General features: G+C 42.6%; 6 protein-coding genes and 1 long non-coding RNA gene across 7 annotated transcripts; 5 read left to right on the forward strand and 2 right to left on the reverse strand.

Annotated features, from left to right (window-relative positions):
* The first annotated feature begins 23,007 nt into the window (after window positions 1-23,007).
* LOC134214340 (uncharacterized) lies at window positions 23,008-24,085 on the forward strand. Its single transcript, XR_009979743.1, has 3 exons — window positions 23,008-23,222; window positions 23,299-23,367; window positions 23,832-24,085. It is a non-coding gene; the product is annotated as an uncharacterized LOC134214340 (long non-coding RNA).
* A 1,745-nt stretch (window positions 24,086-25,830) lies between these two features.
* On the forward strand, window positions 25,831-27,726 carry LOC134218507 (thioredoxin, mitochondrial). Its single transcript, XM_062697603.1, has 2 exons — window positions 25,831-26,271; window positions 27,263-27,726. The coding sequence occupies exons 1-2, from the start codon at window positions 26,084-26,086 to the stop codon at window positions 27,507-27,509; spliced, it is 435 nt and encodes a 144-aa protein (XP_062553587.1). The 5' UTR covers window positions 25,831-26,083; the 3' UTR covers window positions 27,510-27,726.
* On the reverse strand, window positions 27,727-28,692 carry LOC134218506 (uncharacterized protein C7orf50 homolog). Its single transcript, XM_062697602.1, has 2 exons — window positions 28,468-28,692; window positions 27,727-28,411 (listed from the first exon to the last, which is right to left on the reverse strand). The coding sequence occupies exons 1-2, from the start codon at window positions 28,547-28,549 to the stop codon at window positions 27,873-27,875; spliced, it is 621 nt and encodes a 206-aa protein (XP_062553586.1). The 5' UTR covers window positions 28,550-28,692; the 3' UTR covers window positions 27,727-27,872.
* A 125-nt stretch (window positions 28,693-28,817) lies between these two features.
* LOC134218503 (E3 ubiquitin-protein ligase MARCHF6) lies at window positions 28,818-57,515 on the forward strand. The gene is made up of 6 exons (XM_062697599.1): window positions 28,818-29,355; window positions 41,934-42,690; window positions 43,041-43,898; window positions 43,957-44,151; window positions 44,215-45,642; window positions 56,849-57,515. Exons 2-5 carry the CDS (start codon window positions 41,968-41,970, stop codon window positions 45,505-45,507), a joined length of 3,069 nt encoding a protein of 1,022 aa, XP_062553583.1. The 5' UTR covers window positions 28,818-29,355; window positions 41,934-41,967; the 3' UTR covers window positions 45,508-45,642; window positions 56,849-57,515.
* LOC134208950 (uncharacterized) lies at window positions 51,518-54,649 on the forward strand. Its single transcript, XM_062684919.1, has one exon. The coding sequence runs from the start codon at window positions 51,518-51,520 to the stop codon at window positions 54,647-54,649; it is 3,132 nt and encodes a 1,043-aa protein (XP_062540903.1).
* A 42-nt stretch (window positions 57,516-57,557) lies between the features above and the next one.
* On the reverse strand, window positions 57,558-58,914 carry LOC134218505 (decapping nuclease DXO homolog). The gene is made up of 2 exons (XM_062697601.1): window positions 58,228-58,914; window positions 57,558-58,161 (listed from the first exon to the last, which is right to left on the reverse strand). The coding sequence occupies exons 1-2, from the start codon at window positions 58,790-58,792 to the stop codon at window positions 57,560-57,562; spliced, it is 1,167 nt and encodes a 388-aa protein (XP_062553585.1). The 5' UTR covers window positions 58,793-58,914; the 3' UTR covers window positions 57,558-57,559.
* Window positions 58,915-59,001: 87 nt separating this feature from the next.
* Window positions 59,002-60,715, forward strand: LOC134218504 (pentatricopeptide repeat-containing protein 2, mitochondrial-like). Its single transcript, XM_062697600.1, has 4 exons — window positions 59,002-59,184; window positions 59,251-59,509; window positions 59,575-60,055; window positions 60,226-60,715. Exons 1-4 carry the CDS (start codon window positions 59,139-59,141, stop codon window positions 60,616-60,618), a joined length of 1,179 nt encoding a protein of 392 aa, XP_062553584.1. The 5' UTR covers window positions 59,002-59,138; the 3' UTR covers window positions 60,619-60,715.
* The last annotated feature ends 233 nt before the right edge of the window (window positions 60,716-60,948 follow it).

A 60,948-nucleotide genomic window follows, 5' to 3' on the forward strand; every position in this document is an offset into this window, starting at 1 on the left:
ACAGTAATGGTAAGAGTTTGGTAACATGTAACCGTAAGGCTCTCGAAAAAAATCGGGTTAATCTAAGCCTACTTGGTTCTCTGCCGCGGGGCAAGTTATGAGCTTCCTAAGATCTTCGAAATTGAACATTCGATGATTCGTGACGATGACGCCCAAGTAACAATCTCAATGCTTCGAAGATTTATGCTAGTTTTATAGAGGTTTTATTACGGCATGTAGAAATGCTTTAAGTTTTATTTTGGTTTTATTCAGTTGTCATTTAATTAGATCCGCAAGAGTACTTGAGAACTACGTTTTGAATTCCAATATAAAACCACAGCTCTTTAGGTTTTATAATGCTCCTGTGTTTCTCCTCAGAGCTTAAAAATCGAACTGACATAAAGCCAGCAGTTAAGTTATATGTTGGTTTTGATCAAGACTTATAAAAGCTGCCAAGCTTCGTAGAGTCCTGTATAAAACCCACATTTAACCTTTACTCCTAAAGAAGAACTGCATAGGAATACGAAGCTTGAAACTACTACTATGAATAGAAACCAAATTTTCAGCACAAATTGTTTGACCCACGGAAGTTTTTTCATTTCGCTTTCAGTCGAAAATGAAAAAAAAAACATTGGCAGTTTTTTCTATGTCGTGAATTATGTAGGGGAACTGAAAATACATTCATCTTATCGGGAAGCAAAGAAATACGGCACCAATTTCTTCGCTTCTTTTTGTCAACATGCGAGCTCCTGGTGAAAAAAATCATGCTTTCAATGGGATGAACATCGGAGCCATGAGATGAAATCCAGGAGCAGTTCCCTTATATATTTAAGTCGTCGAAAAAACTGTTCAAACAGGATTTGCCCATGAGGGGTATGAAAATATGTATTTAATCCATACATGGTTTTCCAATTTAACACGAGTAAAACACTTTTATGGTACAAAATATACCATTTAACAATTGCCACTATATGCTTTTTAATTGAAATACTTACTTTTAAAAGTACTTGCATTCGACGCCGAGGGCAGAAAAAGTTTGTTTATGATTTTTTTATATTTGTCTACATTGTCATGTTGTCATTATATATAAAACTACCAAGCTTTAGGTTTGACCAAGATAAAACTTGCTAGTAGTAACATGGTCTTGAGAAAGGCCAAGATAAAACCTCTAGTTGTTTGAAATGCCAAGATAGGGCCAGTTCAGGAGTAATGGTTATATAGAAGCATATTTAATGCAATCAAAGTTTTATTCGAAAAAATGTCGCCGATATGAAAAAAATAATGAATTTCATAATCGAAATATCATGCAAATTTCTGTTTCACCTTTTAAACGGTAAAATTGGTCATCCTAATAAGTTTTAGGAACAATGCTTTGATTATTTGATCAAACAAAATGGTTATTCATTGAAATTATTTCTAAAGTAATTAACTAAGGCAATTAATTAAACTTGAAAAATTCTAAATAATAACAAATTAACGAAGCGCATTGTTAAAATGCTGATTATTTATCATGGTTTCACCATGAAAAATCCCTGGCATACCTTCAAGCATGCATAGAACACTTAAAGCCAGATATGAACTATTATTGAACTTGCTGATAATAATTCTTTTATTTTTGTTGTTGACATGTAATCCATGTATTGCAGGAAGAAAACATATTTTTTTCGAATACAAACAATAAACAAATAATCAACCTGTTTCATTGTTTCATTATCGGCTTATTTGTTGTTGTATCATAGTCATGAAGTGGTTGTATCATGGTTATATAATGGTTCTCAAAACCACCTAGTCTAGAGAAAGTTTTATATTGGATGTTTTATGTGAGGCTTGAAGTATATTATAAAACCGTTGGTTCTGAACTGGAACGCATATTAGGTTTTAATGATTGCAATAAAACTGGGCCAACTGGCTGTAACATGGTTATATAGAAATCTACAGGAGGTTGTGGAAACTGCGAGGACTGCATGGAAGGTTTTGAGATTAGGTTTTGAAGAACGCTATAAAACTCTGATACAACCTCAATTGTTACTTGGGCGTTTAATGGTCTTCAACGCTCACCATTCACCAATGGAAGTCGATTGAGTGAAGCGAATCACTTGGTAATACAACAATGAGCGTCGTCCCGGTGCGCTGATAGAAAAAGCCATTCGAGCATTTTAAAAATGACGACCTCTATGAGTCTGGAACTCTAGTACACTGAATGGGAGGCGTTGATATTTTCTCTCGACTCTCGATCACATTGAAAGAAGGGCGAATGAAGGAGAACACATGATTTGGTTTGATTGTTTGGTTCATTATACTAGAGCAAGCGGGGTACGAATGCAAAAATCATTGCTTACATGAATACCTCACCACGGCTTGGCTTGTTAGACGGTTTTGCTCATGGTTTCACAGCAACAATCGCTCTTACTCGTTGTTTGGCATCCATCTGAGTGAGACAATTCACTCATTGGCTATGGATGTAGCATAGATTGCAATAGATCAATGCTCACAATGCTCACTCACTCACACTTCCAATGTCTGCTCTCGAGTGTTCTGTTTGTGAGTTCCCATGAGATCGCTGGTGTAATTCTAGCTGCTTCGATAGGCGAGTGATGCATCACATGTGGTTTTATTATTCAGCCTATGACCGGAGTGGCCTCTGCGTTACATAACAGTCGTCTCCGTCCACTGCTGTACATTACCAGTCACGCAGTCTACAGAGGGTCCGTAAATCGTCTTCCACCTGATCGATCCACCTTGATCGCTGCACACCTCGCCTTCTTGTGCCTATCGGATCGTTGTAGAGAACCATTTTTACTCCAAGTGCGCGTTGGTCCTCCACAAGCATTGCCCATATCTCGTACGTACGCTTTCCTGCCACGTTGCGTCTCCGAATTTGTCTGCTGATATCGTTATCGGAGGTCAAGTGAGCTCAAGTACACGAATTCTTCAACCACCTTGATTTTGTCGAATAGCCGTTATCTTCTCTTGAGCGTACTTCGTCTTCAACGTGTTAATCACTAGTCCGATCTGCTTTGCTTCCCTCTTTAGTCTGATGTAGGATTCTTCCATCGTTTCAAAGCTATAATAATGAACGTAGTGCATGGAGAACTGGAGTGAGATGACCTGCAGCGAGCACCAGTAGGTTGACTGCTATCGAGTGTCAGAGGTGGCATGCCGCAAATGGTCTTCCAGCTTCACTTGGCCACACTATCACTCGTAGTGCGAGGTGCACATAGTGCTCATGGCTCGATCATTGCCGCCTGAAATATTCCTGGCTTGAGTGCTAGGAGACCGACTAGTGCAACGGGTTTTGGTTTCAGTAAGTCGAGTGTAGTTAACCCATACTCACACTACATTGGTTACGCTTGACCAATGTGCAGAATGCAGATTTCCGTTACCATTTTTTAAAGCAATGGAATGTCTTATGCCTTGCGTTCATTTTTCCATAATGTCAACGAAAATTATGCACAGAACTTTACTCTTAATTACACCGACCACAATAAAGTTTGCCTCCATCAAAATCCATTTTATAAGAATCCGAAATTTGTAGCACATTTAGTTATCTTGTATCCATCGGATCGCTATTTGATTTATATAGTGAATTATGATAAAAACAAGCATTTTAGGTGGACTAAAATTTATATGAGATGTCAGATTGAAGTCAGCACTTCAATAGACTACTATAGAAACTTTTTTTTATCACTACAATTTTTTGTAAGGACATGGCCGACGCTATTCTCAATTTCAAATATTATTTATTATTAAATTTGTATTATGAAATTGTCTAATTAGTTACATTGTCGTTTGATTACCATTCTTGAGTTTGTTTCAATTTTGTTTTAAGGGATCGTACACTTATTACGTGAGCAATTTTTCTGGATTTTTCGACCCCCTCCCCCATGTACGATTTTTTTCATACAAATGATTTTTTATTTATATGGAGCGTAAGATATTGACCGGCCACCCCTCCCCCCATAAGTGCTTACGTAATATGTGTACGGCCCCTTAGCTACAATCCCCGAGTTATGAATAATATCGCAAAAATGACAATTATGATGCACGTGCATCACTCAAACACACTTCACATACTTTGTAGTACATATTCTAAGTATTTAGCTTCAATCATGCAAACAAAAAAAAATTGAAATTTTGTATGAAATTTTTTTCCCGTTTTTGGCAACATCCCTATTTTGGCAACATTAAAATCCGGTCGTGTTGCCAAAATCGGGAAGCGACTGTATTTCGTTCTGGCCATTTAGGGTCACACATTTTGGCGATTCAGTCAGTATATTTTATGGTTCCTGTCGCTGGTTTCATAAGGTTCGTTGAATTCAAGTGCTTATTTGTGAAGAACAAAATATTTTATGGTTTAAAAAATTACAAGACGCGTCTGGAGGACCGTCGGAAAATGGTTTGTAATTTGTATGTGCACGCCACGGAAATCTGACAATGAGAGGCCGAGTCATGGCTTGCTGCTCGCCGGTTGACACGTTGTAATGTTAATTTTTGATGACTATGGTGTCTGAAATAAACGCAGCTCTTTCATCGCGTCTGACCATCACTAAAATTAGCGACAAATTGCTCGGATTCAGCGGAAGGAGAAGAGGCTCCAATGACGATTTAACACACACGTACTAGAAGATCCCGCCATGAAGAGGAAGAGATCGTTCGTTGGAGAAATTAGTACTCTGGCTGCGTATGTTACGGAAGCTGGCAGCGTAGAAGATCAGTGAATAATAATCAAGAATGCCTTTAAAGTGAATAATCTTTGTGAATTGCGCATTGACGCATAGAAAACAAACGCGGCTGCAAATGTAACAAGCGAGCGTGGGTGGACTTCCTGGATGACGAAAGGGAGAATGCTAGATAAAATACCAGTTAATGCATTGGTTAGATCACTTCATGGGCACAGCTAAACGGATTGGACTAGTCATCAACATTTCGGAGACGAAGTACATGATAGGAAGAGGCTCAAGAGAGGTCTATGTAAGCCACCCACTATGAGTTTCTATCGGTGGTGACGAAATCGAGGTGATTGAAGAATTCGTGTACTTGGGCTCACTAATGACCGCCGATAACGATACCAGCAGAGAAATTCGGAGACGCATCATGGCAGGAAATCGTACGTACTTTGGACTCCGCAAGACGCTCCGATCGAATAGAGTTCGCCGCCATACCAAACTGACAATCTACAAAACGCTTATTAGACCGATAATTCTCTACGTTCACGAGACCTGGACTGGACAATGCTCGTGGAGGACCAACATGCACTGGGAATTTTCGAAAGGAAAGTGCTGCGTACCATCTATGGTGGGGTGCAGATGGCGGACGATACCGGACCGAGCTGAATGAAGAAGACTTTCATGTATTGCTCGGGCCACTCCGGCCTTAGTCTGGTAATAAATGAATAAATAGATAACTTCGAGCATCTTCTTCAAAGTTTCGACGCTCGACCAACCATCAAAATCTCGGCATGATCGCCAAGGATGCGATGCATTGCCCGTGTCAACCACAAAACTCTATCACCGCAGGAGAATGAAGCAGGGGTCGCTCGCACATCTGCAGCGATAAACAGAGTAAGCTGAACGATCTGGCCGAATGCTCCTCTGCGGTGGGTCTCACCATCAACATCATTAGCACCAAATCGTTAGATGTCAACCACACCATCATTATGATAGCTGGGCAAGCAGTGGAGAAGGTCGAAAACTTTCAATATCTTGACAGTCAGTTAGCCAAGGCTAATGGAACCAAAATCGACATAGGAGCACGGAACAAGAAGATTAGGGCGGCTTTTGCGAGGTCACGAAATATCTAAAAATCCAATAAGATTACTCAACGCACCAACATTCCAACCTAATATATTTTGTTGTGCGCCAGTGACATTTGGTGTCAAATCACGCCAAAGTTGCAAGTATTCATCAACCTAGCTAGTTTGCTAGCTGGCTGGCTTTCATTTTCAGACTCAATCAAAAATAGGGCACTGCACGAACGAATCGCTTTCTCTTTTGTTCTTCATGAAAGTTCGAAAACAACAAGGCCAGTAAATGTCAATTTTGACAGTAAGTAGCCTTGTTGTGTACTAGTTTCTTTGCAGTGAGGAAAACAAGAAGCAGTCTGTATAGTGCCCTATATCTCTGTCCGCACCCAGTGACTGCTTAGATTGTCGTGCCTATTGGTCTACATATTTTGGTCACAGCTGTACCACTGTTGGTATTGTACGTGGATTACCCTATTGGACCCGACCGTTCGAAATAATCGCTTCTTGAACAGTCGTTAAAATCGCCGTTTTCACCTTCATACCCGTTTTCATAGTAAAATCTGTCAAAACTGACGTGCTTTGTGCTGTTTCCCTCGGACTTCTCTTTCTTTTTCCGATGTTCTGACATCTGTTTTGACAGATAACTTATTTACTTATGGATCCTGTACACCTCCGGTGGTGCAAAGGGCCGACTTGAAAGATCTCCATCCTGAGCGTTGCCCGGCTATCGCTTTAACCTGTTGCCAGGTTAGATTTCGGTCGACTTCTTTTATTTCTTTATTGAGGCTTCGCCGCCATGAGCCTCTGGGTCTGCCTCTGCTGCGATGTCCCGCTGGGTTCCAGTCTAATGCTTGTTTACAGATTTCGTTTCCGCCCCTACGTAGAGTGTGGCCGACCCATTGTTCATTCAGCACTTTCACAATTATTAACTGCGAGGTTTCTAAGCCATGTTACCATTTTTGCATTCGTATATCATGAGGCTAACACGATGATGCTTTTATGCCCAGGGAAATAGAGCCAATTACCAATCCGAAAATTGTCTAGACCGGCACCGGGAATCGAACCTAGCCACCCTCAGCATGGTCTTGCTTTGTAGCCGCGCGTCTTACCGCTAGGCCGAATTTTTAATTGACATTCAATGAATGTTAACCAACAACAGCGAAACATCAGAAATTTCTGGAATTGAAATAAAAATTTATTATCATACTTTTACTTACATATCAGGTTGCGATTCCTTGACATAAATCCTACGCTCTGCTTCCGAAAAACACATACACATACACAGGAAATGAATGAACACAACTGCTAAAGCTTTACTACTCACACTTTACAGCACTAATGATTGATGCACATATTTGCTGGCTTCTTCTCGATTTCACTTGCGAGTCGCCTTTCTCTCGAGAATGAATAACAACAGACAATAATTACAACCAGCAGCACTAGAACGACTCGCATTCCCCCACGTGCACATAAATCACTCAAAGCGCGATCGTTAACCCGAATATCTCCCTTTTACTTTTCTTCGTTCTTCACCTTAATGCACTTGCATTACTTTCGTTTGACGTTCACAATTCATCCGGCATAACTGATGCACCTTCCACTTGCAACTAAAAGCGCAGTATAATGCACCGAGCAAATCGAGTGATACCTACAAGATTTTTGCATGATTCGTTTGCTTCAGTGTAAATATAATAAGCTTGAGGAAACGCTAAATTGAATTCAGATTAAAAGCAACAAACATGGACCACCTCGATGGAGATTCAAGGACTATCGAAATTAAATTATTATCAGTTCCGATTATTGTAGCGATAAATTTTCAATTAGACACCACTGAAACAAATCGATAGTGCGAAACCATATGGTTATTCCGATGCCAGCCATTAGGAAACCACTCGATGACGTTCGAGTTTTCACGATCAATCACTAAACCGGCAGACGACCAAAGCAAGAAAGCTGCCCGTCATATGTTTTACTCCGCATGTTTTCCTTCTATCTCCGGGTAAAATTAGATTTTTGAAGCACTTCACAATCACAACAGAGACCGACGTCTCCGGTTTTTAAAGCTGAAACAAGAACCATTCAAGCATTTCAGCCTTGGAGAAAATATGAAGTCCTGTGTAGAAACGATCATTGAAACGGAAATTTTTCACGGTTTACACCATTTTCGATTTGTATCATGTCGAGAAAAAAAAATCTCGATTAGCGAATAACGAACCTCAATTCATCACTACCCATAAGAATATTAACTTTTTACATAGAGACATATAGGAAGGCACTTAAAGAAGCAAATAAATAATTTATCATACTGAAAGAGAATTTCACGTCGCGCTACTACAGTACACTTGCGCCACTTTTCAAGCAACGTTCATTTTTTTCGCGGTCGTAGTCGTTATGGAAATCCACCACAAAATGTAGGTCCTCGTTATTGAATCATTTTCGCGCGTCACATCCCTAAACGTCGGTGATCGTTCCCTGCTGATACACGATCGCAGAATAGGAATCGCGGAAATCGACGTAATGCGGAAACTTGGCAGAGCGAACGTCTGAAATGCGACTAAACCGGCTGGTAGGGAAATTGTGTCTCACACATTCTACCACCACCAGCCGGTTGGAAAATCTCTGTTGGGATCAGCCTATACGGCACATGCATGGGCCGTGAGGGAGGACCAGCGGAGGCAACCCAGAATATCACTACAGACCGTCTACGTCGTCAACAAAGACTACGACTACGGTGAGCCATCATGAGTGAGAGTGAAGTCAAAATGTGTATTTATAAATTTTCAATTACGATGCACGAGAACACCGAAAACCGATGGAAATGGGGAAAATCTATGTGGGCAAACAAAAGTGACACATGTGTGCCCGTAGTCGAAGGAAATACAAACATCACATACCTACATATCTTAGAATAGAATAAGAGGTATCAAATGCTTTACACAATGATAAATAGATACGTGCGCATTGCGCGAGACGAATTGTAAACAATGGGAGACGTACATTAAGTACTTTCGAAGTTTCGTAAGCACATTTGTTCGGCATTTCTCCCCCATTGAGCACAAACACGATGATGCGTGAGGCTTAGGTGAAATATTCGTAATATTTTGCCGCGATCAGCTGTCGTAAATTTGGCTGCTTCTGCGCATGTTCTCGCGAAATACTTTCACCGCTTGGATGCAACTGTTGAAGCGTTGCGTTGGGACATTCTCATTTTTCTTAGACTTTGTTTGTAAAACCAGCGAGAAATAACAAATGGCGGTTTTATTATTTTGGTACGGCATGAGATCACAGTTGCCTCAAGACATGTCATGTTTTCGTCGAGAACAAAATTGTAAAATTACGCCATCTACGACTTCGTCGCGTTTATTTTTAAGGCATTATATTCCTCTTCGTCATCTTTCTTTTCTTTGTCTGGTTGGTCTACTTCGTTTTCATTATTTTCTTTTTCTTCTTAGTCTTCTTTGTCTTCTTAGTCTTCTTAGTCTTCTTTGTCTTCTTTATCTTCTTTGTCTTCTTTGTCTTCGTTGTCTTCTTTGCCTTCTTTGTTTTCTTTGTCTTCTTTATCTTCTTTGTCTTCTTTGTCTTCTTTGTTTTCTTTGTCTTCTTTGTTTTATCTGTCTTCTTTGTCTTCTTTGTTTTCTTTGTCTTCTTTGTCTTCTTTGTCTTTTTTATCTTCTTTATCTTCTTTGTCTTTTTTTTTGTCTTCTTTGTCTTCTTTATCTTCTTTGTATTCTTTGTATTCTTTGTCTTCCTTGTATTATTTGTCTTCTTTGTCTTCTTTGTCTTCTTTGCCTTCTTTGTCTTCTTTGTTTTCTTTGTTTTCTTTGTCTTCTTTGTCTTCTTTGTCTTCTTTGTCTTCTTTGTCTTCTTTGTCTCCTTTGTCTTCTTTGTCTTCTTTGTCTTCTTTGTCTTCTTTGTCTTCTTTGTCTTCTTTGTCTTCTTTGTCTTCTTTGTCTTCTTTGTCTTCTTTGTCTTCTTTGTCTTCTTTGTCTTCTTTATCTTCTTTGTCTTCTTTGTCTTCTTTGTCTTCTTTATCTTCTTTGTCTTATTTGTCTTCTTTGTCTTCTTTATCTTCTTTGTCTTTTTTGTCTTTTTTGTCTTCTTTGTCTTCTTCGTCTTCTGTGTCTTCTTTTTCTTCTTTGTCTTCTTTTTTTCTTTGTCTTCTTTGTCTTTTTTGTCTTCTTTGTCTTTTTTGTCTTCTTTGTCTTCTTTGTCTTCTTTATCTTCTTTGTCTTCGTTGTCCTCTTTGCCTTCTTTGTCTTCTTTATCTTCTTTGTCTTCTTTGTCTTTTTGTATTTCTTGCCTTTCTTGTCTTCTTTGTCTTCTTTGTCTTCTTTGTCTTCTTTGTCTTCTTTGTCTTCTTTGTCTTCTTTGTCTTCTTTGACGTCTTTGTCTACGTACTGTACTGTCGTACGTACTGTGTCGCACTCACTGGCTTCGGTGAAAACCAGCTCAATCGATTGGAGATAAGAAGCATAGAGATCTCCGAAATACCTTCTGGGTATACGCAGCGCTTCAACTGTTGGCAGCAGGCTCATCCAACGTCACCAGCTTTGTAAACATTCGCCGTCGATTTGTTCGTCTCAGTCACAGCCGGTTCTCCATAGCACCTGCACAAGTATCTTCCCGTGGACCGTGAACAGGGCCAACAATCTGAGCGGGTCGATGAATCCCATGACGCAGCTCAAGACGACTCGCTTTGTGGGGACCTTTTCACCTCGCAAATACTCCTTGACGCTTTCTTTGTGCTCGGTGGAGAACAAAAATATGTCCTGCTTTGGGTTGCATATTATACCGAGCACCCTCTCGTTACCAGACTCCTTGTACTGGTTAAAATGAACCGCCTGATCTACTTTCTGCTCTCCGAGGCTCCGGAGGAACTTTGACGAATTCGAGACCCAGTTCGGATGTCGGAACCACCCTTCGAGTGGACGTATTTAACTTCTTCCGCTCGGCGAATCGCCTCCTCCTCCGTGTCGACACTATCGTAGTAATCGTTTACGTAGCGCTTCTCTAAGATCGCTTCTGCCACCGCAAACTCCAGCGCGTTCTTGTTCTTGATGAACTGCGCTGAGCTCGGCGAACACGTTGACCCGAATGTGTCCTTCACGTAGACTTTGGGTGCTTCTCCTTCTACCGCTCGAAACAGAAAACGCTGGGCTGATTTGTCTGATTTTGATTTGGTGATACATTTCATTGATGTACCCCACCAAACCCGACTCGCCGCTCTCGGAACCAGTTTATCACTGCTGGCAGCGATGCCATTATATCGGGCCCTTTCAACAGCTGCGAGTTCAAAGAAATTCCCTTCACATACGCACGATCGTCCCACACTAGACGAACTTTCCATTTCATCGGGTTTACGACGACGTCCAGCGGTATGTACCTTGCTCGGATTAGCGTTATTAAGTTCCTCCGTCGTCGCCTGGTGTGCATATCCCTTTTCCTGATACTCCTTGATTTGCCTATGCACGGTTTCTCGAAGCGTAGGGTTTTTATTCAGTCGGTTATCCAACTGCTTGCACCAACGCAGTGCCATCGGATAGCTGTCCGAAAACTGCGGATTATCGGATTTCCACAACAGTCCGGTTTCAAAGCGATCTCCCACTCGTACAGTTGTTGTCTCCAGAATTTCTCTGGCTCTCCTGTCTTCTGCGGACTCCTTCAGTCTACAGATCACCGACTCCTCCAGCGCGTATTGTCGTTTGATCAGATCATGTATCTCTTCATTCGAAATTTCGTCGTGGTAGCCAACCATATACGCGTCAGACGTCGGACTGCGTCCCAATGGCGACTTGACCGCTATGCGCTTTCCAGGTTCACCTAGTCTAGCGTCGATCGGCGCCATCGTATGAATATTGTTCAGTCCGATCAAGATTCTCGGCCGGTTCTTCCGATACGATGTGACTGGTAGACCACGGAGATGCTCGTACCGTTGTACCATCTACCGAGCATCTAGTGACTGCTCTGGCAGCGCCAATTCTCCTACAGTGCACAGCTCGTTCATCAGCAATTACTGCGTTCCTCCGACCGCAGAAATCTTTTAGCTGAATCCCTTCGAGTCCTTTTCGATGCGGACCACGTCTCCTGTCCACCGGATCTCGAGCCTTTGCCGGACGCCCTCTGCACCCAGCTGATCTGGCAGTGCTTTCTCCACCATCGTAACTGATGCTCCTTCATCCAGAAACGCAAGGGTAGTCACGGATTTGTCCCGGAAATACAGTGTCACCGGCAGCATACGGAACAATATACTGCTGTTCAGCCGGATGTGGGTGTTCATAACGACCATTCCAGACCCTTGATGCAACAACGGATTGTGCCTTTCCGTACACCCGCCAATGGTGCACCGCATTCTAAACTTGCACTCCGCGTGGCCATGGTCGTTCAGGCATGTGTCGCAGAGTTCCCACTTCCGCACGAGCTTCATCCGATCTTCCGGCGTCATGCTCTTGAAATCCTGACAGAATCGTAAACGATGGTCAGTCCGCTTACAAACCTTGCATGCCCTTTGTCTGGATTCCACCATGGCCGGCTCATTCACGACCGACTCTGTAGCGCTATGATTGTAGACGGCACTTCTCTCCTTATTACGTCCTTTTCCGAAGCCAGAGCTTCCTGGTTTTGCCTCGGGAAACGTTTGCTTTGCAGGCTTCGGCCACAATTCCCGAAATAAAATTAGTGAAGGCACGGAGCGTCACCATCTTTTTCCGCATCTTGTACCGCACCCATTCGCGCTTGTCGCCATAAGGAAGCTTGTCGACCAGATCCTGCACTAACAACGGGTTAACCAAATGTTGCTTTAACCCGGCGGCCTCTAAGTGCTCGCAAAGCTGCTCCACTGCTGTACCGAACGGTATGAATGTCGCCAATTTGTCAGCCTTCGGCCGTTCCAGCCTACGCACCTTCTCCAGATGACATTGTAGCAGTTGCTCCGGACGACCATACAGCCGTCTGAGCTTACGTATTACCTTCGGAACGGATTTCGAGAACAACAGCTGCCCTCGAACACTTTCCAATGCTGGCCCCTTGAGGCTGCAGGAAACTGCAGCCGCACGATATTCTCGACGTCGGTGAATCCACACGCCTCGTTGGATGCCTCGTACGTGCCGATAAACAATGGCCCGGTGAACACCGGGAGGTTCTTTGTTACTCCGTTTCTCGCCGCCAGCTGTGCCCTTGCTTGTTCCTCTTGTTCATCTTCGGATTCCTCTTCTTCTGTCTTCTTCAGATTATTTTTCACTTTCTTCATCGGAAGCGATGTCGTCTTCGTCGGAATCTTCCTCACTGTCCTCTGACTCTTGCTCGCGCCGAGGGACAATCTTCATATTTTCCTTTTGCTCCTTTTCCAACTGCTTCAGTACTACTACCTCTGGATTTCTGAGAGGCAATCCCACAGCCTGCGTTCCACTTCTCCACCGCTTGACACATCCTCTGGATAAGGTTATCCGGAGTTGTGTCCCGGCCGCAAAGCATTGCTCTTCTTTCGACGTCGAAACGAGGACATACGAACAGTATGTGCTCTGCAGTTTCGTCAACACCTGGGCAGTCAGGGCAGATGGGGACCTCCGCGTGCCCAAACCTGTGGTGGTACTGTCGGAAACAGCCATGGCCTGACAGGTATTGTGTCAAATGGAAGTGAACCTCCCCATGGGGTCTCCCCACCCAGCTTGATATGTTAGGAATCAGCCGGTGGGTCCACCTACCTTTCGAGGAGTTATCCCACTCGCGCTGCCATCTGGCAACCGAGGTCACCCTGGTACGCTCGCGGGCTCCTCTGGTGCCACGTAGCTCAAAACACTCCTCGTCTTCCCGGATGACCAGCCCGACTGGCATCATACTCGCTATCACGCAGGATGCGTCGAGCGATACCGTGCGGTAGGCCGATATCACCCTGAGACACATCAAGCGGTAGGTGCTCTCCAGTTTCTGCAGGTAACTGGTTACCCCCAGTGCTTTTGCCCAGGACGGGCCGCCGTACCTAAGAATAGATGCGGCAACGCCTGCCAGTAGCCTACGTCTACTGGCGCACACCTTGGAGCTGTTGGACATCATCCTCGATAATGCCGCCCCAGCAGTCGAAGTCTTCTTGCACGCATATTCGACATGGCTACCGAAGGTATGCTTGTCGTCTATGATGATCCCAAGAATCTTCAGACTACGCTTTGAAGTGATCGCGACGTCTCCCACGTGAACAACTGCATGTTGTGCCGACTTACGGTTGCTGACGATAACCACATCCGTCTTATGTTGAGCGAGCTCAAGGCCTCTCGCACTCATCCAGTCCGCCACAGTGCTGATCGCGTGTTTTGCGGTTAGCTCTACTTCGGGGGTTGACTCCCCGTAGACCTCTAGGGTTACATCGTCAGCAAAGCCGACGATCTTCACACCAGGAGCGAACTTTAGCTTCAGAACCCCGTCATACATCAGGTTCCATAGTACCGGGCCCAGGATTGACCCTTGCGGGACTCCTGCGGTAATGGGAACACTTTTCTGACCAGCATCGGTCTCGTATAGCAGCACGCGGTTCTGGAAGTAGCTTTCCAAGATCCGGTACAGTCCCACCGGCAGGCTAAGCCGGTGTAACGAGAGCGCGATGGCATCCCAGCTTGTGCTGTTGAATGCGTTCTTCACGTCCAGTGTCACCAACGCACAGTATCAAATTCCTCTCCTTTTCCGTTGGATCGCTACCTCTGCAGTCTTGAGCACTGAGTTGATAGCGTCCACCGTGGACTTACCCTTCCGAAAACCAAACTGGTTACTCGACAGGCCATGCGTACCCTCTACGTACGGGGTGAGCCTGTTGAGGATGATCCTCTCGAGCAGTTTACTCGTCGTGTCGATCAGGCAAATTGGTCTGTACGCCGATGGGTCGCCCGGAGGCTTCCCGGCCTTCGGCAGCAGTACCAACTTCTGCCTTTTCCATCTCTCAGGGAAACGACACTCATCCAGGCATCTCTGCATAGCTAGCCTGAACATGTTCGGGTTCGCTATGATCGCTGCCTTGAGTGCACTGTTTGGAACTCCATCGGGGCCTGGAGCTTTGTTCATCGCAAGGGTGTTAGCCACTGCGAGTAACTCTTCGTTCGTCACCGGAGCCACCATTTCGGCCACACTCCCAGCGCCTTGCAGCGCAGGAGGAGGCCAGGGACTTGTGGCTCGGGACGGGAAGAGTACTTCGATAATCCTCGCCAACCGGTCCGGTGACCGTTCGGGGGGTGAAGAGCCCCCTTTAGTCTTGGCCATCACGATCCTATAGGCGTCACCCCACGGATTCGCATTGGCACCCTCGCACAGGTTGTCGAAGCACGCTCTCTTGCTGCTCTTAATGGCCTTGTTAAGGGCCAGTCTCGCAGCTCGAAACACTTCGCTCTTTCCTCCTCAGCGCGGGCTCGTTGCGTCCTACGTCTAGCCTTGAGGCAGGCTGATCGTAGGGCTGCAATTTCGGCACTCCACCAGTATGCCGGGCGTCTGCAATTTCTTGGCAGGGCTTTCCTCGGCATAGTAGCATAGCACGCGCGTGATAGGACAGCTACCAGCGCATCCCCGCTTAGACTGTCGGTGTTGTCCTCCAGTCCCAGGGCTGCGATGAAAACTTCGCTGTCGAAGTGATTGGACTTCCACCCACGGACCTGACAGGGATCACCCGCCTTCGGACGCTGCACACCATAGTTGATCTTGAAGCGAATTGCTAGGTGATCACTATGGGTGTAGCCCTCGTATACCCTCCAGTCCAGGTCAGAGACCAGACCGGGGCTGACAAACGTTACATCTATCCATGACTCGGCCCCATTCCTACGGAATGTGCTACAGTGATCGTTCGCTAATTGGGGCGTTTTGACAAGCGTCAATGTTGTTTACTTTTTGCATTGAACAAAGGAAAATTTTACGCGCCAGAAAATATCGATCCCCCCAAACACGGAAACAAAACGTCAACGCGTTTTTGACATCACATTCTGACGTTTAGCTGCTTTTTAATTGGGTTTCGCCCCAATTAGCGAACCCCCAACTAAAAAGCGCCCCAACTATAAAAAAAAAACCAATTAGCGAACGTTTACTGTACTGGCTCCGTCATTGACAAGCACTGCGTCGAGTTTTGCAAGTGCCTCGAGTAACGCTTGTCCCCTCTGATTGGTGCAGCGGCTGCCCCATTCCACTGCCCACGCATTAAAGTCTCCCGCTATAACGAACGGACTCCGATCTACTAGGTCCGACGATAGCCTGTCGATCATCTGGTTGAACTGTTCCATTGACCACCTTGGTGGGGCGTAGCAGCTACAATAGAACACCCCATTGATCTTGGCTATCGCGACACCCTCCGCGGAGGAGTGTACAACCTCTTGAACGGGGTACCTTCCTGTTGTACAGATTGCCGCCGACCTAGACCCGTCCGGCACCCAGTTGCCATTGTCGGCAGGGACGATGTACGGGTCAGACAGGAGGGCGACATCGGTCCTCGACTCCGAGACCGCCTGCCACAGCAGTTGCTGGGCAGGTGCACAGTGATTCAGATTCAGCTGTGTTACTTGCACGGCTTTTTCCGATTGGCTTCTCCGAAGGGACACGCAAGCCCGCCAATAGCATGGTTCCGGGCCTGCTTCTTACTGGCGCAGATAAGGCACCTGGGCCTTGTCGCATTCCTGCGCCTTGTGTTCCTCCTCGCCGCAGCGACGACACATCTTGCTTCGGTCTGGGCCCTTGCAGTCATAAGACTTGTGCCTGCACTGAAGGCACCGGTAGCACCTGTCCACTGAAGGTGGCTGGAGCACGCTTACTGGGCATACTGACCAGCCGATCTTCAGCTTCCCTTTTTCAGTGACCTTTTTGGCGTCAGCCACCGGTAGTCTGAGATGGGCTACCTGCGTACCAAAGAATTCCCCTTTTAGACGTACAGAGGACCGCTCAACCTCTGTGCCGCACTGCTCTTTGACGGCAGAGACGACGTCTTCCGCGGTCGTGACCTCGTCCAGTTGCTTACACTGGAGGGTCACTTCCGCACCCAACGACCTGAGCTGAGCGCCGTCACCCAAGACCTCCTGGGCAAGCTTTTTGTAAACTACACCGCTAGATTGCGCGCCACGCTTCAGTACCAAGATCATTTCACCGTACGTCTGACGCTGCGCACATCCTGGCCCAGGGCCGATAGGCTATCGGCCGCTCGCAGCGATTTGAGGACATCGGCGTATTTGTCCTTGTCGGTTTTCACCAGCAAGGCCTCGCCTCTGTCTCTCACCTTCTTCGCAGGTCGAGGGGTGTTCGACTTCCGCACCCTACTGACCAGCTGCCAAGGATTTGCATCCCCTTCGGCGGATACCAATGGCTGGCTGGGGCCAGCTTGTGGCTCAGCAACTTGTGCCTGTCTAGTGCCTTTCACCTTCTTGGGCACACGCCCTTCAGGCTCCGGTGCACCATCCAGGCGACGTTTTGCCTTAATGGTAGCGCGTTTGGGTCGCTTCGAGCTTGGCGTTTTCTTACCCTCACTGGCCGTAAGGGCGGTCGCCTCTTTCGCCGCAGTAACACCGCTAGGGGAGGAGAGGGCCTTGGTCTGGATACCTTTGGCTACCTTCTCTGCTGCCGCTACACGCCTGATATAAGCGTCCTGTTCTTGTCTTGCGACTCGAACAGCTTGCCGAAGCACCAACAGGCTCTGCTTAAGCTCCTTGTTGGTGTTCTGCTTGCCGCTTATGAACTCGATGATCTCATCGAGTTGCTCGGCCACCACCCGTATCCCTGGTAGTGGCTCATCAGGCGTGCAAGCAGGGCTACTCCCCACCACCACTGGAGACTCTTCGGTACTGCCAATAGCAGCAACCGTCACTCCACTCTCCCCCTCTCTAATAGGGGACCTCGCTAGACCCCTTTTGGCAAAGGGGTCCATCACCTCCATCTCCAATGATTTTTGTCTTTCAAGGCTCATTGCTATATGGGTCCGCCTTGCGGCTGCCGCCGAATCCTACTGGAGTAGTCGCCTTTAGTGATCCCATGGTTATCTATGCCTGCCTTGCGGCAAGCAGGGAGGCCATGCGAGGGTTGACACTTGCGTGTTCAGAGCCAGATCAGCGCAAATCAGGAAAGGGCGTCTGAGTCCCACCCAGTAGGCAAAACTGGATGGCAGGATTGGGCATCAGCGTGCTACAAGGCCCGCCACGGTTTTATGGGACGGAAGACAGCCTAGCCATTAGCCCACTCGCCGTATTGACTAGAGGCCTGAATAAGAGAAACGCGGATAGGTATATGCCGCCAATCGAACCGTCAAAAAACAGCAGCCAATCGAGCAGGAGACCTGTCAAGCAGCCAAAATTTTGGCTCAAATACTGAAAACGGCCAAATTCGATTTTATGCCATTTTTCAATAAACAAGATTGAATGTATTTTACATTAGTTTGCAATAATATGTGTTAGTCATTAATAGATTATGAAATGAAATTCCATTGTTTATTGGATTCTATTGTTATATGATGTGGACACATAAAATAGCGGATTGTGAGATTTTATCTACATAAACCATTTCTTCCTTTTCATGTGTTGTTCTTTGATGAAGAAGATTGAATGCAGTGTTATATTTTCTATCCGCGTTTCTCTTATTCAGGCCTCTAGTCAAAACGTTATCAGACTACTAACAGTACGATTATGGTTCAGTCATTATCAATATGGTTCAACGTGGAAAGTAAACCGTTCCATAAATGGTTCGGCTATCGTTTGGATTTATGCGGGTGGCAGAGATGCCAGATTTGAAGACATGTCTTCGATTTGAAGACATTTGAATCTCTGTGAAGACATTTATTTCTTGAAGACATTTTGAAGACTTTTAAAAACATTTGAAGACATATCTACTTATTTGAAGATACTTGAAGACAATCAATAAGCCAGCGAATAGAAAATACAATTTTGTTACTTATAAATTCAGCGACTTCTATGTAAATTATATAAAAATTACATAAGTTATAATAGTCTTTGTCTCAAGCTTAGAATCTCAAACATAAAAATACATTCACACTAGACAGTTGATAACTGCAACACAAACAAAAATCGGAGGAATTTTAATTTAAAGACTAAATTAAAGTAGAAAATTCAGATGAAACTTGTTACACACTTTCGTTAAATGTCTTCCTTGAATTGTTTTGGTATTTTTTCTACAAATATCTTTGGACATTCTTCCAGTAGTTTCTCTGAAAATTGATCTCTAATTTTTCCAAAAAATCGTTCTAGTATTCTTTCTGAAATTCCTCCTGAAGTTTCTCCAGGAATTTGCCCGGAAATTTCAGGGATTTCTCATAAAAATCCTCCAAGAATTCCTTTGGAATTTACTTGGAAACTCCTGCGAAAGTACATCCGAGAATTCCTTCGGAAGATACTCTAGAAGTTCCTCCTCCTCCAGTAGTACCTTCATGAATTCCTCCAACAGTTCTTCTAGGAAGTTCTTCCAGAAATTCTTTCGAAAGTTCTTCCAGGTATTCCTGCGGAAGCTCCTGCAAGGATCTCTCCGGAAGTTCCTCCATGAATTCCTTCGGAAGTTTCTCCAGTAATTCCTCTGGAAGATTCTCCAAGTATGTTGCCGAAAAATTCTTCAAGAATGCTTTCGAATGTATGTGAGGATTTTATTGAACACCCCCGCAACAATACCTTTATTTTATTACTATAAGCTACTATGAATTGCACTCCTCTTGATGGTATGTAGTTTCGGTTCGGATGCCAAGCTGAATGCAGCTGGCTATCACAATAAAAATATTGAAGTCGTTTCGATTGTGTAATCCTCAGCGATAAGAGAAATCCCACATGTATGCTATGGAATTTCTCGAATACTTCCTCCAGGATTTTTTTCGGAAAATTCTGCAACAGTACCTCAAGAGGCTCCTCCAAGAGTTCATCCAGTACTACCTCCGAGAATTCCTCCGGAAGTTTTTTTAGATATTTCTTCAGTAATTCCTCAGGAATATTCAAAAATTCATCAGGAAAATCCTTCAGGAATTACTCCAGAAAATCTCTCCGGAGTTCATCCCGAAGTTTTTCAGGAATTCCTTCTCAAGTTCCTCCAAGAATTCTGCCAGCAATTTCTTCTGAAGTTCCTTCAGAAATTTCCCGGGAAGTTCCTTCAGTAGATCCTTTGGATGTTCCTCGGGAAATTTCTTCGGGAGTCTTCCAGAAGTAATTCTTCTTCTTCCTCTTCTTCTTATTTGCATTACATCCGTACACTGGAACAGAGCTGCCTCGCAGCTTAGTGTTCATTAAGCACTTACACAGTTATTAACTGCGAGGTTTCTAAGCCAGGTTACCATTTTTGCATTCGTATATCATGAGGCTAGCACGATGATACTTTTATGCCCAGGGAAGTCGAGGCAATTTCCAATCCGAAAATTGCCTAGACTGGCACCGGGTATCGAACCCAGCCACCCTCAGCATGGTCTTGCTTTGTAGCCGCGCGTCTTACCGTCTTACCAGAAGTAATTAGACTGAGCCAAAAATCCATATCAAGTTTATGTGTGAGCGATATAGATTTTTGCAATAGCTTCCATCTAATGGATTTTATGTGTAAGCCTTATAGAAAATGTATAAGTGAGCACACATATAATTTATTTATGCTTACTAATTAGCTTTATTGCTTTTTGTTGATAAAATTGAATGGATTTGATTAATTAAATTCATTTCTTAATTCATTTGAAATCACAATATAAATATATTGGTATTCGTAACATGAAAAAATAATAAAACGAACTTTTGTATTTGATTATATTTATTTCTTCATTATGAGTAACAATTGAGGCATGATGCAATCGGAGTGGCGAAGATCTTCGTTTTTCACAATGTCTATACGCTTTTCACTATCAGTAATCCAGAGACGACTGTGAAATGCATCTAATGGTTAAAACATAACTAACGGCTGCCGCACACAAAATTGCCAATAACGTCCCTAATGTTTGCCTCATCGTGTTTAGCAGCAGACTTTCGGCATCATTGTTGAGCTTCCCGATCTTTATTCAGCACCTTCTTTCTATAGACTATAGTGTCCGCATCGCCAACAGGCAGTTCAGCAGCATTATCCCCAACATCCGCAACAACTGTCTCCATCAACATCCGCAACAACCGACATCTGCAACAACCGTCTCCGCCATCAAATCAAAACGAATCAAAGGGAGAAGACATCCCTTCCGGAGAAGGAAACATGCATTCGGCCCGAATTCACTCAGCGGGTTATCAATCACAATTCACAACACTATTTTTTAGCTTGTTCCACTCCTGTTGGCTTGTTCCCATTCGCACAGCATCTGAATTCATTGAACAAAGAACCATAAAATGCATTAAGTATAAAAGCATTAAGTATAAAACTATATTTAACAAGTCCTACCTGCAAGAAAACCCAAATTTCCGAAGCGTCGTTCAGCATGCGTTCACTTGTATTTTTGTCCTTCCTTTTGACACTTCTCGTGGTTTTGCGCATAGTTCGCACAGTAAACTCAGATCACTGGAGTCGGTAAAATTTTACCGGGTTTTCAAACAGCTGAACGTTCGGTAATGAGCCCGGTAATTTTTTTAATTACCGAACGCTCAGTAAATGAAAATTAATCTGAACTGTCAAAAATTGCAGTTTGTTCGGTAAAAAAATGACGATGTTATCAGTAATTTTACTAAGTAACGGATATGTCAATAAAATTACAGGACGTCGGTAAAACATTAACATTTCTTTCGGTAAATTTTTATTCATTTTACGGATCGATCAGTAAATAGATTAAAGATTTTTTTTGAAGAGATAAAACAATGTAAAAATGAAAACAAAAAATAAAATGTAATATTTAAGAAATCATGAGTTACTTTTTACCCTCCAAACATCAATTGGAATTATGCATTTTTATTTTCGATATTTTTGTTATATTCAACTGCCCCATTTCCAATTAGTGATCACTGAAAGTTTTTTCCTTCATCGCATCAGTTTAATTGATTATTTATCTTTTGAGTTATAGGTTCAAGCAGACTGATCCCATATGTAAGTTTTGTGCGATGCTTTTCTTGTTATACTGGCGGTCAACAAAACTATATTCATCAGTAGACTTCACAACTAGAATGGATTCTAGCCGAACCATGAAGTCTAACAACAAAATAATTCGTTTTCACAAAATAACTTGTGAACGCCAGCACAAACAGAATTGCATCGTTTAAAACGATATGAGACCACTATGCTTATCACATCACATGCAAATGATTTAAAAAAAACTAAAATTTGTGAACTCACAAAATCTCCCTGAAGAAAAATCGCGAATTGAAAAGTAATGCAAGTGGCGTCTGTTTCTTTTCTATTTAGTTTCAATTGTTTGTTAACAGTTGTCTCCGGTAATTTTTCAAGTATTATTGATGAAATGTTCGGTAAAGTTATATGTTTTACTGTCAGTACCAGTAGTTTATTACCGAACAGCCTATAAACTAGTGAATTGCCGAAAAATTCAGTAATTTCTTCACGGTGTACAGTAATATTTTTTTCCATTTACTGAGTCATCGGTTAAAATATCAATTTTGACAGTAGTTTTACAATTATCTCAGTAAAATCATGATTTACCGAACTAAAACTGTAAAAATAATTACCGAACAGCGAAGTCCTTGTTTAGTGTGCGTATCAGTATCAACTATATGTTTCACCATTGTCTGTTTTATGTGTGAGATGTTATGGTTTTTAACCATTAGTCCCCACATATACTTTCAAAAAGAGATGCAGTTGTTTGTTAGCATTCATGCTTATTAAGGGTATCTGCATGATTTTATGTTCTATAAAGCCCATATAAAATGTATAGCGGATGATTTCTGATTGTTTTATGTGTCATTACATATGTAGAAAATTATTGATTTTTTAGCAGTGAGAAGCTCCATTCAGAAGAATTTCGTATAAGTAATAAAAAGCTCCATAAGGAATTTATCCGATCGTTGCTCCAGAAATTTATCTGGATGTTTCTTCAAGTATTTCACGGAAAATTTTGAATCCCTGCAAGTAATTCTTCCTGAAAAAAGAATTCCACGTGTTAAAATTCAGTAGAAAATCCAGAAGAAACTCTTCATACACCATCTCAGGAAAAATTTGAAGAATATTCTCTTGAATTCTAACAATTTGAATTTAAAAAAAATAAATATTATTCCACATCAGTAAAACAAGGAGATGATTGAACTAACAAACCTATTGGATTTTGAAATTTCTCGTTGATATTCATAATTTTAATAATGAAGACATTTGAAGACATTTTTAAACGACTGTGAAGACTTTTGAAAATATCATCTGGCATCCCTGGCGGGTGGACACATATCACGCTCGTTCGGCTGAACTCAAATTTGGGTCGATCTAACTCAAATTAATAACTTCCTTCGAAACGTCAAACTCTGAGTAACCGAGTTTTATGAATTTGAGTGACTGTTACCCAAATAAATATAAATAAGTGGGAAACTCAAAATTGAGTTCACCGTGAAAATTTCTTTATAATGGCGAAGTCCGGTTGCTGAAGATAGTCAGAAATCATATTCAATTATAAACCGTGAGTTAAACAATTCGTTTAAACGCTATAAACCTATAAATACCATTCTTTTCTTCTTTAAATATTAAATTTGCAGATATGTTGAACGATAAATAGAACAGAGATTGAAATGAAGACAAAACAATCTGGAGAGTGTTTCTTTTCGGTAAGTTTGGAAAGTATTGTATAAATATACTCAATCAAGTTGGAACCCGGAATGGGGGACTGCAGTTCGATTTTCCTCGCAATCCATTAAACCGAACCTTAAACATAACTTCGCTACTAGTGTGCTAATCTAATTAGGTACGAAGAGAAGCTTAACGTACGGATTATGAGAAAAATTCAACTTCGCTAGTCCCTCATTCCATTTTTCAACTTGATTGAATATATTTTATATCACAAATGTGTATTATGCAATAGGGGTAATCACTCAACGGCGTAGGTTGCTGCGTATCTGTTTATAGAAATGTTTCATAGGTGATTTCAAATATGTCCTTTGGGATCATGTATGAAACATTTCTATAAACAGATACGCAGTAACCTACGCCGTCGAGTGAATACCCCTAATATCTTTTCAGTGTGATTAAATAAACAACTTGATCCAAAGACTATTATCTCTTTTCCTTGCAGCTACTTGTTGTATCGGAGTTCTATCTCGGCCTGAAATTCAGGCTCTGAAGGCTATGGGAAAGTGCGAGCTTCTGAGGAATGGTACACTTTTCGACTCGCTTTTCGAAGCGACAAAAATCATGCCAGGCTACGATATTACGTGCTTCCTTGTGCTTCTTACCAATAACAAAATTGAAATAATTTCTTTATATGTATTATATTATTGAAATAATGTGCATATCATTCGGTGTAACAAATAAAATGTTTTTAAACTATCACCAGAACCATCTTCATTATAATTAAAAAAATATTGAAAACATTGTTTTTCTGGAATGACAAACTCAAATTCATAAATATGCGATTTTATGAAATTGAGTAAATGTAACTCAAAATAGAATATCTTCCAAGGTGACTCAAAATTGAGTTACAGCCCATTAACTCAATTTTGTCTTGAGCCAGTTTTTCCGATTTTGAGTTAAACTGACCCAAATTTGAGTTCAGCTGAACGAGCGTGATTACAATAAAGAACGCAGCCAATTTTATTTTTGACCATAAATATGAGACAACAACGTATCCAAAACCCATCACATGGCTGCCAGTTTGATTGCTTCTATATATTATTTCCGTAATTTCTGTAATAGAGCTTGCTGTCGTTTGATCATCATTCTCTTGTACGCGCACAGCATAGAGCTTGCTGACGTTTACTCATCCTTCTCTTTCAAGCGCATGGGGAGGATAGGATTTGTTTTCATCGGGAAACGCTTCGGAAGCGTTTCCCGATGAAAACAAAACCCATTCTTGCTGTGCGCGTGCAAGAGAAAGATGACTAAACGTCAGCAAGCTCTATATAGTATCTGACGTTTATCATCTTTCTCTTGCAAGCGCACAGGCGGAATAGGGTTTGTTTTCATACGGAAACGCTTCCGAAGCGTTTCCGTATGAAAACAAATCCTATCCCACCTGTGCGCGTGCAAGAGAAAGATGATAAACGTCAGATAGCCTTATGGATAGAATTTGCTTTCATCGGGAAACGCTTCCGAAGCGTTTCCCGATGAAAACAAATCCAACCCTTCCCGTGCGCTTGAAAGAGAAGAATGATTAAACGTCAGCAAGCTCTATACGGAAAATAATTAATAATTTATAAATTGTTTAATTATTTTTAAATACTGTAGTTAAGCTTTAGCTTGCTGACATCTGTTATGTTTCTCTTTTATCCCCATCTAATCGCATTTCTCTTTCAAGCGCACAAAAGAAACAGGATTTGTTGTCATCGGGAAACGTTTCCCGATGAAAACCAAATCCTGTTCCTTTTGTGCGCTTGAAAGAGAAAGATGATTAAACGTCAGCAAGCTCTATTTAACCACATTTAACGTTCTAACATCACAAAACAGCAAATAAATATATTATAAGCAAGACAACTTCTTGCAACTTTTATCTAGAGGCCTGAATATTCAGGCCTCTACTTTTATCTAGCGTTATAGTATTTGATCATGATTTAAAACGGCTAAAACATATTTCCTTGTACTGTTCAGATAGATCAAAATCTCTTTTTCCTTCTAGGCACAATAATAAACCAAACGTTCCTAAATTTTGATTTAATAGAAACTTCAGTTTTTTTTTTGCAATGCTTAGGGTCTGTCTCATTTGGAGAATTAAACTGAAATTAAACTTAAAAGTGACATTTCAATAATTATCAAATAACCCAGCTCGCAGAGCAAGATTACTTTTGACAGATATCGAATCATTTTGCATCGATGTCTTATTGGAATTACTGGGCAGCACCAGCCATTCTTATCACCGGGTTATTTGCTAATTTTCGAACTGTCACTTTTAAGTTTAATTCTCCAAATGAGACAGACCCCTAAAATGTGCACAATAACTTTAGGATAACCTGGAAAACAGATATGGCAGCACTTCCGAGTATTTTTTGACATTTGTATTTGAAGGTTTCCTTCGTCCTCCCATCCTTTTTCATGTTTACTTCGTTACTCCCACATGCCTTGTGTACTGCGTCGCCTACTTCCTTCTCCCATATATTTAACTAATCAGCCTCGTGTGGCAAGAAGACGGTGTTGACCTCGCGCCGCTCACTCAACCCGCAGTTCTGCTTGCGTGATTTTTCAAACGTTCACTGATTTCATAACACAATCACGTATCGAATCAGCTAATTCGGAAGATCGCCATTAGAGTGACAGCATCCGCCGTGCAAAATTTCGGTGTTATCAATCGATCGCAACCTGATTGGTGCAAGCAATAATACTCGAACTTAAAAGATGAACTCCGTCACCAAATTAATTGTGCTCCGAGGAGCGACCCAGAGACTGCTCACCGGAGGAATCCAGCAACGTTACCTGAGCACCGGTTCTGCGCGTCTCTGCGTGTTTAAAATCCAAAGTCCGCAGGAGTTTCAGGAGAAAGTGAAGGACAGCAAGGATCCCATCATCGTGGACTTTTTTGCGACGTAAGTTTTGGGGCCGAACACAGTGCGTCAGACACGGTACGGGCAGTGTACGCAATAGTGCTGTCCAATGAGTAGCTCGAAGTTATTCCCGTCCTACTCGTTCTTTTTTGTCAACAAATGGGCAAGAGCAGGACAGGGAGAAAGTTCGAGCTACTTCAAGCTCTCATTGGACAGCACTAATGCAAATTAATTTGATTTTCACTCAGGGTAGATGCATATCTTTTTTTATGGCTCTCCAGGGAGCCGATAATGTTTTTATTGTGATAAAATATCTTACTCCAAATACCTATGAAGTGTTTTTCAAAAAATGACTATGGGTTAAAATCTAAAAATATGTTCTAAAGACTTCGTTTCGGAACAAAATCTCAGTTTATTTTTTTACATGGTTGGATTGAATTTTGTTGTTGAAAATATTAATTTACATTGGTGCAAGAGGCATCCCATGACTACCTAAGAGCTAAAAAATATCCAATTTCGTAGTGCTTTTGAAAGTGCCACATCATCATGTGATGGCATTTTTTGTAAACTGTGCAGAAGAATTATTCTTTTACCTTTTTGTTTGAGAGCAGTTGGACAACGCCTTACGGGCAAGCTACTTGGTATCAAATTTAAATTTTTGAAAAGCGTCACAAAATCATGCCTAAGACTGAACGTTGTTAACGCTTACATTCTACGATATTTTTTCGAGATTTTAATATCATTCGACTCAGAAACTTTTCAGCAATTTGCTGGAGCATTTGAAACTATTGATAGAAACGTTCCAACTATATTTTTTTGTTTTGATTTGTTGACAATATCAGTGAAAATGTTCTATTCCTAAGCCGTAGGGTAGTCGATCTCAAGCAAGATCATCTATATAGGTGTCGAAAGCAGCAGTTAGATTGCAAATTTGAAATTATGTTAACTTCAAAGCACTTATAAGTCTTTCGCCAAGGCACTGTGGCCACAATCCTTTTAATTTTTTTATTGATCATTTTCATATCTTTCGTAGCTGGTGCGGACCATGTCGCATGTTGACACCGCGAATCGAATCGATCGTAGGCGAGCAGAAGGGCAAAGTGAAGCTGGCCAAGGTGGACATTGACGAGCACACAGAGCTGGCACTTGACTACGAGGTGGCTTCGGTACCCGTTCTGTTGGCCATTCGCAACGGAAAGGTCGAACAACGCCTGGTGGGACTGCAAGACACCGACAAGCTACGAAACTGGGTCGAGAAGGTCGTGAAAAATGAAAAATAGATGGACTGTTGGGTTCCAGTGAAAGTGACCGTAGGAACAAGCATTTTTTGGGGTTCCGCGGAGTAGACGGAGTTGAAGCCAATACTAGAACCATGTTGTTGAGCCTAGTTTGTATGATTATCCCATAGGGAGCAATGAATATGATGCTATCTTGTCAGTGCGTACTATTTTTATCAGACGATTCGAGAACTATAAAAATTATCAAAGTAAATAAGAATTGTAGTAAATTATTTTATATCCTTGACCGAAAGTAATAATCCCCAATATGCAATTAAAAAAATCTCTTTAGGCTTTTGTTCGGATACTTACCATTCTCATTTATCTTTCTTTATAAAACCATTTTATTGATGAATACCCGCGCATTTATCCCAAGTACTGAAGTAGTTCCCTCGCCCGCTGATACCGGCTTCCTTCCTGTAACGTATCATCGCCACTATCCTTAACCTTTTCGTCCAGCTCCTTTATTGCTTCTTCGGCCCGTTTCGCCAATCCATCCCTCCCAGAACCCTTCATGCCCGAGAGATACTCCAGCACCACCGGCCAAATGTCCCCGTCCAAGTGCTCTTCATTGAACACGTGTTCCTGGATGTAGATCTGTTTCAGCTTTTGAAACTTCCACTTTTCCCGCTGATCGTTCCAGGTTAGCAAGTATTGGCGGCATTCTTCCTTCTCACGATCTATGGCTTTCTGCTTGCGATCGTCCACGTTTTTGGCATGTTTTTCTCGCTTTTTAGCCCGTTTGGTTTTCTTGTTCAGTTTCAGGGCCGGGTTCACGAGCAGCGCCTGATCAATCGTCGTGCCAGCCGTGATAACGGAAGGTTTGTCAAGTTTGGGTTGCTTAGCGGACGGCTCATCATCCGGCGGGCTGCTGTTTACCAAATCCGATGTAGACTTACGTTTTTCTGAAATTGTGCGACTTTCCTACAAAATTTCAACATCAAATACTTTCTACGCTTACCCTTTTTCGATTTGACTTTGGGTTGATCATCGCTTTCTTCAATTAGCTGAGCTTCTGCTGATTTGTCCTTTTTCTTACCCATGGTTATTTACTTCACTTTACTCTTTATTTTGCTTGAATATTTATTAAATCGTTGTTAAATAAATTACAATAACTATAATCAAAATATCGATGTTTTACTCTTTTTGAATCGCATGCGTTTAATCTCTGCTTTCTAAACAAAAAATAAGTGGCTGCGTACAACCTAACAAAACAAAAAAACAACGTTTTGATTACGGTGTAAATCGTGGCACCCCTGCCATTACACCGCACGTGTTGACTGTCAAAACGCGCAAACAAAAAAGAAACGCAAAATAAAAAGAAGAACAAGCTGCTAAAATTTCGACATTGCACTCAAGATTCTCCCCAGGTGAAATCCATCCCGGAACAATAATCCCCGTAATTCGCAGTTACAGCGCGCAAAACGGTCGCAAAGCGGTGCGTGACCAGAATTCAACATTCGGTGATCGCGAGCCAAGTGGAAAGTGCGTGGTACGGTGCAGTGCTTCAGGAGAAATTGTGCGACAAAATTTTGCTCTTACGTCGAGAACGGCTGTTGGTGGAAGTGCTGGCTGGAGCTGTGCGTGAACTGGAGGGGGCAGAGATGACGGAATAAAAATTAGTGGTCTTGTTTTCAATTATCGAGTGTCGTTGAGAACGGGTTAGATATTATTGGTTCTTAAATTGATCAGATCGCAGCGAAGGATCCGGTTTGGAAGACGCTTGAACGAGCGTTGGTCGCTGAAAGGAGGATGTTACTTCCTGCTTTGCTCAAAAGGAGCTCGAATAATCGTCGCAAGCTGAAGTAGACCAGAAAGTAAACAAGCAAGAGGCGAACAACATTACCAGGTAAATGCAAGGGGAGACTTCATAGCATTAATAGTGCCTCGAGTCCCTCAATTTGTGCAGTACTGGACTGATAGCCCTTTTCTCATTCATCAACGCATACGGAAACTGGGACAGGTTCTGTCCCTTGGCCAATAACATTTAGTAATACTAAAAATAATCCAGCCTTGATCAGGAAACCTTACTAATGAAGACATTAATAATTTGGTAGGAAATGCATGATCAACTCAAAATAGATTAAGGAGATAGGCGGGGAAATGAACCCAAAACCTGCTTCTGCGGCCTACTCACAAGACAGCTAATTTGATCAACATTGGCGTAAATAAAGGGGGGCTTGGGAAGTACTCCAAGAAATTGAAAAGCAAATTCTAAAATAATAATTTTCACTTCGTAGGCTCAAAGTCAAAGAAGTTTTGAGAATAGTGAACTAATATTAGATTTTAATGCTTTTGGAGGTCTACGTAATAACACGTAATAATGAATAGAAACTTAATCTTCTTGAAATGTTTAAAATAACATCGCATATCCTTTTCTGCTACATCTCTTTTTGAAGAAAATCGTACGGGGACTGGACTTTGTCATCAGATATATTTCACTCGTCTGGTTCTGCTGTAGTGAATGATGCTTCAAATTAAACAGGCTCAGGTGTGTCACATCTTGCTTGTTCTTTAATATAGCAGAACAGACCGTAGAATGCTTTTTGGAGCTGAATGAGTTGTGTGTGTGTTCTTCTTAAACACTATCTACTTGATAACACGGAAGTTCTTTATGTTCTTCTAACAGTATTTGCAACGGTAATCTGAGTAATAGACTTGCAGATGAGTTTTTCCGAAAAATATATTAAGCTCGTTTAGTGGAATGTATTAAACCGTCTAAGACGAATTAAGTACTGTCCATTTAATTCCACCAGTTAATTTTCGTTATCTTTGCAGATACGTATTTCGACCACAACTGTGTGGTCGTCTTCAGTGTCTTGTACTTGACTCGACTTGAAGAAAACAATCGCAACTTACACTATTTATACTACGCTAGGTACCTAATCTAATCTTACAATACTTTATTTACCTATACAGTAAATTACTTTATTGTTTAGGTAGAAACTTGAAGAGCCAAGAGCTGCCATTTCCCTGATCCTTATTCAACAGCGCTGTTTGTACCTGTCGGTGGATTTCCAAACTCTCAGCTACATCGAGTTTCCATGGGGAAGAGACATTTCTTAAGATTTTAATATTTGATGCCGTAATTGGGTGATTTTCCTTATACACATGCTCTGCTACCTTAGATCTAAATTCGTAATGTAATCCCTTATCGTTTTCTCTTTTCGCCTTACTCTTTTCCGCCATATGTTCCTTGAACCTTATATCTAATGATCTTTTTGTTTGGCCTACATAGATTTTTTCACATTGGGAACAACTTATCTTATAAACGCCTGCCTTATTCAACATTTCTACTTTATCCTTCGTTGAACCCAATAGAGACTTGAGTTGGTTGCTTCTACTGGAGAATACTAGATCGATGCCGAATTTCCTTAGTCGAGGGCGTAGCTGGTTGGTGATGTGTTTATCATATGGGACCGAAACTCTTTTCAGTGGCTCTTCTATCGGTGTCAGCGTTGTTTGTCCATTTCGTCGTAGGGTCCTTTCCTTCTTGTTGATGATCGCTCGTATAGTCCTCTCCTGGTATCCGTTGATCTTCGCTGTTTCCAAGATGTATTGTAGTTCCTTCGTTTTTCCTTCTTCGCTCAGGGGTGTCGTCTGCATCCTGTGGATCATGTGATGAAATGCTGCCATTTTATGTTGGTACGAATGGTTCGATGTATATGGGATGACTCTCATGGTGTTCGTGGGCTTCCTGTAGATTTCGAGGCTCAATGTTGTATTTGCTTCCCTGATGACTAGTAGATCCAAGAAAGGTAGTTTACCTTCTTTTTCCTCTTCGAAGGTAAATTTGATGTCCTTATGCACGTTGTTTATCGCTTCCAAAATCCTGGGTAGATCCTTTCGGTTGATGATGCTGAAAATGTCGTCGACGTATCTCCACCACTTCTGGGGTAGTATTCCTTGTTCTTGTAGGTTGTTCTCCAGATTCGCCATGAACAGTTGATAGCGAATTTCCCATCGGTGCTCCTTTCGTCTGTTTGTAGTAGTTGCCACGAAATGTGAAGTAGTTCTCCGTCATGCATAGCCTTGCCAGATTTAGGTACATCTTCACCTTTCCTCGCCATGTTGTTTCCGTCCTTTGTGTTAGCAGCCAATCCTCTAGAAGATTCAGAGCATCTTTTACTGGAACGCTAGGTAACAATGCCGCTACGTCGAATGATACCATTATGTCCTCTTCTTCGATGTGTCCTGATTCCAACAGCTTCTGGGCGAACTCCTGGGTGTTGATGACTGACCTGCTGGGGAATGGTTTCGGCATACTTTGGAACTCCTTTACCAACCATTTGGCTATGTTTTGGGTAGGGGAACCCACTGATGAAACTATCTCTCGCATCTCCTTGCCGGGTTTATGGATTTTTGGTAGTCCTTTAATCCTAGGTAGAACCGGGTTTACTGTCTTTACTCGGGCTTCTCCGATGATCGCCTTACACTCCTTTATTGTTTTGTCCGTGAGTCGTATTAATCCTGGCAGCGGATCCACTCTCAAATGTCTATAAGGTCCTCCGTTGATTTTCGTCGTCATCTGTTCGTCGTAGTCCTCTTTATCCATTACCACTACTGCGTTTCCCTTATCGGCTTTTACGTAGTATACTGGTTTTTCCTTAAGCTCCTTTAGAATCCTCCTTTCGTCATGGTTCGTTGTCCCGTGCCGTCCTTCTTGAGTTTTTTTTAGTATAAAACCGGTCATGCAACTAATTTGTATATTATCGTATTAACGTTTCTCGTTTTTCACGATGCAGGAATACGTTATATATAACAGCACCGTTCTGCTCTACAATTCGTCCATGGATACATATTTTCTTGTTGTGATTGTGGTCTTCGGTATAAATCTTGTCTTTAAGTTGAAACTTACGCTGCATTTCTCCATGACCTATCACTCAAATAAAGTCTAAACAAAATTCTCCTTGGTGTTTATTGAATCGCAAGTTTAGTTTGTCATTGCTGCACCGAACTTCACATTCAGTTTCCTTCAAGAGATCCATAGTAGTTCGAACTAATTCAGGTTTCGCCTCATTTTATGTTCTTAAGGTAATTGTCTGAAACTAAGGTACCATACCGGGCGAATGTTTCACAAAGTTTATCTAGAACTGCTGTCGTTCAACCGTCTAAGACGAGTTGCTGTCGTTGTTATGTGTAAATCATGGATCTCACCGCCAGGAATGATGCTGAAGACGTCCCGTAGGTCACTGTCGACAAGTTGTAGCACCTTAATCGGATCCTTTGGTTGGTCACGCCAGAATATCCTTTGATATTGTGTCTGATTAGGATCGACCTTCACTTTTTTCAATGTCATTCTAGATCTTGGGCCCCACCATCAGAACTTTGTTGAGTGATGATAACCCATTCTGTTTTGCCTTTCCGACGAATACAACACAAAGCTTTGTGCTGGTCCTTGATGGTTTGAGTACAGCGTGGTGTGGACCAGGCGCATCGTCCTCTCACGTATCTCGTGACAATGACCTAAATCTACATGCTCCTTAAGGAAATCTTGATACCTTGATCTATGAACCTTTTGAACGCCAATGAACGGGAGTTCCCTAGTTGGTCGATGGAGTCGCGAAACGGGAGCTGAACAGACGGCGAGGTGCTGCATATATCCGGGTGATTGCCTGAAACAGTTAAACTGCTCCCAATGCCAATTCCACGAACCACGACCCAGGACTCATCAATAAACTGTTGTGGTAATCTCTCGACTGCACCGACCTTCTATGAGCCAAGGAGTTGTCACCATGTGGAAGTTTCAAGCTGTGGAGCTATTTATAATTGCTGACTTGCGCTTTTGAGGGGGAGGGGTGAGTCCGACGCCGATCATAGTGAGCATAATCCGGCCCCATCCAGTGAGGTGAGGGATCCTGCATTCTTCGGAGATGGCTGCGGTGAACGAGGTGGCTGCCTCACCACAGGCAGAATAGGCTGATGTTGAAAGTATCAATCCTGAGGCGGTTCAAACGTAGAAATTGCAAGTCAGCGACAGAGTTTCGACGAGGTTACGGTGGTCGATACAGGTCAGTTCCGTAGAATTGGTGGCTATCAATGATAGCCTGCGAGATTCTTAACCGGAGCCTCCTGTTGTTGGTTCGATTAGACTTAGACAATGTCTGAACTAGATTGCTTTTGTTTTGACAACTTACTTTGACTCTGCGGAAGTGCGGAAGGAACGAGAGACTCCGGTCCATGGGGACTCCGAGAACGTTCACAATCTTTTTTGTCCGGACAGCTGATGACTCCACATGTAGAGCTCAGGTTTCCTACGGAAAGGTTCACAACCTTTGATTAGGATGCCCTGCGAGGAAATTCAACACAAAATCAAGAAGGTCTTCCAACTGTTGGAGGACGAAGGCCTGAAGGCCTTGGAAATATTCAAGGTCATATGCATTCCAATCAGCGGCATCATAGCGTCATCCTGGCCTCCGGTGATGTTCGGGAGACGTGACGTAGACAGTGACCGAAATTGGACAATGATTGCTCCCGAATAGGTCGGTGGACCATTTAAGAGATGGGAGTATGGACCGACTGGTTTCGGTCACGTAAATGGCATGGCCGAGTGGTCGTTAAAGAAAGGATAAGATCAGGAATCACTCCAGGCTGGATCATGTGCGTTAATGTTGCCCATAATGAGGATAGAGACGGAGAGATAGTCTTTTGATGTCTTTACCGAACATCACGCTGACTTGGTAGCCACCTCGGAGAAGGGCTCAAATAATTGGAACTGAAAAACATCAAAAGGGATATCCCTAAGGACCCCTATCGCCACTGAATGCAGGAAATTTAAGCCCACCTTGATGGTCCATTTGTACTTCCCTGCAAGGGAGCGATCCATGAACTCAATAACAATCCATAATAATCCACGGCGAGTTGAGCGTGAGCAGTAACCAGTAACCGTTGATATTCCACTGGACACAGAAATTAACCTTCAGCGGAAGAGGGGAGGGTCGGGAAGGGAGCAAGTTTGCTACCTCAGTCCGAACCACAAAAGGAAGAAAAAACCAAATGATACGTTAGGTTGTTGTTGTGAAGGAAATCGGATGGGGGCCACAGTCGCCGGGAGACTCGTGCATAGTCAGATTTGGATGTTTTCTGGACCTAGAGAGAGGGTCGGGAGAGTGTTGGTTCAAATTGCTGTAATTTATAAAACTTATAACCCAGGTTGGAGTGCTTGGGATGCCTTGGACATTGTGTCTATTAGGACATATTGAACGGGTTGGTGTCTCCTTCATCATCACCCTCACCATCTCGTTGATATGTTTTACAAAAGTGATCCTAGATCCTTTGTTCTTCACATGTTAGCTCTTTCTTTTCTGGTAGCTCCTCTTGCTCGAAAAACCTTTGGACACTCTTCAGCAACGGATCTTCATTATTAACATACATCACATTGACAACTTCGTCATGAGATTCATCCGAGGCCCTAGCCAGTACCTATCCAAACCAATTTGAGTTTCGTAGAGCTGTGGCAACTCGTCGGAAAGTTTCAGTTGCGGTGATATCAGGATATCAAAAAATAGCTCCGCACCAATCAATAGATCAACATCCTTTGCTTCATTGAAGCTTGGATCAGCCAAAACAATACCAGGGGGAAATTTCCATTCAAAAGCGTCAACTGGAACGGGGTCATCCTTAGCCGTGCGGTAAGACGCGCGGCTACAAAGCAAGAGCATGCTGAGGGTGGCTGGGTTCGATTCCCGGTGCCAGTCTAGGAAATTTTCGGATTGGAAATTTTCTCGACTTCCCTGGGCATAAAAGTATCATCGTGTTAGCCTCATGATAAACAAATGCAAAAATGGTAACTTGGCTTAGAAACCTCGCAGTTAATAACTGTTGAAGTGCTTAATGAACACTAAGCTGCGAGGCGGCTCTGTCCCAGGGTGGGGATGTAATGCCAATTAGAAGAAGAAGAAGAAGAACTGGAACGGATGGAATTTTTTCTGTCACCCTCGATGTCACCAAACAGTTAATATCACATTCGAATCCGGAATAACCGGACGACAATCTTAAAAAAAACTTGATGCCGAATTTGGGATCGGATGCCGCCCACTCCTACAACAGGCACATTGGCACTATTGGCAGGATACTTTGGAAGAGATAGCAACTTAACGGCGGCTTCTGAAACCAAGTTAACTTTTACTATGTCTGAAACTTGATTATGCATATGTACAACATGTGATAGATTTAGTTCGGAAAAGGTATTGGAGGGTAACCGCCCCTTCGGTACCTTTTCCGAACTAAATCTATCGCATGTTGTACATATGCATAATCAAGTTTCAGACATAGTAATTAATTTCCACTCCGGGTGGCTTAATACCCGGCATATAGGCAATTAACTTTGAATGTACAAGTTAACTTGTAATCCCGAATCAAGAAGAGCGCGTAGTTTGACGATCTTACCACTTCTTGATGCTACATTCACCAACGCTGTCATCAACAACACCTGTTTTACTCGCCGCTGAACACCAAAACACGCTGTTGATACATTGTCCTCAGGAATAGCTGCTGACCCTGTCTTCGTAATCGCTGATCCACTGGAACTCTGCTGCCTAGTTTCGGGTGGAGAAACCTGCTCGTAGTGTAACATTGTATGATGTTTCTTGGCGCTCTTGGAATATAATTTATCCGATAGGCATCCTCTGATCTGATGCCTCTTGCGAAGACAATTGAAACACAGTCCCTTTCACTTCGGCCATTCTTTCGTCGATACTCATGCTAAAAAAAGAGGAACATTTGTAGTTGCTGTGTTGACCTGTGCATATCTCCCACACATTTTCTGATAGATTAGATCAGCGGTTCTCAACCTGGGGTACATGTACCCCTGGGGGTACCTTCGCTGGACCTGAGACCAAAATGCATAATAACGGATATTGTATTGAACTTCAAGAAAATGTTGAAAAAAATCCTTGATTTCCAATCTATGTTAGTTGTGATACAATTGCACATAATGAGCTTGTTGAATAATTCACAGTGTCTACTTTTAAAAGGAACTACCGTCCGAAGGGGCTTGTTTTGGTACTTTGCGTCCCTTTTAACATAATAACAAAGTGGAGCACAACACGGATTTTCATCGAGATTAAGACTTTGTTGAAATTAAGGCTTTGTTATTAGAAAACCGTGTAGCCCAACTGTCTATAAGTGTGCCCTCAAAGATACCACAATATAACATCAATGTCTCAGTTCTAGAGTTAAAAAAAAATCAAACTATGACTACTATCGGACCATAACTGGGTTACATGGGAAAAATGTTAAAACGTACGCAAACGTATACATTGTGCGGGGGCTCTTCTTCTTCTTCTTATGGGCATTACATCCCCACACTGGGACAGAGCCGCCTCGCAGCTTAGTGTTCATTAAGCACTTCCACAGTTATTAACTGCGAGGTTTCTTAGCCAGGTTACCATTTTTGGATTCGTATATCATGAGGCTAACACGATGATACTTTTATGCCCAAGGAAGTCGAGAAAATTTTCAATCCGAAAATTGCCTAGACCGGCACCGGGAATCGAACCCAGCCACCCTCAGCATGGTCTTGCTTTGTAGCCGCGCATCTTACCGCGCGGCTAAGGAGGGCCCCATAGAATAGCTGTGAAAACCACAATAAAATTTGTTATTATTCTCAAAATTGATTAATCCGTAATAGGAACGCATGCACCAGTTGTGGCACTATTCTTAATTTTGGTTCCTTATTTGGCAAATCACATTGTTTTCTTATGGGACTGGCCAAATTGGGACCACTAGTGCCACAACTGGTGCAAAGGACGTTAAAAATTAAGCAAAATCAATTTTTACAATTATGCTTGGCTTGTTTTGGAGGAAATCAAAGGCGTTATCGTGTCATATGAATATGCTTTATCGATATGAGCTTGGTTTGCGGTGATTTGATTGGTCATTTGGCATATAAAGCACTAGTGCGACAACTGGTGCTATAGCCACAACTGGTACATCTTGCCTAACAATTAAAACCATGCACCTTATGAGATATCTACACATGTACTTGTACATAATAAAGGGTGTTTGAACTAAATAAATGATAAAATTGAAATTAATTCAAATACATGACACTTTGACAGTAAATTTTTTGGTCATTTAAGTTAAGCCCCAAACGCAATACAACGGAACGGCGACGGAAACGGAAAATTTGACAGTAAGCCCATATATTTTCTGTCAAATTTGCCGTTTCCGTCGCCGTTCCGTTATATTGCATTTAGGGCTTTAAAAGTAGGCTTTGAAATTAAAACCGATTAAAACACAAATCAAAAACAAATCGACACCAAAAAACGCAGTTTCAGGTGTGCACTCAAAGCACTATCTTGGTATCTTGGAGTATGTAGTATGTGTGTGGTCCCCATACCACGCGACACAAGCTTTCGGGATTGAAAAGGTTCAACGATGTTTCATCAGATACGCCCTCCGTCGGCTTCTTTGGAATGACCCTGTAAACCTCCCGGACTATTCCAGTCGCTGCAAACTTATAGGCCAGGAGACACTTGCGCTTCGTCGGAGTAATCTGCAAAGGCTGTCTGTTTTTGATATTTAAAAAAATGACATGCTGTGTCCATATTTATTGCAAAACGTTACGTATTACGCTCCTTCTCGGCATATGCGTGAACGCGATCTTATTATGATTCAGCGTCACAGGACGTCATATGGTTTAACAACCCTCTGGAAAACTGATTTCGGTCCTTTAATAGTGCAAGTGATGTTTTTGATTTAAATGTGTCTAAACTAGCTTCTAAGAATAGAATAAGAAATATTAGATAAGAAGCAGTCTGAGGAGTTTTTTTATAATTCAAGACGAATAAACAAATAAATAAATAAAATAATTGTATCATAGTGACTGTGCTTAAACTGCAAATCGCACTAAATAAAGTAAGATCAGCGCAATATAAATCCAATGGATCCCTTCTCAAGGTAAATATTGAACTATTTACAGTGATGGCCAGTGAATTGTCCTGCTTTGAAACATTCAGTCTAAGATAATAGCTGTACAAATTATGATATTTTGATTGAAAATTGTTTACACATTTAAAACGTAGTTTTAAATGTGTAAACAATTTTGAATCAAAGCTCAGCACGAACGCGCTTCAGAGTCCCAAATCTCGCTTGTGCTGTGAGCATCAATCCAAAAAAATGCAATATTTTTTGAAACTTTATTACGGTGATTTTTAAAATATTCTTGAGTTCATCACCAAAAAAACAGTGTTGTACAAAATACAACTTTAAAAGACAATTTAAGGTTTTTACCGATTGAATTGTTGAAACATTTTTATTGACATATGAGTAGAATGGGTACAGGGTGCGGCAGAAAATTATGCGAAAATTGGTTCTATTTCTTTCAAATCCCATTTGAACTGCTCCAAGCAATAATATGAGCATTTTCGAGTTCAGTTATAATTATAAGGTCCTTTGAAACAAATTTGCTGAATGTGTGCTCTAATTTTATTAATAATATCTTCAAGACGACGCCGGAGCTAAAACACCCCTTTCGAACCTAGTCCTCCGACTCCAATGTGCATGTTAGGGCTGACGTTAGGGTTTTCACATAAGGGTGCGATGGTTTGCAGGCTCGTGCTTAAACATATGCCCCTATCGTATAACCCAACGGATTAAGATCCGGACCACTAGAGGGCCACAAATCTTTCGACCAAAACCTCATTTTGTTCTTCAGCCATTGTTGGGTCGATTGGACGTGTGACATGGCGCTCCATCAAGCTGTAAGACAATGTTTTGATCATCGGGGATTTTGGCCTTCACCCAGGGAAGCACTTGGCCCTTAAAATACCGATAAATAATTCGGTATTGATTTTAAACCCATCATAAATGAAAACAGGTGGCAGTGCCAAACCGCTGTGGCCACCAAGTAAAACATCATGACATCACCCGTAATGGTTTGGAATTTAAACTTTATTTTCTCCAGAACATCCACAATTTTCATCGGTGAAATGAAGGGGTCCGTGTGGCCGTTAGCGTCAGCATCGATGCTGAAAAGCTTTTCGCGTAGGAGGATTATACTTTTTTTCCTTTTTCAACAAAGAAAGCAATCTTTTTGAACGAGTCACTCATAGTTCCTATACCCGGTCCGAAATCAAGTGGCGTTTCACTCAAGCTCTAGAAGGTACACATGTAAGTCTTCTTTGATGGATCTGGCATGGATTTATCAGAAGTTTTAACTTCCTTGGCAATTTTTTGATGAAACGCACCAGGTTGCGAGCAATTGTTCCCCGAGCCGATTTGATCTCGTTTGGCATACGTGCATACGATTTCTGTGGATTCCAAAAGATCAATCGTTTCATTTTTTATATTTACCTGATTAGTTATGTTTTCTTCAAATTTAATCTTTTTTCTTCTCATAATCGTCAAATAATGATCGACAGTTACATAATTTCCAAATTTCAGCGAAAACAGCTGCCACGCTTGCTTATAATTGTTATTGTTAATTATCCTTGCATCGAGGATACAGGAGGCTTCACCAATCAATGCCTTGTCCAAATATTGCAGTTTTGTGGCATCTAAATCGCCACATCTCCAGTAGCCTTGCGAGCAAAGGCGTAGGATTGCCAATCCGGAGATGGCGAGTTCGATTCTCGGTCTGGTCTAGGATGTTTTCCGGTTGGAAACTTTCTGGGCACCCTGGGCATAGTGTATCCATTATACTTACCATACAAGATACATACTCATGCAATGGCGGGTATAGAAAACCTTTCAATTAATAACTCAGGAAGTGCGAATAGAATACTAAGTTGAAAAGCAGGCCAAGTTCCAGTTGGAATGTAGAGCCATATAAGAAGAAGGTACGCCACATTTCCCGAATAGTAACCTGAATATAGCTTTGAATTTCGGCCAACCTTCGTAGCTCTTATCAAAGGTCGGGACCGGTATCTTCAAAAGTTATTGCATCACGATGGCTTGCGGTACTCCGACAGTTTTAGGTGAAGCACGGAAGAAATCCATCAGTTGGTTCAGCTTCACTAAGGCACTCGTATGCAGCTCGTCAAACTCCCCTTGCGCATCCAGCTGTTCTCCGGTACACATATTCATCACCGAATCATGTCTCGCCGAGTACTCCGAATAAAGCAATTCCAGTTTTATCTCGTAGGCTTCATCCAGCTTTTGGACGATCGTTGTCAGCCGCACTTTCAATAATATTTCTGTGAGAGAAGTTGGCTTACTTTTTCTGATAGTTTCAGTTTGCACGGTTGTTCGACGTATTTATCCTATGAATCCAAAAACCTATTTCCTTGAGAGAGTTCCAATATGTCGACCAGGAAAACCGAAAAAAACGGGAATTTGAAAATGTAAATTGAGTGGCCAACCTGGTTGTAGGAGTACTTCCCCGGATTTCTCTTCTTGCTTCGCTGCTTATCCTGTGCCGAATAGCCAAATGATCACCATGGGTGTTACCATCGTCATCCCCCACTGCAGATCACCGACCAAACTTGGACTTCAGAATATTACGTCTAGCGTCCAATTTGGCTAAGACTAAGCAGCGTTTGCTCTCTCCGGTTATTACAGTGGTTTTCACACTCTGTTGTCCACGCATTGAAGTCTCCTGCAATGACTACTGGCTTGCGAGCCACCAGGTCTGATGTCAGCCGATCGACCATCTGGATGAATTGTTCTATCGACCCCCTTAGCTGCATACTACACCGCATTTATCTTCGCTGTAACTGCATTCTCCGCTCTTGTGTTCACCGCTTTGTGGATCGGGAATTTTCCCGTCGTCCTACAAATCGCCGCAGATCTGGGTCCTTCCGCTACCCAATTTCCGTTATCTACGCCCTACGGGGATGCGGATTGGTTCCGACAGGATAGCGACGCTTCTGCCACCGACTGACTTCGCTCAGAGCTAGGCAAATGTGGGAATGTTCTCCTCTTTGAAAGCAGTCATTTGATCCTAACAAGGCAAAATAGGAATTCAAGCATGCATATTTTTATATTTTTTAAAGCAGTTTAGTATTACCTGGGAAAGAGTGCTTTCTGGCTAAATTATTTCTGGGGGTATCTCCTTCTGGGCAATAGGTTTTTATTTATTTATTATCAGACTAAGGCCGGTTATAGGTTAGGGACATATAATAATCTACGATTGTTTATTAAGGCCGATATGTTTGTGGGGCCCTCCTTAGCCTAGTGGTAAGATGCACGGCTATAAAGCAAGACCATTCTGAGGGTGGCTGGGTTCGATTCCCGGTGCCGGTCTAGGCAATTTTCGGGTTGGAAATTGTTCCGACTTCCCTGGGCATAAAACTATCATCATGTTAGCATGCAAAATGGTAACTTGGCTTAGAAACCTCGCGGTTAATAACTGTGGAAGTGCTAAATAAACACTTAGCAGCGAGGTAGCAATGTGGGGGATGTAATGGCAATAATAATAAGAAGATGATGATTGTTTTAGCTTCAAAATTTAAAAAATATATATATTCTCTACAAACCCGACAGGTACCTATCCTAAAATCAACTGCGTTCGCTGAGGATGGAAGGGGACATTTGTCGAGTGTGTCGCTGCGAGGCGCAATCCGATCGACCGCTTTTCCACCCGTGCATCTGCACTGGAAGCATCAAATGGATCCACCAGGACTGTCTAATGCAGTGGATGCGCTACTCGCGAAAGGAATACTGCGAACTCTGCGGCCATCGGTTCTCGTTTACGCCAATCTATTCGCCGGACATGCCGAGGGTGCTGCCCCTGAGGTACGTGGCCGGTGGATTGCTGAGTTCCATTGGGACCGCGGTGAACTACTGGATCCACTACAGTATGGTCGCAGTCGCATGGCTAGGCGTGGTCCCACTGACCGCGTATCGGACGTATCGTTTCCTGTTCTCCGGATCTATTGACATGCTGCTGACCTTGCCGATTGACATGTTCTCAACGGAAAATATTGCAATCGATGTGTTCCGGGGATGCTTCGTGGCAACGTGTACCTTGTTTACTTTCATAGGACTAGTCTGGCTACGAGAACAAATCATCCATGGCGGGGGGCCAGATTGGTTGGAACGGGATGATCCTCCTCTCGTCGCACAGGGTAACGCCAACGGGAACGAAGAGCGTCAGGACCAAGACAATGTCCAGGAAGCGAACGATGCCAACAACAACAACAACAATAATAACAATGACGACAACAACAATGAAGAGGAGCACAATAACAACAATAACAACAATTTTCTTGATAACAATTTGATCAACCTGCAGAATCGGGTAAGTACTAAAAGTTCTTGTTTATAAATGACCGGGCTCCGCCAAATCACACCAAGTGCCATTGAAAATTAACCATTTTTTGCACAAGTTTTCATGTAGCAGATTCAATTAATCGCGAATCGTATAGGATATCCCTTAGCCCTATAACTGAGAACATTCTCTAATTAATCTACGCATGAATAGATATGAATTCACTTCCGTTATACTTTTACGAACAAAGTATCACAAGTTAGTTAAAAAGCCTCTTTGTGCGGTTTGGCTGAACCCCGACCGAATGTGCAATTAATACTTCTCTGAACATTATCAGATGAATCATAATTTTGGACTGAGTAATCTTTGTTTTTGAACAGAATCGTCAGCAGGAACCACCAATTGCACCCCCACCAGCCGTCCCAGCGGCTGCTGCCCCGGGTGAACCTCCAGCAGTACCAGTCGCAGCACCTCGATTGCCACCTGAAGCTCCCGCTCCCGATCATGCGCCAATTGATCCGGCCGAACCGCCACCACCAGTTGCCCCGGTCGATGCCGAAGCCGAACCGGAAGCAGTCAACGAACCGGCAGAAGGTGCCGCCGATGAAGCCAACTGGAATCCTATGGAATGGGAAAGGGCAGCCGAAGAGCTCACTTGGGAGCGCTTACTTGGGCTGGATGGATCGATGGTTTTCCTGGAGCACGTTTTTTGGGTTGTTTCGCTCAACACATTGTTCATCTTTATCTTCGCCTTCTGTCCGTACTCGATTGGAAACTTTTTGATTTCCTTCTTGGGTATCATCACGCCCGGAAAACCGCTGCTGCACTTTCACGGGCTGCTGACGACGCTGCTGGGCTACTGCGTAATCGGAATAACCCTGATTAAGTTACATGCCATCGCTCGATTTCTAAGGTGGCGCCGTCAGCGGCGCATTCTTGGCATGTGCTATATTGTGGTGAAGGTGTCGCTCCTGTCGGTGGTGGAAATCGGAGTGCTTCCACTGGTGTGCGGATGGTGGCTTGATATCTGCTCCCTACCAATGTTCGACGCTACGTTAAAGGACCGTAAAGCGAGCTTCAAGGCTGCTCCAGGAACTTCATTGTTCATTCACTGGATGTTCGGAATGGTTTACGTATACTACTTTGCATCGTTCATCGTGCTGCTACGAGAGGTGCTGCGACCCGGTGTTCTGTGGTTCCTTCGCAATCTGAACGATCCGGATTTTAGTCCAATTCAGGTAAGCTTTTTCATGAGTACTATTAGGTCAACCAAAACTATCTCTTCGTACGTCTCAGGAAATGATTCACCTGTCAATTTTGCGCCATGCTCGACGTCTGATTGCTTCCGCAATTATCTTCGGATCGGCCGTACTGCTGATGTTATGGGCACCGATCCAGATTCTCAAGTCCGGATGGCCCACGTTCCTACCATACACATTGTCCGGTGACTCCGAAGTCAACGAATTGAGTTTACAACTGCTTTTGCTACAGGTAAGCATTCGAAAAATCTACCGTGATGCGCTCCAGTCCGTACATTTCTTCATCAATCCTCAGATCATCCTACCTGGTTTCTTCGAGCAGTCCCATACACGAATCTGGCTCAAAGGTCTGGTCCGGATTTGGTGCAACGTGGTGGCTAAGATTCTCGGCATCAAAAGTTACCTCCTCGGAACGGAACCACGGCCCAATGAAGATGAAGTTCCACCGCGTCAGCAGCCAGATCTTGGAGCGGGGCTAGCGGCTGCTCATCAGGCCATCATGCAACGTGACGTTCCCGTTGGCTTCCAGCCGTACGAACGGCCACCCTTCTTTGCCGTCCGATTGGTAGGGCTGTTAGTGTTGATGTGTATCAGTTTGGTGATAGGTTCATTAACAACCCTGACTGTTCCGGTGTGGATTGGGCGTCACGGGATGGCTCTCTGGTCGATGGGATCACAGATAACCCCTCCGCCGAATGCGGTCGCAACTGGTGCTGAAACGCCTCCACGGCCTCATGAGCTTTACACGGCCGCCATGGGCACCTATCTCTGTTGGATAATTTCTAGGGGCATTGCGGTGGCAGTGAATCTGTTCCCACAGGGAAGAGCAGTCGTGATGGAACGAGTCAAGCATTGGATATCTGTGGCAACGTCCTACGCTCTGGCAGCCATCATTTTCGTACTTATGCTCGGAGTGATTCCGCTGATGTTCGGATTGCTTCTGGAGTTGGTGGTCGTTGTCCCATTACGTGTTCCACTCGTTCAAACACCAGTACTGTTCCTGTGGCAAGACTGGGCACTGGGAGTTCTGTACACCAAGATTGCTTGTGCACTCACGTTGATGGGACCGGATTGGGCGCTGAAACGAGCCATCGAACAAGCCTATCGTGACGGTCTCCGGGATATGAATCTACGGTTTATCATTCGGGAGCTGGGCGCCCCGGTCATCACGTGCTTCGGTCTAGCGTTGGCCGTGCCCTACGTGATCGCCCATTCAATAATGCCGATATTCTTCACCAACCAAGTTACGCGAATACTGATAGCTCGACAGATCTATCCATTCTTCTTGCTGATAGCGTTCATAATCGTGATCGTGATTCTGCAAATTCGTCAGTTCAAGAAACTGTACGTTGCTATCAAGAACGACAAATACCTGGTCGGCCAACGGTTGGTAAATTATGACCATCAAAGAAAGAAAGCAGCCCAGCAAGCGGCGGCAGCCATCGCCCAACAGCAGGCGGCACGTGCCCAACAAGTTCCGCAACAGCAGCAACCTCCGCAAAATGAACTACCGGATGAAGGGGAAATGCAGGGCGTACCGGAGGATCCGGGAGCTGCTGCCGTTGCCGCTGCTCAAGCCGTACAGTAACGGTGCGGAATGGGTCATAGTAAGCATCGAAACACTACACAATCACCTACCTTTGATTTGGATTTGCGCTCTCCTTGACCGTGTGAAAATAATTTAAGTTGAGTTAGTCTGGGATTCGGATCATCAGTGCTGAAGGTAAGTTCAAACAAGCTGAGGAAATTATTCTTCGAGTTTTTACCATCTTAGTGTTAATTTTGTTTTACAAGGCCGGAACAAACATCAATTTCTTCTATTGTCCCATTGATCTTTTCATGATGAAGGGGTGGGAAATAAAAAATAAATGCATAAATTGATAAAATATCAAAAAAATAATAAATTTCTTAAAGAATTTTCTATGAAACCTCAAAATTTTATAATTGTTCCCGAAAAACTTTGAATGTCCCTCTCAAATAATAAAGTTTGGCCTCGAAGACTAAAATTGGGGCGGAGTCAGAAGAAGGTAATAAAATTTGTTCTAACCTAAATATTCCATCACCATTAGGGTTATGCCCGGAAAATAACGAACTTCTAAGCAGAAGATCATTTTGAAAGCGACTAAATTGTTTTTCTACAGTTTAATGATTGGCCACAGCAGTGTCTTCTAATAACAATGAATAATCCGCCTTTGTGTGCATTTTGTGTGTTGACATTCGACAATTAATAGTCTACATCAGCGGTTCTCAACCTGGGGTGCATGTACTCCTGGGGGTACCTTCACTGGTCCTAGGGGGTACCTCGGACAAAAATGCGTAATGGACGTATTACAATTCCAATCAAAACTTATTGATAAAGTTTTGATATTATTGTGTATTTTTTATTTTAAAAAATTATATTGGATATAATATGCAATGCTATCAATAAATCAAAGCAAATTGAATCGTGCCTGCCACAAACAGCACAATGTATGAAGGAATGCGGAACAAAAGATCAAACGAACAAAACGTCGAATGAATAAATTTAAAAAATCTTTTATGCAATCTTGGATCTAAAGGTTCGGAATACTTCGTTTGAGAGACATAAAGGTTTTTTTTCACTAAAGCTCGGTTGCTTTGTTGCAAGACGATTAGAAGCATCCTTCTACGCTTCTTGTAAGCCTTCTTCCATGCAGCTTGAAGGCCTCCTTTCAAGAGGCTCGGAAGTCTCCTTTCAAGAGGCTCGGAAGCCTCTTTTCAAGATCCTTTCCAGAGGCTCTGAAGTCTCCTTTCAAAATCCTTTCTAGAGGCACAGAATGTTCCTTTCAAGAGGCTCCGAAGCCTCTTTCCAAGAGCCTCGGAAGGCTCCTTTTAAGAGGCTCGGATGCCTTCTTTCAAGAGGTTCGGAAGCTTCCTTTCAAGTGGCTCAGAAGCTTCCTTTGAACAAGCTCAAAAGCCTTCTTTTCTAGAGGTTCGGAATCCTCCTTTCAAGAGGCATTCGACGCAGAATCCTTTCCCATTGTTTCTTATTGAAAATTGGTCAGATAGGACTATGGGCTAAGAAGTTATGGCCAAAATACCATTTTTATATTTAAAAAACCCAGATTAATCCACCTAGCAGTGATGATGCCTTTCTCGTGCATTATAAAATATATTGAAAGAATCACATTAGAAAGGTCAAAAAAGCTCTTTAGGAGAATAGATCACATTTTTTCGATCATTTTGCATGTTTTTGCATTAGTTAAAATGTATTGCCACCATATTCGAAAAAAAAAAATTTCGGTTTTGAATTTTTTTTCCAAGGAAAAACAATGATTTTTCAATAATTCCGAAATGCAATGTCCGATCGAGCCAATTTTCAATAGCAAACAATGGGACCGCATTCCCCGTCGAATGCAACTTGTTGTGAGTAAATCGGATAATGCTAAGTTCCAAAAAGTGTGTCTACAAAATTTGTACACATACACACATACACACACACACATACATACATACATACATACACACATACAGACATCACCTCAATTCGTCGAGCTGAGTCGATCGATATATGAAAATCGGCCCTCCGGGCCTCCTATCAAAATTTTATTTTGAACCAATATTATAGCCTTTACGTACACTTAGTGTACGAGAAAGGCAAAAATCGTGAAAAAAAAATGTCACTCATTTTTTCAGGTACTTATTCTTAACCTTCTTAAGTTGCATTCGACGCAGAATCCAGTCCGACTATGGGCTCGGAAGTTATGGCCAAAACACCATTTTTTCACAAAACAAAATCCCTTTTTTGGCACTTCTGCTCATCCGATTTGTTTGTAACAAGTTGCGTTCGGCTAGAAATTTTATTAAGCATAAAAACAAATATGAAAAATAAGACCTATCTACATATTACACAACCTCACTTGATCAGTACAGTTGCTGATGAAGAATGTGTACAGCCGCCAGACATTCTAAATACTCACGCTCCTCTAATATGGACGTGAACTATACACATGTGGCTTGAGAAATGGATTGCGAGTGATTTGACTATGCGTCCAATTTGGGAATCTCGAGCTCGTTCAGTAGCCGCTAGGTTGCGAAGGCCAACGGAGGTCCTTCGTAGCTTAGTTGGTTAAAGCACCAGTCTAGCGTACTGTAGGGTCATGGGTTCGAGTCCCATCGAAGGGAAAGTGGTTATCTCCAATACATTTTCCAAATCACTATCTTCCACATAACGTAGATATTCACATATGAGTTTGTTACACCTGGCAACATGGTCCATCTGCAACAAAACAATATAATATGGCAACCCCAACATTTGTATACCCATTGCAGTGTAGTCGAAGCTGAATAAATTTAGTTATAAGTTTGACTGTTCCAAGAGCAGACGCGAGTTTTTAATTTGTCCCAATACAGTCCATTTTTTCTCCGAACAGCACATTTTTGGTCCTTCTGATTTCGGATTGTGCCTGTTCCGGATGATCGACCAACTTATCGCGCGGAAATGTTGGAGTTCGAGTGAATCGTAGTGGTCAAGAGAGTTGAAGTGAACACCCGGATGGTGTAATCGCGATCGTTGAAACCGTCGTAAAAAGTGACGCCATTACGTGAAAAAACGATCGGTGAAAAGAAGTCCGAATTCGACGCCATTTTGAAATCGCATTGGCGAAGACAGTGCACGTGGAAAATGATCACTGCAGTTTTTGCATTGTGGTGAAGAAGACGCTCCGACGAGCAGAATTCTATACATTGACAGTACCAGTTTTCGTTGGTACAGTGATGACGCTACCGATTGTAGCTGATTTCGGAAAAAAGAGCAGTTAAGATTGTGTTCGATACCCACACAGCGGAAGTGTGGGCGATTCGAAACAGTGCGCGTGTCGAGTTTAGCTATAGACGAATCCAAGTAAAAATATGAAGAACACACAACGGTGTTAACTTTGACAGATCCTACAGCTCAGCATAGGGAGATCATTTTAAAATGCTTATAATAAATTCTAGACAAAATGTAATTAAAATCTGATTGATGTATGATACGGAAAAAGTTCCGAACTGTATGATAGATACATTTTTGGAAAATATTCAAAAAATTGAGATAATCTTTCAGATATGTAATTCAGAACTTTTTCCGTACCGTACATCAATCAGATTTTAATTACATTTTGTCTAGAATTTATTATAAGCATTTTAAAATGATCTCCCTATGCTGAGCTGTAGGATCTGTCAAAGTTAACACCGTCGTGTGTCTTCTTCTTATTTTTACTTGGATTCATCTATTGAACGGAATAACAAAAGCTCCGACGGCGGAGTGTTCTGGCATTAGTAGTTGTGATTTCTCCGGGAAAAGAATACATCCACAGTGCGTTTGTGGATTTCGCTGTATCAGTGTCGACGGCTGAAGCCGACTCCGATCTGAAATAATTCGTAATCGTGGCATGTCGTTCGAAACGCCGATGCTAGGAAAAACCAAAGGTGATCCGCGGCGGTTGGGGGGTTTGCAAGAAAAAGAACAAACCCCATCAGTGAGTGAACAGAAAACGAAAAGAAAGGCCAAGGAAGAAATGAAGAAAACAATGGAGGAAGTGAAAGTGATGAACAGCCGATTGAAATCGGTTAGAAGCAAGTTGATGAGAGTGCAGGCGAGTTTAGAATCGAGCCAGGAGGATCCGAATTGTAACTTGAAGTGTAAGCAGTTTCTCCAACTACAGCTGAAAACGATTGAAAGTGCCTATACGGATTATAACATGCTCCACCAACGGGTTTTCGAAGCGGACGTTGGTGACGATGTACGAGAGGAAGCCGAGGATGCATACGTCACATTCGAGCAGCAATACGGTGAGTTATTCATTTTCATTACTAAATTGATTGATGATAACACCAAGAAGGAGGACGAAACACGATCAACGTCAGGTGCTCACCCAGTGCAGAGTGCAACGAGTATGGTCACCGAAAGTACGCCCCATCTCCCCCCGTTAAAAGTGCCATTGCCCACGTTCGATGGTACTTATGAAAATTGGTTCGCCTTTCGTTCGATGTTTGAGACGATTATGGGACGATACAGTGCAGAGTCTCCCGGAATAAAGCTGTACCATCTTCGAAACTCGCTGGTGGGAAAGGCAGCGGGAATCATCGACCAAGAAATCATAAACAATAATGATTACGAGGCGGCCTGGAAGATGTTGATTGAGCGGTTCGAAGATAAAAGGCTTATAATAGACAAACACATTGACACTCTTTCAGATGTACTTCATCCTGAGGATGATGGCGTGAAGAAACAAACCCCACCAACGTCCGTAACGAAGGTGGAGCCACCGAAGATTCCTGAACAACAGAGCAGGAATGATTCATCTGGAGTAACCGAAGTGGAGCAGCAGTCAACCTTCTGCGCTCAATCTAAGAACGCTGGAAGACAGATAATACTCTCTACTGCTGTTGTACTCGTGTGCGGAAAGGGCGGCCAACAGTATCCCTGTCGGGTACTACTCGATTCTGGGTCGCATACTAGTTTTGTGACGGAGCAATTTGCGACACTTCTGGGTCTGAAGAAGGAGTCGGCAAACATCAACATCAGCTGCTTGAACGATACACAGACCAAGGCTCGTTACAAGATTCACACCAAAGTGGAATCGCGTGTTAACGATTACACAGTATGCTTGGAGCTTCTCGTTGTTCCCAAAATTACCGGAATGCTGCCAACTAGCAGGGTGGATGTTGCTTCTCTGGCACTCCCAAACGGCATCCAACTAGCAGATCCTGGATTCAACGTTCCCGAGAAAGTGAACATGCTCCTTAGACTGGCCCAGATTACTATGGGGAGAAAAAAATGTTGTCGAATTCCGAGGGGCACCCCCCAGAATTGTGTCTTTGGGTGAGAAAATCAATCTCTGAAAATTTCAGCTCAATCGCTTATTGCATAAGCTGGCGCATTTGATTTGTAGTTTGTATGGGGATTTCAGCCAAAATGTATAGGAAACCTATATAAAAGTTCATTTAATCATCATACAATGTTCTGTGAAATTTTTCTGTAGCATACCAACTGCCGTTTTTGCAATTCTGAGGTCAATCGAGCAATCAGAACCAATTTCCAGATCGAATGAGTGACGGAGGTGTATTTTCCTATACATTTTGGCCGAAATCCCCATACAAACTTCAAATCAAATGCGCCAGCTTATGCAACAAGCGATTGAGCTGAAATTTTCAGAGATAGATTTTCTCACCCAAAGACACAATCCTGGAGGGTGCCCCGTGGAATTAGACAACTTTTTGTTTCCTGGGCCAGTCTAATGCTCCTAGGTGCCGACATATTTTTTGATATGCTTCTGTGTGGACGAATCCAAATACCAAGGAGTACCGCTTTATTACAAGAAACTCAATTTGGATGGGTTATTAGTGGTCCCGTTGCTACCGAGGAGTCAAGAGTGATTCATACATTTTGCACTACGACGTCCGAGGATACCGTCGATGCGATGGTAAGAAGATTCTGGGAAATTGAGTCATTCGGTGATGCTGAATCACCGAGATCAACGGTAGAAGAAGAGTGTGTGCAACATTTCGAACAAACCCACGAGCGTTCAACGGCAGGCAGGTATATAGTGCGTCTACCTTTCAACGAGAAGAAGAAGCTGTTGGGAAATTCCAAGCATATGGCTGCGAAGCGATTCTATGGTTTAGAGAAACGTTTAGATGGAGTTCCGGAACTAAAGAAAAAGTACAACGAATTTTTGAACGATTATGCATCGCTGGGTCACATGGTAGAGAACACGAATCCTGATATTTCGCCAGGCTTCTATCTACCACATCATTACGTTCTGAAGCCCACTAGTACTACCACAAAACTACGCGTGGTTTTCGATGGCTCGGCTGTCTCTGACACAGGTGTTTCCATCAATCAAACGCAAATGATAGGTCCAATTGTACAAAACGATTTAGTTTCGATTCTTTTGAATTTCCGATCCCATCGAATTGCGTTCACTGTCGATATTCCTAAGATGTATCGGCAAGTTGCTGTACACGAAGACGACCGATGCTACCAGAGAATTCTTTGGAGAGAAACTCGAGACGATCCGCTGAAGGCGTACGATTTACAGACCGTGACGTACGGCTTAGCCTCATCCCCGTTCCTTGCAACCATGTCACTCCGTCAGTTGACCGAAGATGAGGGTACCCAATTTCCACTGGCTGCCAACGCAATCAAGAAATCTTGCTATATGGATGATGCATTAGTGGGAGCCAGCACTCTGCCCGAAGCAATAGAGTTAAAGAATCAGATAGTTGGTATGCTGGAGAGAGGGTGCTTTAGTGTACACAAATTTGCCTCGAATTCTCAGGAATTGTTAGCAGATGTTCCGGAGCAGCAACGAGAACAAGGAGTTGAGATCGAGGATCCTAGCATTAACGTTGTTATGAAAACACTAGGTGTCGCTTGGAATCCTGTGAATGATCAATTCACAATCGCTCTTCCAACACATCAGACCGGCGAGAATATTGTTCATACGAAACGAACAATCCTAAGTCAAATTGCTAGAATCTACGACCCGTTGGGGTTTGTAGGTCCCGCACTAACGGCGGCGAAATTGATAATGCGTGAGCTGTGGTCACTGAATCTCGAGTGGGACCAACCGGTTCCTGAAGCTATGGTGCAACTGTGGATGGACTACTATCAGCAACTTTCCAGTTTGAACAAATTGAAAATCCCTCGATGGATCCTAAATGAGGATGCGTGCGAAATTGAACTTCACGGTTTTGCAGATCATACGGTGCGTGCAGACGGCACCGCGGAAATGAAGTTGGTATGCAGCAAATCACGAGTGCTCCCACGAAAGACGAACAAGCAAAAGCAGATTACCACACCACGGGCAGAGCTATTGGCGGCAGTACTACTATCAAGACTGGCGGTGAAGATATTAGGATCGCTTGAGATTGGATTCAGTAGTGTTACTTTGTGGAGTGATTCTCAAATTGTCCTATGCTGGATCCAAAAATCGCCTGACCAGCTGGCGGTGTACATCGGAAACCGTGTTCGAGAAATACAAGGCGCCAGTCCTGCCATCTGGCGATATATTCCATCAAATGAAAATCCAGCTGATTGCTTATCTAGAGGAATTCCACCAAAGGATATGGAATCTCTCTTTTTATGGTGGAATGGTCCATCTCTGCTTCATGTGACTGACCCTATCATTGAGGAGCCGCCTTCTATGTTGGACGACGAAATACCTGAAGTAAAAAAGACGGTGTTAATTGCAGCAGTTAATACAAATCGTTTGCAGCTTTTTGATAGAATCAGTCGGTTTCTGATCATTCAGCGCGCAATGGCTTACGTTGTGCGTTTTTGCGATTATGTGCGAAGTGGTAGAAGGAAGCTTACAAAGGGTTTGCTAACAACAGACGAACTGTCACGAGCGACTACTTTGATCGTCCGATTAGTACAAGCTGAATGTTTTGCTAAAGAATTAAAGATACTACAAGCAGAGAAACCCGATCCGAAACTACTGCCATTCGGAAACTTGCAGCCTTTTATCGATCCCAACGATGGAGTACTAAGGGTAGGTGGTCGATTGAAAAATGCTCAGGTTCCATACGAATATAAGCATCAAGCTATGTTGCCTGAGAAACACCCTTTAACTGTCACATTAATCCGGCATCTACACCTAAACAACCTCCACATCGGCCAACGAAGCCTTCTAGCTATAGTGAGACAGCGTTACTGGCCTTTGAAGGCGAAGAGTATTATTCGAACAATTATACATCGATGTATCTCCTGTTATCGATCGAAACCAATTAAATCTACTCAACTGATGGGAGATCTACCGGATTACCGAGTTCAACCATCGTTTCCATTCAGTCGAACTGGATTGGACTTTGCCGGCCCGTTCAAGATTCGTGCAAGCCACAAGTTACGAAACGCTGCGACAGTGAAGGGCTACGTTTGTGTGTTTGTGTGCATGGCAACACGTGCACTTCATTTGGAGGCTGTATCGGATCTAAGCTCAGAAGCTTTTCTCGGAGCACTTCAACGATTCGTTAGTCGCAGAGGATTAGTAGAGCACCTGTATTCCGACAATGCAACCAACTTTGAGGGAGCCAATAATGAATTGCATCGCCTTGCTGAGTTATTTCGTGAAGAACGACATAAATTGGGTCTAGAAGCATTTTGTACGCAGCGTGGGATAACCTGGTCCTTCATTCCACCTCGTAGCCCACATTTCGGCGGGATTTGGGAAGCGGGGGTCAAATCCGTAAAACTACTTCTCAAGAGAATTTTGGCAGAGCACAATCTTTCCTACGAGCAGCTTTCTACTGTGCTTACACAAATAGAAGCTATTCTGAACTCGCGCACCTTGACTTCTGTCTCCGATGACCCGAATGATGTCCGTGCTATTACTCCTGCCCATTTTCTGATTGGTCGGGAGTTTCAGGCAATACCGGAACCGTCCTGTACTGAAATATCTCCTGGCCGACTCTCCAAGTGGCAATTCTTACAAGATTTGAAGCAAAAATTCTGGAATCTCTGGATCACCCACTTTTTACATGAACTTCAGCAACCCCAGAAGGATTTCAATATTACCACATTCAAGGTTGGTGCGTTAGTGTTAATCGTCGATGAGAACGTACCACCGCTGCAGTGGATGTTGGCTCGTATTGTAGAGCTGATTGCTGGCAAAGACGGCCATATACGTGTCGTTCGTCCAATTCTACCAAGTGGATCAACAACAACGAGAGCTGTGAAGAAAATATGTCTACTCCCATTAGATGCCGAAGCAGATTCAACGGTCTAGTGATTTGAAATGGTGCATTTCAACGTGTGGGAGGATGTTACACCTGGCAACATGGTCCATCTGCAACACAACAATATTATATGGCAACCCTAAAATTTGTATACCCATTGCAGTGTAACCGAAGCTGAATAAATTTAGTTATAAGTTTGACTGTTCCAAGAGCAAACGCGAGTTTTTAATTTGTCCCAATACAGTCCATTTTTCTCCGAACAGCACAGAGTTTTCATAACATTGTAAATTAACGTCCAAGTCGGGTGGTTTAATCACCGGAAATAGGCAATTAACTTTGATTGAACTACATATTGGTGTTATTTAAGATTTAGTTTTAACCTTTAGAACGAACGAGAAAGGCACCATCACCGCTAGGTGGATTAATCTGGTTTTCTTTTTCGATACATTATAAAGAGAAAGGCAGCATTACCGCTAGGTGGATTAATATGATTTTTTTTGTTGTCTGTAGCATCCCGAGTAACTTTTCTATCCTTTTACATTATCTGCTTAACAACTGCCACACATTTTCCGAGTCGTGTTTCTCCAGCAAGCAGATGAGCGAGCGATTCCAATAAATTCCGCATGAACTTGTGGCAAGTGCAGAGGTATATTCGGCTTGCAGTGGGCGAGTGATTGCATCATCATTTCCTCCCCCTTCCCTACATTGACTTGCATTCTGACGTGGCAGGCGCCAGTATGACCTAACAAATGAGATCACCAGTACTTGTACATTGAAGATGTGTGCTAGTTCCAAGCAAACATCTGTTGGTTCCCTGTGCAAGAACAGCTGATCTGGTCATAATGGAGTAGCAACTACGAGCAGTCAATCAAGCTCAAGCTCAAGCTCAAGCAAGCAGATGAGCGAGCGGCCGGTCGTCGAAATTTAGTTTTGCTTTGTGCGGAAAGCGAAACGATCGGCCGGCCACCGAAGTTTTATTCTGCATTGTGCGAGTGAGTAAATTAATCACAAAGTGAAAATTAGTTCCTTGTTTAATCGTGATTCTCCAGCAAGCAGAGCGATCGGCCGGTCTACAAAATTTAGTTTTGTTTTGTGCGGAAAGCAAAACGATCGACTGGTCACCGCAATTTTTTTCTGCTTTTTACGGGTGAGTAAGTTAATCAGAAAGTAAAATTTTAGTTCGCATTCAGTTGTGTACTGTCGATAATAAAAATAATTAGCGTTCATTCAATTGTTTTTGTTTTAAATCTACACGTTATACACGGCAGACCGTTTACCAAAACGAACCCTGCCACACTCTCTACTCCATATATCCAACATTCCAGTGATTTCTCTTGGAAGTGCAGATGACTCGTCGGCTTCTATCAAAGCGAGTATCACATCAACAATTTCCTAGCTATTCCTTAATTCTCGCGTGATTTTTGAAAACGTCGTAAGTCCAAATGAGAGACTCTCTTTCATTACGTTCTCTTTTGCTAATATCTAGGCTAGTTTAAAATTTGTTGCAATATTTTCACTTCAGCACACTAGACAAACCTTTTTTCCTCAGATCGGTGCTGAAAAATCCAATGTAAATGTTAGTATGGCTTTGTAATAATCGAAAGAGAAAGTAAACAAAGAGAGCCTCTCTTTTGGACTTACGACGTTTTCAAAAATCACGCGAGAATTGACCTTATTTTTGGGTCACCAGTTCTTACACATTGAAGATGATGTTAGTCCCAAACTTCATCTGTTGGTTCTCTGTGTAGTTACAGCTGACCTGGCAATAACGGAGTAGCAACCGTTGGCGGTCAATCATGCTCATGCTCAAACAAAGAGAATCTGATTATTGTTGAAAATTGCTTCAGAAGTAATTGAATATGAAAATCAATTGACAGGTACTGACCAATTATTCACAATAAACCACACTCGGTAAAAGTTATTTCATGAAAATTATTGTTGGTTGCAGTATTACTTAGAAAAATAAAAACAATGTCTAAATTTTCTTAAATTTTGTGTGGTGACAAAATCGGGTCGATACTGTACTATGTTTTCATGAGTTCTGAATAAAATCAAGCTCAAACTGAAGTCGATCTAGCGACGCTGCAATCTACCAAATGGTTGACAGGTTATAAAAAAACAAGATCGGACTGTTTCATCTAGTTTTCAATAAAAGACCAAGAATTCTAAAATTTTGAATCCTAAAATATTTCCTCTTTCAAAAAATAGACAACAATACATTTAAATTTCGTATACTCTATTTTTCGCAGATATTCAAATTTTACCAATGCTACGACTCGAAATAACCGCAGACGATCGAGACCAGGAAATCTATACAGATACACACGAAATATAGGTTCTTTTTGTTGTATTTTTATATTATGTTTGGGAGTTATGTATCATAGCATGAATTAAAAAGATAGAAAAAAAACATGAAACATGAAAAATTTGAAGAAAAAAAATGAAACAGAAACTAAAGATACTGTTGTTATAGTAGTCATAAATAGTGAGTTTAATCATTAATTCAAAATATGATCCTAGGAAGTGAATCATACTGTGGAATGGAAGTTAGCAGTAAGTTGAGGCGAGTTTGAATTAATTTATATTAAGGAACACATAAAACATTAAAAAAAACAACTTTGAGGTGAGCTGCAAGTCGAAGAAACTCAAAGAAATCATAGCGTAAATAGACAAAATGTACATCAGGCAGTCAAACTCATACACATGCACACAAATTATTAACAATTGTTATTTTATTCCTTTCAACACCTACCTACAAGGACCCAAAAAGATTCATATTCTCCGCAAGGATTAAGCCACTCGCCACGATAGGGGCAATGTTTGAACTGAATCGATAGTTCCCCCTCCTTGAGCGCATTGAATTTCGTCGCATTAGGTAACTGATAAAGAACTGATAAGTAAATGAGTCTAATCAAACTGCTAACGATGGCCGTCATTGTGAAAGAAATGCCTTGCCTCTATCATTTAACTACAGAACAGTACCAATCGGGAAGGAACGAGTCATTGTTCTTTCCTTCATAGACGCTGTAGAATATATTTCTAAACTTGTTCGAATCGTACTCGAATCTATAAACCGTGTTCTGACAGTCCACTCCCCGCATAGCGTCGGCAACCTGCGACAAAAATTGCGAACCAAAGTTTACGCACACCGATGCCGACCAGTAGTTGCGCGAATCGCGGTCTAGTTCCTTCAGGCTCATCTCCCGGATTTGGTTCACAATTCCGCGATCATCCCTTAGACCCACGAAAATCTTGCTGACGTTCACCAGAAAGCTCTGGCACCACCAGTTGCGCGTTTTGAATCGGTAGAAATTGTCAACCTGTCGTTGATTGGTTTCGCGTCTTTTGGCCTTCACCTCGACAAATTCCAGCCGATTCAGTTCTTCGAGCGATGGGTGATGTTTGTCGATTACTGGTCGGTTGCCACCGGCGGGAAGAATGCCATCCATTTCCGCTCCATAGAGAAGCCGTTTGCCTTCAAGAGTGGCGCCGAACAGGGCACAGAATTCTTCCCCTTCATGAACTGGCACGCTCGTTTCCGGCGGTTGGTTTTCAAAGTCATCTGTAGAATTGATATTTGATAAGTCTTAGTATTTCGCTATTGGCTGAACATAGCATGTTTACTTACCCGTCAACACATGCTGCTCAAACTTGAACCCATAGTAGCAGAACCGTTTCTGCTTTTCTGTTTGCTGGGCCTCCTCTTGTAACTTTTCCGGGGTATCCTTTGCACAAAGATAGATCGTTCCTCTGTACCTTGTGGCTAAAATGATCCAATTTGTTTTTCGTTCATACGGAGTACACATAACCATCCGCAGTAAGCCCCGAAAACAAACGAAATCACAGTTTAGCGCCTTTGATTCTCTCCTGCCATCTTCATCCGCACTCAATCTATCCACATTCCCTAAAATAAATTTCAGTAGGTGATCGAGGTGCTCCTGTTTGGCACTGTCCGGTTTGGGCACTCGTATTTCAAAGCCTTCATTTAGATCAATACGTAATGGCGAGTTATTGCCGGAAACCTTTCCTTTACGGATCAAGGGTAAATTAAGATATTTTAGATTCTCCCCGGAGGGAATGTATTCTCTTTTGGAGCCGACACTGAAACATCCAAGTATTTTCGGTTGCGATATAGTCGGGAACAATTTCGTATTGTTCAGGGTGGATATCGGATTAAGGTTTGTTTGATACATCACTGATTACCGAAGTGAACGACCGTGCGTGATACGAGAGTGGGTGGCAAATGTTTACATGGCACGCACGCACGGTGCATTGATTATTTACAAACACGACACTCATTTTCTCATCCCAGCTTCTCCGCAATTTCTCTCAGCGCTCTCTCATTAATCATCGCATGCGATGTTTCAAAAAGGTGAAAAACGTCAAAATGTGAGCTTCCTTCCTTCACGTGCACGATGGCAAAGCAATATTTATCAAAACAGTGTTATGTGATTAGTGTGGCCGGTTCAGAATTTCAAGATTAAATAAGTAAATTTCGCATTTCTATTTAGGAATTTATTCTTATAAACAGCTAGCAGCATGTTTCGAAGGAGTTTGATTTCCATAGTCCGGCAAGGTGCTACCGGTAAGTCGAAATCCAATAATTATATTATCATTCATGTTCTCTACATTCAAAACATGAATACTTCAGCAACCAATGCCAATAGCACCGGCTCCTCCATCCGAAATTTGTATTCGCCCTCGGTGTTAGGGCTGGACGGGTATGAGAATTACCGGGAGAAAATTCAAACTCAGCACATGCATAATGTGGACAACTTTAAGCGTAAAATGCGAGAATTTGTAGCCGGTTCAACGACAAATATGGTCTTCACCGAGGACTTGAAGAACATCATTCATCTGGCAGATAACACCGACGAGGATAAAAAATTGCTGGTGGACATGATAGATAAGTGAGTATAACCAAATAAAATCACATATGCACTTCATAAATATTTTTTCGCTTCGAATTCGTCAGGTATAACTCGCAAGCCCAGGAGCTTCGCTTTGGTAACTACATCTTTGGTCCGGTGATAATGCGTGCCTTGTACTCCATGAAGGATCCAGCACTGGCATTCAAATTGTTCAAGGATGAAAAATATATCGGCTTCTTCGACCAGCTGACAACGTATCAAATCCTGGGCGATTTACTCTACAAAAACGGTCTCTATGCGGAAGTGCGAGAGCTGTTCGATCTGATCAAAATTCGTCAGGTCCAGGGAGGGCGTTACCCGAAACATTCGATAACACTCACATTTGCCGCATGCTACCAGGAGAACACCAAAGAATCCTTCCGTTATGCAATGGACCTGTGGAAGGAATTGAACGCGGTTGGTCACATCCCGATGCGAAAGGCCACGGCTTTGGCGGCGGGACTTGCCCTGAAGCAAAATCAAGCAGATATAGCACTGGAAATTGTAGGATCCAAGGGGAACTATGTCACTATTCGGCAATTGAAGGTAAAGTATTCAAAATATTATTTCCTTCAACGAATGAAATGTAATGAGATGCATCTGCTTATATGCGATTCGTGCATTGGATAATTTTCACATAATTCCCATCATTCTATTTGTAGAATAAGCCTAAAAATCAAATAATTAAAAACAATTTCCTGTAAATATGTTAACAGATCTTAGCACTCACATCGCTGGAACGTTTGGATGATTTGATTCCGGTATTCAGATCGGTGTTGGAAGTCGGGGGACCATTAGAAAAACGACAAACTTTTTGCCGCGAAGTAATACAGAAAGTACAGGATGCTATCACGTCGACCAAATCCGAGGTGCCGCAAGATTTGAAGCGAATGCTGGAATATCTGGAGGCGAACGGTCACATTTCCGATACCACGTTAGATGAATTGCTATGTCAGGAGATTGTATCCATCGGCCAGAAGAAAGACTCAACTAGCAACTTGGCTGAAAGCTACCGCACCAGAGGGGGTTCGAATCAGTTCAAACAATTTACCCCAACAAGGCAGCAAAAATCGCGGTTCGCACGACCCGGACTGACAGATATGAATTGACGCTGTGAATAAAGTTCTGAGCTAACCCGAGTAAAAGTGTAGAACTGCAGGCTTATATTTCATCCAATAAATACAAGTAGATTGTAAACATGGAAAACTGTTTTATTGCTTTTCTCGTACAACAAAGTAAGGCTCGGAGATCTATAGTGTTACATACCAGCCGACCCAGCTCGAGTAAATACCTACCTATATAAAAAAATCCAACTTTTCATATAGTACACGCAGAGAAATGTTTTTTAAACTCAATGATATTATGTATAAAAACAACAAAAATAATTATTGTTCCCCGGCTAATAATTTTATTTGTTGAATTCAACAAAAAAAACAGAT

Source organism: Armigeres subalbatus, chromosome 2, assembly GCF_024139115.2.
Source record: "Armigeres subalbatus isolate Guangzhou_Male chromosome 2, GZ_Asu_2, whole genome shotgun sequence".
Classification (NCBI taxonomy): Eukaryota; Metazoa; Arthropoda; class Insecta; order Diptera; family Culicidae; genus Armigeres; species Armigeres subalbatus.

Bases quoted from the DNA above. Each gene is read 5' to 3' on its own strand.
- LOC134218504 (XM_062697600.1), top strand. From the start codon at position 59,139: ATGTTTCGAAGGAGTTTGATTTCCATAGTCCGGCAAGGTGCTACCG. The intron at 59,185-59,250 runs GTAAGTCGAAAT...TGAATACTTCAG, and splicing joins AGTCCGGCAAGGTGCTACCG to CAACCAATGCCAATAGCACC. The intron at 60,056-60,225 runs GTAAAGTATTCA...ATATGTTAACAG, and splicing joins TCACTATTCGGCAATTGAAG to ATCTTAGCACTCACATCGCT.
- LOC134218507 (XM_062697603.1), top strand. From the start codon at position 26,084: ATGAACTCCGTCACCAAATTAATTGTGCTCCGAGGAGCGACCCAGAGA. The intron at 26,272-27,262 runs GTAAGTTTTGGG...TATCTTTCGTAG, and splicing joins ATCGTGGACTTTTTTGCGAC to CTGGTGCGGACCATGTCGCA.
- LOC134218506 (XM_062697602.1), bottom strand. From the start codon at position 28,549: ATGGGTAAGAAAAAGGACAAATCAGCAGAAGCTCAGCTAATTGAAGAA. The intron at 28,412-28,467 runs GTAAGCGTAGAA...GCACAATTTCAG, and splicing joins CAAAGTCAAATCGAAAAAGG to AAAAACGTAAGTCTACATCG.
- LOC134218503 (XM_062697599.1), top strand. From the start codon at position 41,968: ATGGAAGGGGACATTTGTCGAGTGTGTCGCTGCGAGGCGCAATCCGAT. The intron at 42,691-43,040 runs GTAAGTACTAAA...GTTTTTGAACAG, and splicing joins TGATCAACCTGCAGAATCGG to AATCGTCAGCAGGAACCACC. The intron at 43,899-43,956 runs GTAAGCTTTTTC...CGTACGTCTCAG, and splicing joins CGGATTTTAGTCCAATTCAG to GAAATGATTCACCTGTCAAT.
- LOC134208950 (XM_062684919.1), top strand. From the start codon at position 51,518: ATGGCTGCGAAGCGATTCTATGGTTTAGAGAAACGTTTAGATGGAGTT.
- LOC134218505 (XM_062697601.1), bottom strand. From the start codon at position 58,792: ATGTATCAAACAAACCTTAATCCGATATCCACCCTGAACAATACGAAA. The intron at 58,162-58,227 runs GTAAGTAAACAT...TCAATTCTACAG, and splicing joins TGAGCAGCATGTGTTGACGG to ATGACTTTGAAAACCAACCG.